Source organism: Benincasa hispida, chromosome 5 (genome assembly GCF_027475165.1).
Source record: "Benincasa hispida cultivar pf3 chromosome 5, pf3_genome.v1.1, whole genome shotgun sequence".
In the NCBI taxonomy this organism is placed as follows: Eukaryota; Viridiplantae; Streptophyta; class Magnoliopsida; order Cucurbitales; family Cucurbitaceae; genus Benincasa; species Benincasa hispida.
This window is the reverse complement of record NC_143482.1, coordinates 3,732,728-3,804,058: the sequence shown is the minus strand read 5'-3', so window position 1 is coordinate 3,804,058 and position 71,331 is coordinate 3,732,728. Positions and strand designations below refer to the sequence as shown.

The following is a 71,331-nucleotide window of genomic DNA, read 5'->3' as shown; positions in this document are numbered from 1 at the left end:
ATAAGTACAACTAGGCCAAATTATCGTTTTGCCCCTATAGTTACCTCTAACTCCTTAAGTACCACTGATCCCTCTAATGAACAACAGATCATAGTCCTACTATGACTAAACCCTTTCGGGCTAGGAGAGTGTGTGACACCACATTATTCAAGACCTGGAATCAGCCCTTAAAAGAACAATTTATTTACTTACCCCTACTTCGGCGAAATAGTGAATTCCATCTTGTGTAGCTGTGTTTCCAACTCCCCAATCAGACGAATTTCCAAAATGGTAAGCTTGTTGAGTCAACGATCTAGCCACTCTCACCCATATAAATCAAAGGACCGCCCTCATAGACAGAAGTTCACAACTCACTCAGAATTAAGGTCATATTACCTATGGTCATCCTGGTGAAATGAAAGTATCTATTATGAACAGTATTATATAATGAGACTAAACATTTCGTAGTCCGGTCTTATACAAGCTCATTTGTATAGAATATCCCTGCTCCCATGTTTAATACATGAATGATCAGGATCAGATCATTTGTAGCACTTTACAACAACTGTAATACCTACAAAGCGGGTCATACTCGCAGTGTCACAAGGATAAGGTATCCAGCCTTATCTATATACTACAAATCATTTAGGTTATCACTTAAACCTGATCCACCTGTATGTCTTCACATACATGTTTAAATTACAACGATAATATTAGATGTTAGTTTATTGGTTTGTGGTTAATGCAACTAAAATTTCACCTATTTTATAGACAAAATCAATAAAAAAATCATATATTATTAATCACATAAGAGTTTGTTCATACAAGGTTTACAAAGTATAGGACCCTACGAGATTTAGGGCATCAACCCCTACATATTGGAGCTTCAATCTACATGTTCATAAAGTCCCCTGTTAGCTCAACTGGGATTATTGAGAATTAAATTAATATTGGATTAATTTAAATTGTTCAAATTAATTGAACGATTAATTATATATGATATAATTAACATAATGTATGTGATACATTATAATATAAAGTTTATTGAGAGAATATAAATATTTGAATATGATTCAAATATTAATTATATGAATTGGATTCATATAAATGTATTTAATATAAATTTGATTTACATCAAATATCATAGATTATTAAGAGTATTACAAACATAGATTATATTATATTTGATATGATATAAACCATATGTTATGTGTTATATTTGATATAACACATAACATATTTTATTATTTAAATTTAAATTTGTTTTAATTTAAATTTAAATTTGTTTTAATTTAAATTTAAATTAAAAGGGACGAAGTTATTAAAAATAACTTCCTTCCCCTATTTTCTCTCATGAATCGTGGGATGAGGCAGAGGGAGTTATGCGATCTTCTTCTTCCTTCGTCCTTATGGTTCACGCAGAAGCTCTAGGTGTATATGTGAAGATCTCTGCTAAAATCCTCTCCATAATTCTTCTCCCTCACCTTTACCAAAGTTAAGAGGAAAGCCCAAAACTCTTGCTCTTATTCTCACCCTAAGGAGAATACAGAAAAATCTTGTGGTAGTGGCAATTTTGATTTTTTATTCATGATCGTTCGTGGAGATTTTGTGACTTCAAGGGTATGTTTATATCTAAACCCTAATTACTTTCTCATTCTTCATTTGCATGTTATGTAATTTCTAAATTTTTTGCATAATTTTGTTTGTAAAATTTTGTGTTATGTGAAAATAGAAATTTGGTCGATCCCCGCTTCTGCTACGGAACTTCGCAGTTCCTTCAGAAGGGACATTGAAAAAGGATATGTTCCAAATACTTGGCGGAAAAGAAGAAGGCCAAGCAAGGAATACAATTTACTTATATTGGAAACTTGTTTAGTGGAGAATGATGATTCGACTTGGATAATTGATTCATGAGCTACTAACCATGTTTTTTCTTCATTTAAGGGAATTAGTTCCTGGTGGAAACTGGAGGTTGGGGAGATAACGATGCGTGTAGGAATTGGGTACACCGTCTCAACAAATATTTTAATGCACAACTATCATAAAACTTGTAATTGATAAGACATACCTGGTGATGACGAGGAGTCCGTTCATAGGCCACAAGGACAATCTGGACTTACATAGTAAGTAAGTCTACAGAACCCAAAATATGGGCTCTGATACCAACTGTAATGATCCGACCCCCTAGGACTCAAGTTAGGCTGTTACTAAACACATGCATGCATGGAACTTAAAACGACACCCTTTTATAGTGAAATAAATGCTAAATAAATAAGGTAAATTCAAAACATCTTCATTAAATTCAAATATTAAAAACAGACAATAAGATACCCATAAATCATAAATGATAATAAATAGGTCTGAAAACAAATCTTAATAGTAAGTTTCAAACATCAAAATTGGAAGTTAAAAAACATGAAAAGAAATCTAAATATCATGAGCGAAAGCATAGAACTGGTCCCAGTGGCTCGATCACGGATTCCGCTTGTCAATCTCCGGTGCATCTCTACCTTTACCTGAAACAACAACATGAGAAATAACGATTATAAAATACTCAGTAAGTAACCCCACTACTGGGGTCAGGCTAGGCATCTATGTCCTCTAGATGCCTACCTCTGGTGGAACATATAAACTTCTCTAGTCCTCATGGGACACATACATACATGAATAACTGAGTTTCATCCTACTGTAGATAAGTATGCCCATTACCTCTAGTAAGTCCTGTAGGACCCACAACCTCTGGTGAATCTCGAAGGAAAACACCACCTCTGGTGAATGCCGAAGGAAACACAGCCTCTGGTGGATCCCAAAGGAAACCACCACCTATGGTGAATCCCGAAGGAAACACAACCTCTGGTGAATCCCAAAGGATAACACCACTTCTGGTGAATCCCGAAGGATAACACAAACTCTGGTGAATCCCGAAGGAAACACAACCTCTAGTGAATCCCGAAGAAAACAAAACCTCTGGTGAATCCGGAAGGATAACACCACCTCTAGTGAATCCCGAAGAAAACACCACCTCTGGTGAATCCCAAAGGAAACACAACCTTTGGTGAATCCCGAAGGAAACACAACTTCTAGTGAATCTCAAGGGATAACACCACCTCTGGTGAATCCCGAAGGAAACACAACATCTAGTGGGCATCTAACTAATCAATAAGGACACTATCACAATCTCAACATCCCAAGTATCACAATAGGGTTCTATAACATACATATACACCTCATCATCATGGTTCTACAACCTACCTATACATCTCGTCATCCTAGTCCCATAACATACATATATATCTCATCATTGTGATTCTATAACATACATATACCTCTCGTCATCCTAGTCTCATAACATACATATACACCTCATCATCATGGTCCTATAACATACATATACATCTCATCATCATGGTTCCATATAAATTTCTTCATCATAGCTTTATAACATACGTATGCATCTCATCTTCCTTAGATTCAGCAGAATCTCCAATAACAATAATATACTCAAATCATACTAGTATTCAAACATCTCTATGCGCATCTAGTTTTTTAAACCCTCATGTTAGCAAGACATACATAAATATCAAACCATCAATATACCCTTAGTAAATCATATTTATCAATACATGGCTCCAGTCCTTTCAAACCTCAGTCAGTGAAGGCATACATAAATATCATGCTAACTAATAATCCTCAATAAATCATAATTATCATTATCTGGCACAAAGGCAGTTCCAGTAGTAAGATTACTTACTCAAAATTATGTCTAAGCGACAAGCAAATTAATCTTCCTCCTAGCTTAGATGAATCTTGAATCAGGCCTAAACATAATGCAAATTTACAATTAATAAAAAGAGCTTAGTTCCAATAACCAAATTAACCAAATAATTCCCAATAATCTTACCCAAAGTTTGCTGGTCCGAACATCACCTCATGCTACAAAATCAATACAACCCGACAACTCTAGTCACAAATTCAACATTTACTCTCAATGGACAACCGCTTTGAACCTTCAATTCCAACCTTCTATATCACTATTGAATAAATAAATAAGCCATTACTTAGTGGGTATCCAAAAATGATCAATAAAGACCCCAAAACTTACCCAAAAGCTTGTCGAAACCACTTCCAAATCCTCTTGACAGCATACTTTTAACTCCAACGCTTCTCCAAAACTCGACTTTAAAGCCCAAACAAATGTGTATCAATAGATTGAAGCAAAACACCATCGGCCAAGAAATCCAATTAAAATATCACAAACTTACCCAAACAAATCTGACGGCACCAAAGATGATGACAGGGGTGGGTTGGCGTCAGACGAACGCGAACGATGGCGACAGATTTGGTGAGGTCGGTGTGCAGAAAGGCACGTGGCAGAGGAGATCTGTGATGACAGATTTGGACGAGCGACGGCATGGTGCGGCTTCGCATCTGGGAGGTTGGCTGGGTGAGCGAATGGATGGTCGGGTAGGGGGCAACTTCCGGCGCAGCGATTGGGGTAGAACAGCGGGTCACCCGGCTGGGCTATTTGGCGAGTGGAACGTTGGGTGGCGCGGCTGAGACACGAGGAGGGACGGCGGTGCTGGGTCACGAGGGAACGCAGCTTGGCTAGGTCATGGGCGAACGCGACTTGCAAGCGAGGGTTCGACTGCGAGATAGAGATGGAATCGGGGGGTGGGGGGTGGCATAAGGGAGAAGGAGATGGGTGAGGGGGATAAGAAGAAAAAGAAAATATAAATATAAAATAAAAACTTTATTTTATTCTATTATATTTTATCTTATGTTATTTTATTTCTTCCCTTCAACACTTATTCTTTTTCCTTTTTTTTTTTCTCCAATAACTTCCAATTCAAAACTCAGCCACTCTTTCCCAAAATGACTTCAATTTTCGACAATAACTTCAAAATTAAATTCAAATGACAAAAGTCCAAATTTCACAATTTTCTCTGATTAAACATTAAATTGAAACATCCCTTTATTAGTAATTACAACTTGGTAATCCAATTAAATTTTCAAAATTCTAAAAATGCCCTTTAATACGAGAAATTACCGAAAGTACAATAGGAACAAAAAATTGGGACGTTATAGTTTGCTTAAACAGAAATACTCTTTAATTTTTAATATAAATAAGGTGTTTATTTCCAAGAATGGAGTATATGTTTGTTTTGCAAATCTCGAAGATAATCTTTATGTGTTAAGACCGTTAGCAACTAAAGCTCTCCTTAATACTAAACTGTTTAAAATTGCAATAACTAAGAATAAAAGACAAAAAAGTTTCTCCTAAAGAAAATGCCCATCTTTGGCACCTAAGATTGGGACATATAAATCTCAATAGGATTGAGAGATTGGTCAAGAATAGACTTCTAAGTGAGTTAGAAAAAAAATTCTTTACCTGTATGTGAGTCATGCTTTGAAGGCAAAATGACTAAAAGATCTTTTACTGGAAAAGTTTACAGGACCAAAGAACCCTTAGAACTTGTACATTCAGACCCCTTTGGTCCGACGAATGTTAAGGCAAGAGAAGGGTTTGAATACTTCATCACTTTTATTGATGATTATTCTAGATATGAGTATGTTTATTTAATGCAACATGAGTCTGAAGCCCTTGAAAAGTTCAAGAAGTACAAGGCTGAAGTTGAAAATGCATTAAATAAAACAATTAAAACATTTCGATTTGATTGAGGTGGAGAGTATGTGGATTTAAAATTCCAAGACTATTTGATAGAACATGGAATTGTATCCCAACTCTCAGTATCTGGTACACCTCAATAGAATGATGTATCGAAAAAGAGAAATCGAACCCTGTTGGACATGGTTTGGTTTATGATGAGTTATGCTTCCTTACTAGACTTGTTTTGGGGTTATATAGTACAAACTACAGGTTACATTTTGAATTGCGATCCATCCAAAAATGTTACTAGAAAACCTTTGGAATTATGAAATGGTCATAAAGGTAGTTTACTTCATTTCAGGATCTGGGGTTACCCAACACATGTGCTTGAGGTAAATCCTAAGAAATTGAAACCTCGTTCAAAATTGTGCCTATTTTTAGGTTACACTAAAGGAACGAGAGGTGGTTACTTTTATGATTCTAAAGATAATAAAATGTGTGTGTCAAAAAATGCTACTTTTTTATAAGAGAACCACATAAGGGAGCATAAATCCTGCAGTAAGATAGTTAAATGAACTTTCCAGTGAAACTACTGAACCTTCAACAAGAGTTATTGAAGAGCCCAATATCTCAACAAGAGTATCTGAAGTTGGTTCATCTAGTAAGTTAAATCCACCTCAAACATTGATGGAGCCTCGATGTAATGAGAGGGTTGCGAACCTGCCTATTCTTTATAAGGATTTAACAAAAACCCTAACTATCGTAGCTAATGGAGATGTTGAGAATCCATTGTCTTACAAGAAGACAATGAAGGATGTTGACAAAGATGAATAGATTAAAGTTATGAATCTTGAAATGGAGTCTATGTACTTCAATTTGAGTTGGGATCTTGTAGATCAACCTAATAGGGTTAAACCTATAGGTTGCAAATGGATCTATGAGAAAATGGGATGCTGATGGGAAGGTGCAAATCTTAAAGGCTAAACTTGTGACAAAAGGGTTATACCCAAGTAAGGGAGTCGACTATGAGAAGACTTTCTCACCTATTGCCATGTTGAAGTCTATCTGGATACTCCTATCCATTGCTTCATATTATGTCTATGAGATTTGGTAAATAGACGTCAAGATTGCTTTTCTAAATGGTAATCTTGAGGAGCCCATATATATGCAACAGCCTGAGGGATTCATAATCCAAGGTTAAGAGCAAAAGGTTTACAGGCTTACTCGGTATATTTATGGATTGAAATAAGCTTTTCAATCTTGGAATATAAGATTTGATACTGCGATTAAATCTTATGGCTTTGATCAGAATGTTAACGTGTTTTGAGTTTACAAGAGAATCATCAATAGTTCAGTAGCTTTTCTTGTGTTGTATATAGAAAATATCCTACTTATTGGGAATGATGTAGGTCTACTGAGTGAAATTAAAAATTGGCTAGCAACACAATTCCAAATGAAAGATTTGGAGAGGCGTAGTTTGTTCTGAGCATTTAGATCTTTAGAGATCGAAAGAACAAGTCGTTAGACCTGTCTCAAGCATCATACATTTACAAGATACTTGTCAAGTTTTCGATGCAGAACTTTAAGAAAGGCTTGCTCCTTTTCAGGCATGGAGTTATTTTGTCTAAGAAACGTTGTCCTAAGATACCTCAAGAGGTTGAGAAAATGAGACGGATCCCCTTTACATTGACTGTTTGTAGCTTGATGTATGAGATGTTATGTACTAGAGCTGACATTTGCTATGCGGTAGGGATAGTCAGTAGATATCAGTCTAATCAAGGATTTGATCACTGGACCGCCGTTAAGAACATCCTTAAGTATCTTCGGAGAACGAGAGACTACATGCTCGTGTATGGTTCTAAGGATTTGATACTTACAAGATACATGGACTTTAATTTCTAGAGTGATAAGGATTCTAGGAAATTCACATCGGGATCAGTGTTCACTTTTAACGGATGAGTTGTAGTCTAGAGGAGTACAAAGTAGAGGTGCATTGTTGACTCCACTATAGAGGTTGAGTATGTAGCAGTTTGTGAAGCTGATCTGGAAGTGATTCCAAACATGTCAAAGCTCATCATCCTTTATTGAATAATAGTGGTGTTGTGGCTAATTCCCGAGAGCCTAAGAATCACAAACGCGGAAAGCATATAGAGTGGAAGTATCATCTCATTCGAGAGATTGTGCATCAAGGGGACGTGATCATCACGCATATAGCTTCGGTGCACAACGTTGCTGATCCATTTACAAAGGCCCTCACAGTTAAGGTGTTTGAGGGTCACCTGCAGAGTATGAATCTACGAGACATGCCATATCTAGTCTAGGACAAGTAGAAGATTTTGTACTGGGCGTGTATTATGTCGTTTCTTATTTGTGTACTTTTATATTAGTATGACTTTTATGATGTACACCCCACTATATTTAGAACAAGTGAGAGATTGTTGGGGTTGATGCCCTAATTCTCGTAGGTCTTGTAGTTGTAATTGTAATGTACAAAAAAATTATTTATTTAATAAAATCTAAGGAATTTTATTCGACATTTAGTAGCATTAACCCACAAAACCAATAAACTAATATCCGAGGTTATCTTTGTAGCTTAAATATGTATATAGAGACATACAGGTGGATCATGTTTAAGTGATAACCTAAATGGTCTGTAGTAGATGGATAAGGCTGAGTACCTTATCCTAGTGACACTTCGAATACGACACACTTTGTAGATGTTACAATTGTTGTAAAGTGCTACAAATTATCTGGTCATGATCATTCATATAGAGTCATATGAGCGGAGGTGTTTTATACAAAGGGGTTTGTATAAGACCGGACCACGAAATGAATAGTCTCATTATATAACATCGTTAATAATAGAGACTTACATTTCACCAGGATGACCATAGTGACATGACCTGGATCATATGTGAGTTGTGAACTCCTGCCTATAAAGGCAGTTCTTTGATTTGTATGAGTGAGAGTGACTAGATCGCTGACTCAATAAGCCTACCATTTTTTAGATTCCTTAGATTGGGGAGCTGGGAACACATCTACACAAGATGGAATTCACTCTTTCCCTAATTTTGGGGTAAGTAGATAAATTGCTCCCTTAAGGGCTGACTTCAGGGCTTTAACAATGTGGCGTCACACCCTCTCTTGGCCCGAGAAGGGTTTGGTCATAGTTGGACTATGACTTATTATTCATTAGAGAGATCAGTGGTACTTAAGAAGTTTGATGCAACTACAGAGACAAAATGGTAATTTTGGCCTAGCTATACTTACGAGCAATTTGTGAAGGGTCATCGCGTTGTTGATCGGTTATATCAATGGACACATAAATATATTTGTAGTGCGAAGAGTACAGGTGTCAGTCTTTAGTGGAGTGATCGGCAGTTAATGAATGTTGAGTAATTTAATTAAACGAGTTTAATTAATTATTCAAGTACCATTAGAGCTTCAATCCATAGGTCCATAAGGTCCCGTTTGTTATTCAACTGGGATTATTGAGAATCAATTATATATGTTGTAACTAATTTAAATTAATTATATGTGATATAATTAATATAATGTATTTGATACATTATAATATAGAGTTTATTTGAGAGGAAATAAATATTTGAATATGATTCAAATATTAATTATATGAATTGGATTCATATAATTAAATTTAATATAAATTTGATTTATATTAGATTATTGAAAGAATTACAAACTATAAGTTATATTATATTTGATATAATATAAACTATAGGTTCTATATTATATTTGATATAATATATAGTCCATTACATATTATATATTATATAATAAAATGTTTATTATATTATATAATATTGTTTTGTTATTTTTATATATATATATATATTTGAATATTAATTGAGGAGAGAGTTATGTAACTCTCTCCCTTTAATTCTCTCGTATCTTTATCATGGGAGGTTACTACAAAGAAATGAGTCTTCTTCTTCATTGGTTCTCTGGTTTTTCAGATTAATGGATACATAATCCTTCCTAGAAAAACCCAATCTGCAAAACCCACACCTTTTGCATATTCTCACCTTATCCTAAGGAGAATATCGAGGGTGATTTTGTGGTGGTGACCACATTAGTTTGTTGGTTTTGTTTCTTTGTTCACGAGATCGTGATAGTTTATGAAGAAGAGGAATTATGTGAAGATTGTTTCTTCAAGAGGTTAGATTTTAAACCCTAATTCCTTCTCTTTAATTTTGAGGCATGTTGATTTTTTTTTTTTAAAATGCATGATTAGCTTTGGTAACTTTATTTTTCTGTGCAATTAAGAATTGGGATCGATCCCTGCTTCCACATCAAACTTCATCGTACCCTTCAGAGGCCTCATTGTTCAAGACCCGGTACCAGTTATTAAGAGAGTAATTTATCTACTTTCCCAAGTAATGGGAAGGAATGAATTCCATCTTGTGTAGTTGTGTTCCCAGCTCCCTAATCAGACAAATTCCCAAAGTAGTAGGCTTATTGAGTCGACTATCATGGCCACTCTCACCCATACAGATCAAATGACCGTCGTCATAAACAGGAGTTCACAACTCACTAAGGATTAAGGTCAAGTCTCCTATAGCCATCCTAGTGAAATATTAGTTTTTTCAAGTAACGACGTTATAAAAAAAAACTAATTATTTTGTGGTCCGGTCTATGTATAAACTCCTTAATACAGGATACCCCCATTTACATGTCTCTACATGAATAATATGGTTCATATTGTTTATAGCACTTACATCTCATGTAACAATTACAAGGTGGGATGTATCTGCAATGTTACCAAGATAAGACACCCAACCTTCATCCATTTACTATAGACCTTTTAGATTATTACTTGAACATGAACTACGTGTATGTCAACCACATACTGTTTAAGTGATATCATATAACCTTGGATCTTAGTTTATTAGATTGAATTAATGTTGTGTAAATGTCAAATAAAATATCTCTGATTTTATTAGATAAACAATTTGTGGTTAACAAAACTACAAACCATGAGATACACTAGATTTAGGACATGAATCTCAACAGGATGCAATTACACTGAGATATTTAATTGATGACTATGTATGAATGTTCGGACATGCATCATGGATGTCGTTATAGCATATTTATATTGATCTCTTGATAATAACATTTATATGAAAATCCTAGAAGAATTTAATAATTCCGAAACATATAAATCAAGTTCTCGAGAATTGTATTCAATAAAGTTATAGAGATCACTATATGGATTGAAACAATTAGGACGAATGTGGTACAATCGCCCTAATGGATATTTTTTGAGAGAATGATATCAGAATAATCCAACATGTCCATGTGTTTTTTATAAAGAAACCACAGTCAGGATTTGCTATTATAACTGTGTATGTTGATGACTTTGGAACTCCTGAAGAGCTTTCAAAGGCAATCGAATATCTTAGGAAGAAATTTGAAATGAAAGATCTCGAAAAAAAACAAAACATTTTTCTTGGCTTGCAAATTGGGCATTTAGCAAATGAGATATTTGTTCATTAGTCAACTTATATAGGGAAAATTTTGAAAATGTTTTATATGGACAAAGCACATTCATTAAACATTCCAATGGAAGTTTGTTCATTGGACATAAAGAAAGATATATTCTAAGAAATGATAATTAAGAACTACTTGGTCCTGAAGTGCCATATCTTAGTGCAATTGGTGCACTTTTGTATCTTGCTAATAATATAAGACCATATATTGCATTTTCAGTAAATTCATTAGCTAGATATGGTTTTCCTCTAACAAAAAGACATTGGAATGAAATTAAGCATATACTCTGTTATCTTTGAGGAACGATCGATATGAGTTTGTTTTATTTAAATAAATCAAATTTTGATATAATTGGTTATGTAGTTTTTGAATATTTATCTGATCATCACAAAGCTAGATCTCAAACAAGTTATCTATTCATATGTGGAGGAACTGCTATATCATGGCTATCGGTGAAACAAACCATAATAGCTATTTCCTCCAATCATGCTAAAATCCTTGTAATTCATTAGGCTAGTAGAGAATGTTATGACCAAGATCAACGACTCAACACATCCGTGAAACATGCGGTTTGTCTTCTAGTAAAAGTCTTCCAATGATATTATACGAAGACAACACGATATGTATAACCCAAATCATAGAAGGATGTATTAAAGGAGATAGAACAAAGCATATTTCATCAAAACTTTTCTACACTCATGATCTTGAAGAAAATGACAACATTACTATACAACAAATTTGTTTGAATGATAATCTGACAAACTTATCAATTGCATTACCTACCACAATATTGAAATGTGATGACTCAGATATCTCAAATGATGCTTCCATTAGAGGGAACAAATATATTGCATTCTCTTAAAAACATTAGATTATATGAAATATGTACTATTTTCCTTCACTAGGATTTTTTTCTAGTAAGGTTTTAGCAAAACATATTTCATATATCATAGTATCTAAGGAGAAGTATTATAAATATTATAAAATAGATGTAATATAGATGTCAATGCTTAGTGTCCAAAGACTATTGTCATTCTCCCATTACCTCATGTGGTGGCCATGTGTCGACCATGTGTCATATAACCCATGCTTAATGTCCAAATGTACAATATCCTAGTTGCCAAAATTCCTATAAATAGTGGTCATTTGTGGACTTTGTAGAGATGCACATATTGATGGGAAAATTAAAAGAAAGTGTTGGAGATTTTTTTAGAAAATTTTTTATTTCCATAAATTTCTATATTTCATATTTTGTTATTTTTGTTATTTGATTATTATATTATAATTTCTCTCGTGATACGTCGCTTTGCTCACAACTTTACAAACTTTCCTTTTTCTTTTTCTTTTTTTTTTTTTTTTTTTTTTTTTTTTTTTGCAAATATAAAAATGTTGACATTAGAGCAAAAACAAAATTTTTTTAAAGAAACAAACGGAAACAAATTTTATAAACATAAAAGCCTGGGACATAAGACATAAAATTGTATGATAAACCATGGTTAGAAATAGACATATAGAATTAATTCGATTCTAAATTTTGTTTACAAAATTATGTTTGCGTGTACCTTGCATATAATTAAAAATAATTTATTTTGGTACTTTTAAAATTTTATAACAAGGCAACTAAGTCTGAATAATATTTATTTATTATATTTATAAAAAAATTATATACAATTAAATAATATTTTTAAACTTTGAATTAAAATTTAAACATTCTATAGGGTCTTCCAAAGAACATTCTATATGTGTAGCACATATTACTTACTAGTAAAAAGAAAATTGTTAAGTCAAAATGAACATAGTTCAATTAATATAGTGTTTGTATCTTCAAACTTAAATTCATAACATTCTATATAATATTTTGTTCTCTTATTCACTAAGTTATACTCGAACTCATGCTAACATTGAGAACTAAGACACTTTTAAAATAAGGGAAAATGAACATTATAACCGAGACCAACAATATTCCTAATAAATCATATGCTAGTCACATCTCTTAGAATCCCTTCCAATGAATTATTTGTTGAGGTTGGTCTATTGTGACAATAATTGTATGAAGTTAGATGAAGTTAAACATTTTCCTTTAGCCATACAAAAAAAAAAAAAAAAAAAAACATAAAGATTTAAATATCGAACTGCACGATATAACTGAAATAAATAAAATTTCATTATCTACCCGCACCAAAAACTTTGAAACAACCTTATTTCACGAAAGTCAATCGAAACACAGTTCAAACGTTAATTAAATTGATATTATGATATTGTTCTCAACAAAATAAATGTTAAATATATCATTTGGGTCCCTCTACTTTTGAGGTTTTAACTTCTTTCACTATACTTTAGCTAAAGGGACTCATATGGGAAAAACCTAAAGTTAGAAACATCCGTACACCCCAAACTTGCATCAAATCTATGAACAATCTCAACTTTTCCAGTTTCAATATCGCAACAAATCACAACCTCCGTCGTGTTCAAGTAAATTCTTTCCGAATCCCTTCCTTGAAACCCCACAATCCCGATAAATTTCCGCCGATCCGCCGCCGCAGCAGTTGCACACAAGGTGTTTGCGTTAATGCCAACAAGAGTTTCAACGCTCAATCTACACTTCAAACCCCACGAACAATCTCTATCCTGAAGAACCCTAATCTCAACAAACTCCCCATCGGTCGACGCCATCAGCAGCCTCCCACCGGTGACGGCGAGGCAGCGAGACAACGCATTCCGGCGATACTCTGTTTCTTCAGTAGGAAATTCCATTTCAAAAAACTCATTTCTAAGCAAATCAAAAGCGTAAATAAAGGAATCAAATTCCAACCAGTAGAACACTCCGTTTAAGACAGCCGCTGATGGTCCTTCAAACGGCAAAAACAACGAGTCGATCACCAAATCAAAACACAACCGCCGCCATTCCCCTGTTTCTGAAGTGAAAATCTCCATTGGTCTGATCCCAAAATTCACAAATCGAAGGATGGTGAAAGCAACAGAATTGTGGGAGTGGAAGCCGATTTTGACGGCGGCGATGAGATTGGTGGGTTTGGGGATGGGAATGAGTTGATTGGTGGAAGGATTGAAAACGGAGTAATGGATGATGGGGTTTTGATTGGGTTTGCCGCAGAGAAGAAGGCCATTGCTGGAGGCGAGAAGACGGAGATTGGGGAAATGGGTTTTGTTTAGAGAAGTGGGAGATGAAGGGAAGAAGTGAATGGGAACGCCATTTTTGGGGATGTGGGAGCTCTGAAAGAAGAAGCCGTGGCGGATTGGAGGGGAAAGAGGAGTGTGAAGGAGAGATTTGGTGGAAATGAAGGATTGCCAGAGCTTAGAGACGCAGTTGGCAACGGCGAGTGATCTTAGAGAGAAGTGTTGAAGAATTTCGATTGTTATGTCATCTGTTAAGGGATTGTTATGCTCCTCCGCCATGGATTCTTCCTGTATAAGAAACGAAGCCTTCTTTAAATAAAAATGAGGGAATAATACTTTTTTTTGTCTACTTTTCATTTGATTTTGAAAAAAAAAAAAAAAAAAAAATTAACACACAAAACGCGGGAAAATTGCACAAAAAACTCTATTTTACAAGGCCCAAGATGGCCTAGTTTTTGAAAAAAAAATTGTCAAGTGCCCCTTGCTTATGTGAAGTTACGAAATATCCTTTCCTGAATTATTTTCTTTTTCCTCTTTTTCTCCGGCGTTGCCTTGTCCTTTTTTTTTTTTTTTTTTTAATCTTCCTCTACGCTGCTTTGTCTTCTTCTCTGACATGATGAGTCCAAATGAGTAGCACCGATGCGACCAACTTCAGTGAGTCAAAGAGCGAGAAAGATCAAGCTCAAGAGTGATCGAGATCGACAAAGAACGAGAGAAATCGAGACCGAGAGAGAGCAAGAGACCTAGAGAGAGTAGTGATTTATGAGCGAAAAAAGAAGGAAGAGAGCAAGATGCTTTTCCGCAAGCGCGTGAATATATTTTTGTAATTTCATCTGAATTCGACATCAGCAAAAGGTCATTTGACATTTTTTTTAAAAAAAAAAATGGATCGTTTGACATTTTTTTCCAGTTTTTGGATCATTTGTATAAATTTTCCAAACAACAACCCATCAACATGTGTTAATTTTTGTTCTTGAAAATGATTTTTTATTTTTTCCCTATATGTATGAAAAATATACTCTATGGTATTAAGTGTGTCATTATCTTTTTGGGAATGAGCCCCTAAATATTAAAATATTCCAATTTCATTAAGATTGAAATCAAACTCAAAATTTAATAATTGAAATTGTAACATTATGAAACTCTAGAGACCAAATGGGGAAAAAAATTATTGTAGGGATCTTTTAAACCTACTTTTAAAAACTTAAGAACCAATAAGGTATATATTAAAAAACTAGGACCAAATACTATTATATTTTGAAGACTTAGGGGACTTTTGAGTCAAAGACTATGCTCAGATTATAATAATCATACTTGCTATTATACATATTATTTTATAGTCCTTAATTAGTTACGGTCAACACTATTTGAAAACCTTCATTTGCTACATTATTTATTATTTTCTTCTCAAATTAATATAATTTACACCTTAAATACATACTATTATTGTTAGATTATATAATTAAATTTGTCTTTATCCACTAGTTTAAGTTTTTGGGTCAATAGGTGATTTAAGATGCTATCCGAGCAAGTAGTCCAAAAAAGTTCTATGTTCAAGCCCCTAAATTTGCCTCTATCCACTAGCTTAAACAAATAATATGTGCCCCAAATTCAAACTATTATAACGCAACTATAATAACCTAAAACTACAATAATAACTTCTCGCTACGTGCGTTCATGGGTTGGGTTAGGTTGAAAGACTTTTTAAACCCAACCCAATTGTTTGGGCTGTTGGGTTGATTCAAGTTAATCGGATCATTTATTTAAAATTTTGTTATAAAAGAAGAAAAATGTAAATATTTAAAAATTTAATTTAATTATTTTCATATATTGAATTAAGATTAACAACTCAATTTCAATTTATATAGTGAAAATTTTGTTTATAGAGTGCAAAAAAACTACTTTTTAAGAGTTGTTGAACAATAAACTATTCAAAAAATATTGAAATTAAATAAAATTAAAATAAATATATGTATAAATAATTGTGTTATAAGTAATAAAGAAAATATATATTTTAAAGTTAATAATTGGTTTGGGTTATATTAAGTGAATTCATAAACCAACTCAATCCATAAAATTTTCATTTATTTGAACCCAATCTCGTTGATAATCCAACTCAAACCATATGAGTTGGATTGGATTGATCGATTTTTTTTTTTAGATAATCAAGTTTTTTGAACACCCTACCGTTTTCATCTCAACCGTCTGCTTAAAAGATTATAAAATTTAAGGTATAAATCGATAATTGTATTAAATTTGTGCGTCTACTAAACACATGAATAGGTGACTTCCCAACTGAACACAACTTTCTTTTGTTTTACTTAGAAAAAAAAATACTTTTGTAATGCTAACCAAATCTAAAACAGCAATTAAATTCTGAAAAAGAAAATATAATCAGCAAATCTTTTCGAAAACCTAAAAAACAAAAAAGGGAAAAAAAAAACATTAACAATCGGTTCGTTAAGCCCTAGGGAAAGCTACGACGAAAATTCAAACACCGTCGTTTTGGCTAACCGAAAAAAGGAAAAGAAAAAAGAAATTACAGTATGATTCAATTATTTTTCTACCTTCACTTTCTAATAATAAAATAAAATGTCTGTATCAATTTAAATCTGAACAAGATTTAAATTGATACATCATTAGTTTAGTTGATACAACTTCTGAAGTTGGGGGCAATATTTTGGCTAAAATAAAAATTAAAGAAACAAAGAAGGGGAAGTAATTATCTAATCTAGAATTAGAAATTGTTCTTACTCTGAGACGACGGTGGTTCTGATTGGCAACTGTAACTCCAGCGAAAAACAACGACGGAGATGGTGGAGGAGACGCCGATAGTTGCCTGAAGCTTCGCCGGCGAATAATAATGGTTTAAAGGATGTGTCCTTATTTGCAATGGGCCAACGGAGGGTGTTCCATATATATATATATAAAGTATGAAGTTATTATTATTATTATTATTATTTTAGAAAAGATAATTTTGTCTCAAGATTTTAGTATTTTAAAAGGTTTATCTTTTGTTCTCAGGTTTTAAAACGTTATATTTTCTTGTTTTGTTTTAATAAATACTCCCATTCAATTGTTAATGTTAATATATCTTTAAAAAATTGTTGATGTTAAATGTATACTAATTAATTTAAATAATTAAATTAATTATAATTTAATTAGGTTCTACTAATTTTCTGTTGCTTAATTTAAGGCTAAAATACTATTATGATGTTTATATTTTAAAGTTGGTTCAATTTCAATCATTGTATTTATAATTGTCCAACTTTTATCTTTGTACTTTTATTAAATCTTAAATTTAGTTTCAATGCTAGTTTTGATAATATATTCCTATGTTTTATTTTCTTGCATGAAAATTTGATATATTAGGATTAGGGTAAATTAAGATATTATGATCAAATCCTTAATTGGTTAGAATTGGGATTGGTTTTTATGATTGATTAGAATTAAAATTAGTTTATTTAATTTATTATGATTAAGATTAATTTCTTTGATTAATTAGAATTCGAAGCAGTTTTCTTTCTGATTGTCTATTATTATTATTTAATTAATTTTGAGAGACTAAATTTAAGATTTATTGAAAGTACAAAGATTAAAATTGAACAATTGAAAATATTGGGACCAAAATTGAATAAACTTCAAAGTGTATTGATCAAAATAGTATTTTAATATAAAATTAATTATATATTTTCACAAACTAATTATAATATAATTAGGTTCGACTAATTTTTTTCGAATAAAAAGGAAAAAAAAAAAAACATGAACACGCCACGACGTCGTTTAAGACCTCACCGATTGATGAATCGAAAGAAAGCCAAATTTCTCGCCGGTAAATACTTCCAACTCACAAAAATTGGAGAAAATGCCGACGGGCTCCGGCCCCGTCTTTGCCGCCACCAACTCCCCCGCTCCCCCGCGTTATCCACCACCGGCGACTTCAACAAAAAAGCCGGCCAGATGCCACGTCATCACCAGAATGTCCCGTAACCAAAGCCCATCGAGCGGCCCAAAATCTCCAACCTCATCATCATCATCATCATCATCATCATCTTCTTCTCTCTTAGCCTCAATCACCAATCTCTTATGGGGCCCTTCTCTCCCGCCTGGGCTCCTCGTAGCCACCGCCCGGACCGCCTGGGAAACCACGTGGCAGCTCATGATGGGCCAGCTCGCCCCCTCCGATACCTCCGGTGGCTACACAAGACCCATTTCCCAATTTCGCGCCACCAAAATTTCCACAAACAATCTCCATCTCTACGTTGGCCTTCCATGTCCATGGGCTCACCGGACGTTGATCGTCCGAGCCCTAAAAGGCCTCGAAAACGCCGTACCAGTCTCCATCGCGGGTCCTGGGTCCGACGGATCGTGGGAATTCCGGGAGAATCCAACGGCTGAAAATGAAACCCTAAACCCGGGATTGGATAAGGCAAATAGGTGTAAAACTTTGAAAGAAGTTTACAGAATGAAACGAGGAGGCTACAATGGAAGATCTACTGTGCCAATGCTGTGGGATGTAGAGAAGAGGGAGGTGATTTGCAATGAAAGTTCTGATATAATTCAGATTTTCAATTCGGGTCTCAATGGATTGGCTGAGAATCCAGATTTGGATCTCTCACCGCCATTGTTGAAAAGGAAGATTGAAGAATGGAATAGCATTATATATCCTAATGTCAACAATGGAGTTTATAGGTAATGATTCAAATGCTCTGTAACTCTTTCTTGTGATGTTGCTAAAGTCCCGTTTGATCCATTGGTAACCATCTGGTTCTTTTAATTAAAATAACCGTGGGATGATGGATCGAATCTCATGTCGAACTAAGTTCTTTTAATCGACGATAATCATTTGTTTTCGAAATTAAAAATGGAACAACATTATATATCCTAATGTCAACAATGGAGTTTATATGTAAAGATTCAATTGCTTTGTAATTCTTTCTTGTGATGTTGAAGGGGCCGTGTTCATTAGATAACTATTGGGTTTATGGTTCTTTATTTAGAAAATTAATTATATAAATTATATTAAGAAAATTAATTATATAACCTTTCAAGGGGATTGCAAAATCAAAGTGAAATCCTGAAAACTAACCTAAGTTCTTTTCAAAAATTTGTATTTGTTTTTGGAGATTTACAAAGAGTGGAAATGTTTATGCAAGAAATATGAAAATCTTGTATAAGGAATCGTGAGAAAACAAACACAATTTTGGAAAAACCAAAAACTAAAATTTTGTTTGGTAATCATTTGGTTTTTGACTTTTGATTTTGAAACTTAAGTATATTTCCTCTCTATTCCTTACAATGACTTCATCTTTCATTGAGTAAATGAGTTCAATTTTTAACCAAATTTAAAAAAAAAAAAAAAAAAAGTTCTTGAAAACTACTGTTTTTAGTTTTCAAATATTGACATAGTTTTTGAAAATATAGGTAGAAAATATATAAGAAAACAAGAAATTTCGATGTGGAATGGGTATTTATAAGCCTAATATTCAAAAACAAAAAATAATAAAAAATCAAATGGTTATTAAATGGAAATTTATTACCAAATGGACCTACAGTAACTTGTGTAGTTGTTTTGTAATGTCTGCTACGTATCAACTGAAATTAGATTGAACTGAAAATATCACTAGTTGGTTTCTCTTATACCTTTACTGGCAAGTTTGATTTGGATTCTAACTTTACTGGTAAGTTCATGAGGAATGAGTTGGTGACTTAGTTTTTATATTCGAAGTTGTACGTCCAATTAATAATCATTTGGGCTTCGTTTGTTTCGGTTTTTTAATTTTTAAAAATTAAGTTTATAAAAACCAAAATTTTCTTTGTTGTGTTATATACTTTTGACTAATATTTAAAAAAAAACTAAGTTAAGTTTTGAAAACTAAGAAAAAATAATTTTCAAAAAACATGTTTTTGTTTCTAGAATTTAACTAAGAATTTAGGTTTTTTTTTTTTTAAATATAGGTTTCTTTATTTTGTTACCTACCTCCATGAATGTTTTCAAAATCCTAGCCTTTATAGTTTTTTAAAAACTTATTTTTGTTTTTGCTTTACAGCTTTGAATTCAAATAGATTAGAAAGGTGAAAATCACTATAAAGAAATTGAGAAAACCAACACCATTTTCAAAAACTTAAAACCAGAGCCAAATGATCTATCAAACAGGCATTTATAACAAAATGCTAGAAATGAAATTATATTTATATAGGTCCATTACTTGTTGCCTTTCACTTGGTAAAAAATCACTATCAATCACAATCCTTAGATTGGTTTGTTTTTTTTTTCATAGTTGTTCTTGATGTGAATAAATAAGAATGTTATTGGGGTGTTATTAGAGTATTAAGGAGGTGGTTGTGGGATTTGGTTATAAATAGAGGGGGTTGGGAGGAAGGAAGTTGGACATCGATTTAGTTGGTTTATGGCTTGAGTGATGTCACGAGAGGGAAGGTCCAAACCTTGAAACACATGTTTTATCCTTTAAGTTTTTTGCCTTTTATATTTCAATATCATTTTAGTTTTGTTTGGGTTTTATCAAGATGTTTGTTGTATAATGTTGCACCATTTGCAGATGTGGGTTTGCTCAGAGTCAAAAAGCATACGACAAAGCTGTCGATGAGCTATTTTCAACTCTCGACGTGTTAGATGACCATTTGGGACGGTCACGATACTTGTGTGGTGAAAGTTTGACTCTGGCTGATGTTTGCTTGTTTACAACATTGATTCGGTTTGATCTGGTGTATAATGTTCTGTTTAAATGCACCAAGAAGAAGCTACTTGAGTATGATAATCTTCATGGATACATGAGAGACATTTATCAGGTAATATGTTCTTTAAATCCTGCAACTAATTTTCATTGAACTAACTACTTAAAGCTATCCCTTGTATATGATTCATACTGGGGTTTGTGAATCAACTGGATACCCAAACTCGCCCACAATGGACGAGCAATGTATAGACTAAACGATTATAGGTAGCGGTTCAATCTAGGATTCGGAATCAATGGTAGTTTAGTATTAATAATAGGTGGTATTCCATCAAAGGCTCTAATTCTACATATAAAGTAAGGACCTGAGTTCATCCAAATAGTTCAGAAAATGACAGCTATCAAAAGAAAGGCCTAAACCCATTATAGCCATAGCTTCAGCTTGCCCAAATGATGTTAAGCAGTCTATATCCAAGTGCTATGGCTAATGATCCGAGGGCACACTTGCAACTAGTCAAATCCTGCTTTCATCGAGCAGTTGTTTAATTTTATTTATTTATTTTTTTTTTTTATTTTTATTTTTGGGATAAGAAACGATTTCATGGAATAAATGAAATATCCCAGGCTAAAAAAAAAAAACAAAAAAACTGAATTTGTAATTGGAGAAAAGAAACTATGGCTCTTGAAGACCAGTATATCTTTACACCAAAAGAAAAGGTAATGGCGAACTCTAAAACTTCCTTCGATGATGATTTGTCTTTGTCTCGGAAAATTCTTGGATTTTTTTCTTCCCAAACCATCCACGAAATCAACGAGATCATACAAGTCCAAATATGCTCTTTGTTGGCTTTGAAAGGGTGGTCTAGGGTTGACATAGATTTGATTTCTTTTTTACTCACAAACACAGGATAAGTTCCTGATTCCATTTAATATCTTTTACAAAATATTTGAAGTCTTGTTGGCAGTTTTCTTGACCTTTACCATTTTCCTGTTTACTACACTTCATTCTCCTTAAAGTTAAAGCTTTGATCTCATATATAACAGATCCTGATACTGTCTCTTTCCATTTCTACTGACACTTCTTCGTCGATTCGAGTTTAGCAACTCGAGGCGCTTGTATCTATTAGGTTCTTAACTTCTATCATCCCTAATCAGTGTGTACTTTCACCAGATTCCAAAGGTTTCAGCAACTTGCAACTTTACAGCAATAATGGATGGCTATTACAAAACATTATTTCCACTAAACCCAGGGAATATTCGACCAACCATTCCTGCCAGTTGTTATCATGAAGCACTCTCAGTACCTTCCAAAAGAGGCTCACTGCCATTCTTAGACAGAAGCAAGCAGGTTTCAGTTTGACAGAGGTAAGTCAACTAAACATTTTAGTTGAGGATTCATCAATTTGTGTTTGGATAATGTCTCATTTCCCAGATAAATAGAACCTCTATAATGGGACAATTGTCTGTGTTTGCAAGTAATAAAGAAATCAAATGTATTCAAAGGGCTTGTATAGAACTTATCTATAATGTATGGCAATCGAGTATTAATAAGATTATGTAAAAGAAATAACATCTTGAATTGAGTTGTGTCAAACAAGTGTTAGGAGAAGTGTTCATTCATATGATTTTAAGCCTCCATGAAGTTAAACTCATAAAGATTTAAAAAATATTTAACCAGAACTTAACTTCCAATATATATAATAAATAACCAAACCTTCATTGAAATTTTTTTTGTTAGAATTCAAAGGTGAAAATCAAGGAACATCCACAAAAGAGGAGACCAACCAAGAAATTAATAAGATTACAAATAACTCTCCTCCATATTTAAAGAGAGAACTAACAGAATTTCTAATTACGAAAACTCCTTTCATAAATTGCAGTCTACCATGACATCATGGGCAAAGTTTCCACATTACATCAGTTTAATCCTATCTCACTATTAAATTCAGCTCTCAAAGCTTGAAGTGCTAAATTTCAGAACCTATATTGCTAATAATGTTCACCTCCAATTTGAAGCGACAAACATGAATAAATTGTAGTCTAGGACATTATGGGTTTAATGGTAATAGTAGAACGAATAGAAAAAATGGAAAGAATTGTGCGTGAAAAATTTCCACATTACCTGAGTTTTTATCCTATCTCACTGGTTAGGGGTATTCTGTTCAATGTCCTCGTCTATAATGTATGGCAATCGAGTATTAGATATCCGATCAATGACAGCATTCATGTGCCAACTCATTGCTTCAATTACTCGATCAACTTCCATATTTTTGAGCTCCCGACGTAAGTATATGGTCACGAATGATGCCTCGGACTGTAGTCCTCCCGGTCCAGCAGGCATTACAGCAAAACCAGAAGGTCGCAAAAACAAACTATTCCTACAAAACCTCGGTAGGAGAGCGATGTGAACATCCGCTTCTGTCATTTGTGATGATAGGACGAAGGAGCAATATTCATTCTCTGTAGACTCTTGTAGGAAAAATTTATGGCCCTATCACGTTAAAGGAACATAACATTGAAGTACAAAAGTTTTGGGCAAGGATCTGGTAAAGAAGTATATGTAAAGAGAAGTACCATAAAATCCTCATCATCTCCTGTTTCTATTTTCACACTTAAAGAAGTACAAGAACTTTCATCTGTTGTCAAAAACGCAGCTGCCAGCTTGAGCTGTGCTTGTGATTTTATGCTTGTCCACTGTATGTGATCATGTATGTAAGCACTTTTTTCGAATGGCACAGAATGAGAGTTAGCAAATATATAGGTTAAATTATAAGATCAGTTCCTAAACTTTGAAGTTTGTATCTATTTGATTTTGGATTTTTAAGTGTCTAAAAGATCTCTACTTTTATTTGTGCCTATTGTCCAACCGGTTTCTAAGGATTTGTTTCATAGGTAATCTAAAAACATAAATTTAAAAACAAGGAGATTCAATGAAAATAGAGTTGCATTTTAATCTTTCATATATGCATATTCAAATTATAGTTACTAAATATTAGGTTGAATATAAACTACTGCTAATTAATTTATGAACTTGTTTTATGTTAAAAAATTTGTATAATAATCCATTTGTAATATAATAATATTATATTAAATATTTTAATTTAACAAAAAATAATCGAATTTATAATATGAAATATTGTATTTATTAATGTTTTAATCTTTTTTAGTATAATCCGATATTTTAAAATTTTAAATTCAAAATCTGAGTACACTTAAAACATAAACATATTATTTTCAGAATTTGGACTATTTAGATCACAAAATCTATATGCGGTTTTCAAAAATAAAATTAAAACGGTCTACCAAACGCATCTTTGTTGAACTTAGTGAAAATGAAAACATAAAACAAAATCTAAGTTGTCTACCAAACTTGTAATAAATTAAAAAAATTGTAATATTGATTGATATGCTAAATATACAATTGAATTCTATTTTTAATACAATTCTAAACTTTTAATTTCGTTTTATAATTTTGAAAGTGAAAGAGACTAAATTAGACACAAGCATCTGAATTTAGGGAACTAAAACTCGGAGCCAAGTAAGGAGGCTACCTGAAATGTCGCATTATCTATGTCTAGAAATGTTAACAGTCTGGTGGGGGTTTCAGCAATACGTACGGTACTTGTGGCAATAAAATCATTGCGATAGCCAATGGAACTTGCTTTCACGTCTCTCAAAATCCTTATTTTATCATCAGAAAACAAATCGCATGTTCTTTCTGTTGGAAAAGGATTAACTGTTTCTAGAAAGAATTTCCTCAGCTTGTCCCCAATTGTCAACAAGTCAGGTATATCTGTTATTGCATTAATAAAAATACAATCAAATAGCTTGAGAATTTTAGTGCAAAAGACACTAATAAGATAATATGCAGATGCTTTATAAGGCTATTCTAAACTAATTCTAATCTTTTGTTTCCAATATGTAGTCTGCGCTCATCTTTTTGTAGTCTCTCTCATCATATGATTGGACGACTCAGTTGGATTACAAAAAATGAGCACAACTCATGCAAGTATTTTTCATTTGGAAAACAAGAGACCATACCAATGCATTCATCGAACATCTCTGTAGTCAATATCTTGCTATGTCTACGTTTCAAATTTTGTGATATGATGCTGATCCATTGTCTTGCAGTTAAATGAAAGTTTGGAGTGAATGTTGAGGACATATTTTTAGGGATATCAATCTTCTGCACTTCTGCATTTTCAATCCATATAACCTGTAAAAAAAGAAACAAAAATATCAAGCAGATTAACTGAATTTGGAGTTTAAGTTTTATTCCTTTTGGCTTTACTCGAGTTTTGTATGAAAAACTCAATCCGTCCTTATCATCACTTTTCAGTTATTTAAAGGTTAAATTATAAGTTTGGTTTTAGAAGCTTGAGAGTTTGTGTCTATTTAGTAAGAATGTTTAATGGGTTCATGGACTACTAAGAGCCGCCTATTTGGTTTTAGAACTTTAAAAATTGTCTAATAGATTCTTACACTTTCAATTTTGGGTCTAGTAAATCCTCAACTTATTTGATGTTTTCTAAAAGTTTACACATATACGAGAAAAAAATTAAAAGTTAATGGTTCAATTAGACATAAAATTCAAATTTACATATGATAGATCAAAATAATTTATTATTATTTATTAATATGTAAGGTACCTATAAGACGTGTTTAATGGTCAATGATCTATTTGATTCAGGAGTCTATTAGATTCTTTCAAAATTTCAGAGAGATCAAGTGAACAAATCTTGGATTTTAGAGACTGAACTTTTAATTTAACTATTCTTTTATAAAAATCTATATCAACTTCAAAGTACGACTCGTTACATCAGACTCTAAATAGATGTATATATATATATATATATATCTAAACAAACATAAAAGTTGTGTGATAATACTCTAAAACTACTCATGGATGTGTATAGCTTAACTATAACTAACACATACTTTTTTCTTGAAATAGTTCAAATTCTTACATGCCACCGTTTTTTTAAGTTTCTTTTTTTCCAAAAAAAGGACGATTACTGCTAGATGGTGATTTTCTGTAAACAAACCTCAGACAGAAGACCACACGGCCGAATTATCACTCCTGAAGGCCTCCGCTTGTATTCAATTTTCTGTGTAGAATCAGCTGTCGTATTCTCGAAATAATCAGTTGACACATCGAAAATTGCGTATGTATCTTCCACGTCCATGACCGTTGTCTTAAATCTCAAGAAGCGAGTGCTCCATCTCGGCAGGAATTCAGCTGGCAGTCTAAACTGGGCATTGAGCTATCATTTGGTAAAGTTAATATTTATATATTTCTGTGTTATCTTGTCCTGAGTTTAAAAAGGAAAAAAGGGATTCAGCAGGTTGGTTACCAATATAACTTCCCAAGAAGAATAACCCGTTGACCAGAATTTTTTCAAAGGAGTGAGAACATCATTGTTATCATCTGATCCAGAACAAATTATGTTGGAAAACATCGAAGCCCATCGCTCCTATAACATGTCAACTTAAATTTAAGTCTAGCAGTGAGATTTAACATGATATAAGTCTTAATTTTGAAAATTTCCAAGCCTGCAAGAGAAACAAATAGAAAAAATTGAAATCCAATGTCAGGTTGAGGATGATAGCTCACCCCATCCATCATTAGTGAGATCAGCAAACGTGAAGAAATAGGAAGGATTGCACTCTGGACGGAACATTCAACCGTAGATCCATGAGGTGGTGGAGTGTGGAACATCTCTTGTAAATCCTCTACTGAACCTAGTGGTGGAGGATCGAAAATCCAAGGCTTTGCTTTTATAGCTATTTCCATGAATTCCTTGTAAGCGGCTCTCATTATATTATTTATCCTTTGCACTTCTAGGAAGTCGAGTTGATCATTGTAAAAAATGTCCACCGAGCACGAATGCTGCAATGTTGATTTTGTTAATAGTTCGCATAATAGCATGTTTGGTAGTGGTTTCAAAGGATTAAAATCACTTTTACCATCTTCAAAATCAATCTCAAACATGCCTTAGTCATTTGAAATAAAGTAAATGTTTAGTCTTTCACTTTTAAAGATGCCATATTTGAGAGTGGTTGTTTAGATCATGAAAAACTGATTTCATTTCCAACATGCCGTTACTTCAAGAAACAAGTCTAGAATAGCAAATAATAACCGTTCGGTAGTAGAAGTAAAACATATATTAGAGTTATCGGATGAAACCTCATCAGGGCCATCTTTTTCTGGATCAGACTGTTCTTCATGATCAGATTCCTTTTCCATGGATGGTTCGTGCATCAATTCCTCAGTCTTGGGTAACTCAGTTTCCGTCTCAGGCAACATTTCTGATCCCTGATTTTCACTAAGATCCTCCAGCCTTGGGGTTGTCTGACTTGAAAAGGAAAAGATTATAGCATCATCAACTAATGTGACATAGTTCCTTCACTCATAATTTGGATCAAAACTATGAGAAAACTATTGATTGGATAACATATTTCCTAATCATCCATCTGTAAAACCAAATAAAAATTTAGTGAAGTGCATTTTTTAAAGGTTAAAATCACTGTTGTGACTTTCAATATTACTTTGAAATAAATTTTCAATCCTTCAAAATCAATTTTGATTTTTAGAAAATTACATTTAAAAGTGTAAAACCAAACATGCAAGAACAAAGGCCTCTAACAAAGGGTGTTTTGCCCATTTTAGTGTCGCTCGCAAACATGTCCAAAGGCCTCCAACAAAAAACGCTTTGAATCTCAAGTCATTCACAATTGTGATTTCTCATACACTGCCCAAGGGTGATTCCAGGACAAAAAAGGCTAATGAAGTCATTGCAATAAGCCATGTCCAAGCTCTTAATTTTGAACCTCTTAAAAGATCAGCACTAATGCCGTTTCTTTCATGATTATTCGATTCCTCCCTCTGTAAAGTAGTATAAAAGGGAAAGAAACCTGGATCTTACCTTCTTTGTGAAAAATCACAAGAAGTTCTATGATTTCTTCACTGCATACACTACCTTTCCAATCCCCATTTCAGAAATTACAGTGTATTGCATACTCTGGAAGCACCTTTCTCAAATCAGCATCAACAATGGACTGCCCAAATATTTCCTGGCAAGGAAGTCAAACATACCACAATAAAATATATATTAACTTCAGACATACCAATAATTTCTTTTGCTCATAAATATATATCATCGCTATATCTTGATGGAGGCCTGTTCATAATTTATATCAGAGTTTGATGGCTTACAATTCAAAACTAACATGCTCCTCAGAAAATAGTATAATTTATGAAAAGATGGCAATCAACAGAAACATGACATAATATTCAAGAAGTATCAGATGTGTATAATTTTACGCACCTTTGTATCTACATTGAAGGACATACTAATTTCTTACAAGTCAGGACTCTTGAAGAAGAAAGAGACATGCCCATTATATATATATACCTAAATCTTTCTCACCATTTTAGATAAATAGAACAAGAAAAAAAAATCGTGCAACAGATGAAAATGGAAGTCGAAATCTCCATACAGCAGAACTTTTATACTTAAAACATCGTTGATTTAGGTCAAAATTTCACCAGAACCTACAAAATTTTTACGTCCGTCGTCTTTCTAATTTACATTTTCCTTTTCTTTTCTTAAACAAGATTTCGTGCATTGATTCTCAGCATAATCGATCAATGTACTAAAAACAATCCGGAAATCGAACTGATCGAAACAAAGAATAGAGCAGATTAAAATGTGGGCTCTTACAGCGAAAAATTGTCACAAGGAGACAGGGAAATCGAAATTCCATTAGACGCTTCAAGAAATCAAGAACAGAAGAGGATATAATTACAGTCTAGAGGATTTCGAAGACTCTTCGATCACCATCAGAGTGATCACTTTGAGCTTTACGAGACCTTTAATGGCAGAAGACGAAATGGAGACTGAGAGAGATGGAAGAAGGGAGAGGGAAAATTGTCAAATGACGTCCGTTTATAAAGTTTTGGGGAACATTTTTTTCTTTTCTTTTTTCCCGATAAAATAGTCAATGAATTGATTTTTTTTTAATTTAAAAAATTTCACAAGATTTTTATAATATTATAAAACATTTTACATAAGTTTCTTGTTTAAATTATATTCATAACAGTAACAATTTATTTCTTTTTAAAAGAAATCCTCAAATAATCTAATTCAAAAGTAGAATACTGTTTAGATTTTTTTTGTATTTAATTATAAAACTACCTTTTATATATATATATAAAAGGTGGGAAATCTAATCTTGAATTTGAGCTTGTTTAGTACAAGTAAGAGTTTGTCATAAAAGTTTTACGGTCTTAATTTAAGAAAATATCGATCAAAATATATGGTGATGGATATTTCTGAAAAAATTATAAAAAGATTTAGAAAATAAATTTAAATTAACAAATTAACATTTTGTGATTTTTAAACAAGTCAACATGTCTATTATTTATATTTATTCATATTAGTGACATTTTGTTGTTTATTTTTTACCCTTCATATATTTTTTATATTCACCCTTCACGTCGTCGAACTCATGCAAACATGAAAATATTGACATGTTGACAAAATTTTAATATATGAGTAGCACTAGTTGACAACCTCCTAGTATATTTTGATAATAATGAGTAAAATATATTAGGGTGAGCATCGTCGTGCGGGGTCGGCATTAACAAGGCGGTCGGGTTCGATTTAAGACAGTCTGGTCCGGTTCGGTTCTATTTTTTCTTTTTTCATTCCTTTTCTATTTCTTAATATTTTTCTTAGTTTAAGGCAGTCCGATTCTTCTTTTATTTCTTTTATACATTTAGATATTTTATAATAAAAATATATAATATTTATATTATATAATATAATATATATTTAAGAAAAATATATGATATTAGTATATCGGTCGGGTTCAATTTAATTGTCGATCGGGTTAGTCGTTTTTTAGCTGAATTTTTACAAAATCGACCCGACTGGATTTTTGAAAAAACCGTCCTCCTAAAAGAATCAAATTCTTTGTGGAAGCGTGTGAACGCCATGCATTTGGAGTTCAATTTTAAAAACATGAAATACGGAGAAATTAAATAGAACAAATAAGTTAAGCATGCTAGTGAAAAGGAGAAAAGAGAACGTGAAGAACTTACCATTGAATAATCCTCTTCACGGTAATTCCTCTCTAAACCACGAACAAGATCTCCCTCCGAACTCTATGTACAACAATTCTTCCTTTGAACAAGATAGTGAAATGACAAACTTCCTTTGACACAACCATTTGAAGCCTTTTCTATTCTCAATACAAGAGATGAAGACGTATGACTCTTTTAGTGTTCTTGGAAGTAGGGACATGCATGGAGAATTGAGAGATTGAGAGAATTCCTTGTTGATCTTCACGTTCGGTCAAAAGTCCTGGAGGGGATGGGAGTTACTCAAACTCTTATCCACATGAAGAATAACTTCTCTATAGTGGGGAATTATTAATTTTATAATATAACATACTATAAAAATGTTATATTATAACAAACTTTATAATATAGATGATCAATTAAACAAACTAATTAATAAATTATATTATATGTTTTTAGTTCTCATTAAAATGCACATCTCTCATGTAACGTATAGTTTCAATATGAATCATATTCATATTTAACCTATAGTATTTATATGAATAATATTCAAATATTATAAAAGTATTATAAATCATATTTATAATTAACTATAATGTATCCATCTACATTATACTAATTTGAATTCTTATTCAAATATTTATCTCTCTTATTAATTATGAATTATATTCATAATTAAATATAATGTATCAATATATACTATACTTAAATCAATCATAATAATATAAAATTTTCCTTATGTAATTTGAATAATTCAAATTATTCAAAAAAACAATTATCTCTTATTTTATTCTTAGTGAGCTAGCAAGGGGATCTCATGGATCCACAGATTAAAAACTTCAATGATACAAGATTAATTGATTAAATTATCAATTAATCAATATTCATTAATTGTCAGTCATTTCACTAAAGATTGACAACTACACTCTTTATACTATATATATATATATGTGCGTGTGTGTTTCCACGGATATAACCAATCAACAGTAAGTCAACCCTTCACGAATTGCTCATAACTATAACTGGATCAAATTACCATTATACCCCTATAGTTAGATCTAACTCCTTAAGTACCACTAATCCTTCTAATAAACAATTAGTTGCAGTCCAGTTATAAATTAGACCTCTTTCTAGCCAGAGAGGGCGAGGGCCATCATTGTTGAAGACCCGACATTAGCCCTTAAGGGAGGAAATTCATCTACTTACCCTAGAATTAGGAAAGAGTAAATGCCATCTTGTGTAGTTTGTTGGGGTTGATGTCCTAAATCTCGTGGGTCTTGTAGTTTGTAATTGTAGTGTACAAATAATTTATTTATCTAATAAGATAAAAGGTATTTTATTTGATATTTAGTAGCATTAACCCATAAAACCAATAAACTAAGATCTAAGGTTATCTTCTGTAACTTAAATATGTATGTGGAGACATACAGGTGAATCATGTTTAAGTGATAACCTAAATGGTCTGAAGTAGATGGATAAGACTGGATACCTTATCCTAATGATACTACGAATACAATCTGCATTGTAGTTATTACAATTGTTGTAAAGTACTACAAATGATATGATCCTGATCATTCAGTAGATACATGTGAGCGAGGGTGTTATATACAAAGAGTTTGTATAAGACCGAACTATAAAATTAATAGTCTATAACACCGTTAATAGAAAAGATTTACATTTCACAAGGATGACCATAGGTGACTTGACCTAAATCCTAAGTGAGTTGTGAATTGCCTATGAAGACGGTCATTTGATCTGCATAGGTGAGAATGGCCAGTTTCGCCAATTCAATATGCCTATCATTTTGGGGATTTATCTGACTAGGGAGCTAGGAACACAACTACGCAAAAAGGAATTCACTCATTCTCTATAGTTAGATTAAGTAGAGAAATTGCTCTCTTAAGGGCTGATTTTAGGGCTTGAACAATGTGACATCACATCCTTTCTTGGCCTAAAAAAGGTTCGGTCATAGTTGGACTACTACTTATTCATTAGAGGGATCGGTGGTGTTGGTATTGATGTCCTAATTCTTCCAGTGGTCTCGTAGTTTGTAAACATTTTGTACACATATTGTTATTAATAAAATAAATATTATTTTATATGCATTTACTCAAATCCAATAAACTAAGATATGTGGTTATTACATGTAACTTAAGCATAATTATTGGGAATGATCCCCTAAACTCTCGTTAGGTCCTGTAGTCTGTAAACACAGTTTTGAACAAACGCTTGTGATGTAATAATATATGATATTTTCTTCACTTTTGTCTATGGAACATTAGATGTTTTAATTGCTTTACCACAAACCAATAAACTAAGATCTCTGTTTATCGTTTGTAACTTAAGTATGTATGTGGAGACATACAGGTAGATCATGTCTTAAGTGATAACCAAAATGGTCTGTAGTATATGGATACAGGAGGGAAACCTTATCCTGGTAATGCTATGGATGCATCCCGCTTTGAAGAATAGTTACAAGTGTTGTGACTTGCTACAAATGGTCTGATATTGATCATTCACGTGAGACATGCGAGCGGGGGCGTCCTATACAAAGGAGTTTGTATAAGACCGGACCACAAAGTGTTATGGTTTCATTATATAATGTCGTTCATGACAGAGACTTTACTTCACTGGGATGACTATAGGTAGCATGACCTCAATCTCGAGTGAGTTGGGAACTCCTGCCTTTGAGGGCGGTCCTTTGATTTGCATGGGCGCGAGTGGCCAGATCGCCGACTCAAACCTACCACTTTAGGGATTCATCTGATTTGGGAGCTAGGAACTCAGCTACACAAGATGGAATTCACTCTTTCCCCGAAGCAAGGGTAAATTTCTGGGGCTTGAATGATGTGGCGCCATACACATTTTCATGGCCCGAGAGGTGTCCACACATAGTAGGACTATGTTGTATTGTTTATTAGAGAGATCGATGGTACTTAAGAATTTAGATGTAACTACAGGGGCAAAATGGTAAATTGGCCTAGCTGTATTTACGAGCATCTGTAAAGAGTTATCGTACTTTTGATTGGTTATATTCGATGGACACATAAATATATCTATGGTTAGAAGAGTGCAGCTGTCGGTCTTTAGTGGAATGCCTGAAAGTTAGCGGATGGTGAATCTTGTGGCTAAAGAGTTTAGTCATTTATTCACGTACCGTTGGAGCTTCGAGTCATAGGTCCATAAGGTCCCCTTGGTATCTCAATGAATTCAAGTTGAGAATCAGTTTTTGGTTCAGTTTGAAGTGTTCAAATTGACAAAAGGGAGTTTTAATTATATATGATATGATTGAACATGTCAATTATATACGATATGGCTGACATAATGTATGAGATACATTAATTGGAGGAAAATGATATAAATATGATTTACATTTAGTGGAGGAGAAAAGACTATGGTTCATATGTTGCATTTGATGTGATATTAAACCATAGGTTATAAATATAATAAGATTATATTTATTTTTTAATTTAACAATTATGGGATAATTGTGCCAGCTTTTTCTCCGTAATCGAATGAGTTAGTGGGAGGTTGTATCCAGTTTTCGTAACTGAAAGATAAAATGAAAATTGTTTTCATTTTGCAAAAAAATCAGATAGTCGCTCACCGAGTGTATACTACATATTGCATAGCAAACCGAGAGTATACACAACAGCTCAACGTTTACTAAACAATCGTGTACACGCGCACCTTTTCCTAAACGATCGCAGAGAATTATCTAAACGATCGTCTAGCTCTTTCAAATGCATATTTTCATTTCTTTTCCTCACAAATACTCATTTGTATCCCATAGATTTAACACCTTCTGGTGTTTGGACTATATGTCAAAAAACCTGACGTTTTGAAAGTGAGTTTAATTCTACCCCAATTGCTTATCTCCACTAAAGCCAATATTTTCTATGTCAACATTCTTCAACAGATTTTGGTTCAGGATCCTCATTTTCAGATATAATATCAAGAGCAGTACTATACGCAAAAATGTTGTCAATAATTACATTAGTTCAATTCTATCTTTTCTCTGTCATGACATAATTTATTGAAATCTCATTATTATTTTTAGATATTTCACCTTCTTTACTAGTCATGTCGAGGGTTTCTTTATGGGTATTTATATCCTCAACTAAGTCTTCTTGACTATTAATTATTTTTCTTTTATGAGAATTTTTATCTTTGGAACCCACTGGTCTACCACACTTTTGGTGTGTTCCAGACTCATTAGTGACAATTTGTTGTGTCGGGTATCAATTTTTTATAGAACATTTGCAACTGGTATATGTGATTTAGTTACTTTCTTTGCATCTATAAATGCATCTGGTAATTGATTTGCTATATTTTCAAATGAATTATTTTCTTAACTTCAAGTTCACGTTGATCTATACGAGAATCTAAATGAAATAATAACGATCTATTCCATGTAATTTCTTTTTCTAACTTCTTAATTCCTCTCCCCAATGTTAGAAAATTTGTCTCATTAAAATGCAATCAGCAAATCGTGCAGTAAATACATCACCTGTCAGTGGCTCAAGATATTTAATAATTGATGGGAATCATATCCAACATATATTCCTAACCTCCTTTAAGGACCCATCTTAGTGCATTGTGGTGGAGCAATTGGAACATATACTACACATCCAAAAATTCTCAGATGGAAAATATTTGGCTCATGACCATAAGCTAATTTTAATGGCGAGTACTCATGATAAACTACTGGCCTAATGCATACACGTTACGCTGTATGCAAAATAGCATGTCCCCATACAGATGAAGGAAGCTTAGCTCTCATAACTAATGGTCTTGCAATTAATTACAAATGTTTTATAAATGATTCTGTTAAACCATTTTGTGGATGAACATGAGCTACAAGATGTTCACACTTATCCTAATTGACATACAATAATTATCAAAAGCTTGAGATGTAAATTCACTAGTATTATCAAAACGAATTGTCTTAATTGCATAATCAAAAAATTGTGCTCTTAACTTAATTATTTGAGCAAGTAATCTTGCAAATGCAACATTTCAACTTGATGATAAGGACACGTGTGACCATGTGCTGGATGCATCTATCAATACCATAAAATATCTAAATGGTCCACTTGGTGGGTTAATGGGTCCACATATATCACAATGAATTCGTTCTAAAAATGCAGGTGATTCAATCCTCACTTTAGCTGGTGATGGTCTAATTATCAATTTTCCTTGAGAGCAAGCATCACATGATAATTCATTAGATTGAAGAATCTTCTGGCTCTTCAATGAATGACCATTTGAATTCTCAATAATTCTCCTTATCATTATAGTTCCTAGATGACCCAAACAGTCATGCCAAATTGTAAATATGTCTGGATTCATGAACTTCAGATTCGTTGTTGCATATGTTTCAATTACTCGTATATGAGTATAATACAATCTAGAAGATAAAGTAGGCAACTCTTCCAGTATATGTTTTTCATTTGAGACAGTGAATATGGTATATAGATATTCCACATTATTCTTACTATTAGTCTCAATATGATAACCATTGGGATGTATATCTCTAAAACCAAGTAGATTTCTCTTTGATTGACTAGAGAATAATACATTGTCAATTGTAAATTTTGTTCATCTAAACAAAATAATATTTGTTTTTCCAAATTCTTCAATCAGGTTTGCAGAACCTGATATTGTATTGACTTTAATATTTTATACTTGTAAGTATTGCATGTGTAGTTGCACTGTCTGCCAGACATATTTCTTCTTTACTCATTTTTTAATCACCGAATATATAAAAATGATGCAAGTTTCTTCATTAAAGAAAATAATTACAATAAGACAACCAACATTTGGAATATACAAAGGTTAACATCTATTAAGAGAAGAAAAAAACATGGAGATGAAAAAGAAAAAAACATTAAATCTAAATATTTTCAAAGTCAAAGGAAATACTTGATGTTACATCAAAGTCAAAGTCAAAGGCGCAACGGGAATATGAATATTAATAAATATAATATTAAAATAAATATATGAATAAATAAAATAAAATAATGATAAATAAATAAAATAATAAAAAATAGGAAATTTCTTAAAAAATCTCAACTTTCTCTAAAATTGGTTGAGTTTCAACCGATGTATATATCTCTATAAAATCCATAAATAACCACTTTTTATAGGGAATTTTGGTGAATATGAAGTGACACACTTGGACACTATGCATAGGTGGTTGAATGACACATAGCCAACACGTGATAATAAGAAAATGATACTTGGATCGGATACTAAGCATGATACTAATGGACATCCATTATTATTATATAATATTTTACTCCACTTGAAAAATAATAGTCAATAAATTGATTTTTTTTTTTTTTTTGAAAATTTGACAAGTATGTATAAATAATCGCAACATTTTGTTTCTTTTTAAGTTTCATTATCTTTTTAAGGATGAAATAGAAACATAGATTAACATACCTTATCTAAAATATTGTACATATAAACATATGAAAATATTGATGAAATTTTGACAAGTCGACAAAAATTTAATATTTGAGTAAATTCTATATAGAGATATTCGTTTAATCTATGGACTCAAGATTTGTGGGTATAGATAGATTTTTACCTATTAACTGTATGGGGATAGGGATGTGGATTGTATTCCCTATCCATAACTCCAACCTCGTTTATATATATATATATATATATATATATATATATAACAAAATATTTTTTTTTTGCTAGGACTATGAAACATATTTTTATTACTTTGAAGTTTATTTTTTAAGATGTTTTAATATTGATGAAATGTTGACAAGTTTGTAGGGGTATGACCACTTTTACAAAAAACTTAATAATTTCTTTGAATGTACTTGCTAGCATTATTCCTCAACCTAAGATTCATATTTTTCTGCTTCAACAATATGAGTCTTAGCTTCAACTTCTAGCAGAGTTTTATCTCCTTTTCTATTGTCCTCTTTTATGCAGAGTTTTATCACAAGGTTCTTCATAGACAACGTTCTTCCAAGAAGGAGACATCTTCTCAATCACGACAACAGCTAGGAATGACACATTGATGTCCAATACTTTACTTTGCAAATCACTAATGATAATTTGTATCTCTTCCATCTGATTAACTACCGTTTGGTGTCAATCACCTTGTAATCTAAGAATTTTTTCACGAGTAATTTCTTAGTACAATATCTTCCAGCTTGTATTTCTTATCTAATGTCTTCGACAATAGTTTTTGATGTATTGTAGCCATTGCAATAAATACTATACAAAGTGTTTTCAATACCACATAGTATATAATTGCGACATAGGAAGTTTGAATACATCCATGCTTGCTTAGTGACTTCGGTTTCAGGAGTTACAGTTTCTATTGAGTAACTGGGCATTTTTTTCCTCAAAATGTGAGCAACATTCAACGTGGTGAAGTAAAAGATTATCTTACATTGTCATCTTTTGAAGTTTTCTCCTTTGAACTTCTCCAGGTTTTCAACATGAGGTTTGACAATGGTTCATCCACTAATGGTAGATGGCAGAACTAGCAACATTAGTAGAGGAGTTTGCAGTTTTCGGTTCAAATTTAATCGTCTTCATATTGTTAGGGGAAATACGATGTGAATAAAGAACTAAATAATACTAACCAATTGATTACAAGTCCATTGGATACAAATAATCACATTGTAAACATACACATTGTTTACAATAGCAATTTTCAAAAGTATGCGAGATAGAATAACAATGCCGTAAGCTGAAATGACAACAAACTTATATTAAAAAAAAAAAAACCCTCAAGATCTTGTGGAAAGATTAGCTGGTAATCGAGGCACGCTTCTAATAAAATATTGTTTTGAAGACAGTTATTTGTTATAAATAGGTCGTAAGCAGACTACAACGATTGTTTTAGCAGGATGCAACGACTAATTTTGGTAGAACATCAACCTAGAACTACTTGGATCAAGCAGAACTTTTGGATACTCGCTCTTTACTCATCAACTGAAAGAAAGGAAGGAAGAATTCTTCAAATTGGAATGGTATACTTCAAATGAAGAAACAAGTTATCATTTATAGGCTAGCAACTTCTTCAAAATATAAAATAAAATCAAATAAATATAAAATTGAAACATTTGTCAAATTTAACTTAATTGAGTTGCTACTTGACCAAAATAAAACACAACTCATTCAAATCGAAGAAACTACAAAATTAACATATGAAAGTTAAATTTGTAATTGAAACATGATCTAATTTGATGACTTCAACCAAAATTGAAGTTTCTAACGATAAATTTAATATACATAAATAAATCTATTATTTTAATATTTCAATTTTCAAGAATGTTTCACTTTCTCATAGAATATTTAACAATCTCCCATATGAAAGAAAGTGGAAAAAATCAAAACAAAAATCATTGAGAGCAAACAAATCAAGGAATGCACAAGGAGAGGTGTCTTCTGGACTTGAATATTCCTTAGTGAATATCTATCAAATTTATCAAAGAAATAGTAAGATTATAAATTCGTGAAATACCTTCTTAATGGTGAATTGAGATAATAGATATCACGCACAACTCATCTTATATCTTTGAATTTGATATAAATATGCCCATTTTGATCCCGAATAAAATCCTGAATTCATGAAAACCATATATAACATAAGTCATTTAAAAAGTTCTCAAGTAAACAACCTCACTTCTACACTCACACAGGTAATATAAGAGTATTCTATCATACTTCTTTTGTAAAACAAAATATGAACATGATCTTAACATCAACCTACCACACAATTGACAAAATGTCAACTATAAATTATTCCGTTAGTTTCCTATTGAACCTAGATCTTGGGATGTCCATCAATTAGGCTAGGTTATCACCATAGAATTTATTTCATAGGTTACTTCAAAACTAAAATTGTAATATTTTAAAATTTAAGAACTAAATTAAAATTCGACTCAAAATTTAAAATGAAAAGTGAACACTTTAAAATTTAGAGAGAAGATAGAAACTATACGGAAAATCTAATTAAAAAAATGTTTTTTCTTTTAAGAAGGTAATAGTAAAGGAGTAGGGTGGAATCGTACGGAGAATGCAAAAGCATTAATCCTTCTGCACAAAACGTTGCAATAAACCACAAGAAGGACGCACTCAAACCGACTGTAAATAAATACAACCCATCTTCTTCTTCTTCTTCCTCCCAAAATCATTGATTCTCCTCAAAATTCCTTTAAAATTCCTCTTCCATCATGAAATTCCCTTCTCAATCCTTCCTTCCTTAACCTAAATTTCCCTTTCATTTCCCCCCAAAATGGCTCCTCCTCTTCACAACCCTCCATTTCTCTTCTTCTTCTTCTTCTTCTTCTTCTTCTTCTTCTTCTTCTTCCCCATATCCGCCATAGACACAACTTCCTTGATCTTCAAGGGCTGTTCTCAGCAAAAATTCCAAGACCCATCTGGAGTTTACACCCAAAATCTCAAATCCCTCTTTTCCACTCTCATCTCTCAATCTTCCCAGAAACCCTTCTTCTCCACATCTGCCGGCGACGGCGGAAATGCGATTCAAGGTTTATTCCAATGCAGAGGCGATCTCACAATCCCACAGTGCAACGACTGTGTCAGTAAGATCCCATCCATGGCGGATAAGCTCTGTGGCCAAGCTCTGGCCGCCAGAGTCCAACTCGCCGGCTGTTATTTGCGCTACGAGGTCGCTGGATTCCGGCAAGTTTCAGGGACGGAGTTGCTGTTTAAAGTTTGTGGGTCGATTCAGGTGGCCGGAAGTGGGTTTGAAGAGAGGAGGAATACAGCTTTTGAAATGGTTGAGAATGGAGTCAAAAATGGCGGTGCTCTGTTTTACACTGGAAGTTATCGGTCACTTTATGTGTTGGGGCAGTGCCAGGGGGATTTGGGCGGCGGCGATTGCGGCGATTGTGTGAAGACGGCGGCGGAGAAAGCTAATACGGAGTGCGGTTACTCGATTTCTGGGCAGATTTATCTGAACAAATGCTATATCAGTTACAATTACTACCCAAATGGAATTCCGAGTATTTCTTCATCTTCAGGTAATAATTTAAATTTTAGAATTAGAATGACAATGATAATTGATAGAATAGAACCATTAAAATTCTTTGGTTTGAATTTTTACATTGTTTTCATATTACGGTAGTTCCAATTTCGCTTTCAATAACATCTAAAACAGAGAAGGAGGGAGATTTGAGATGATTTTCAACTGTGAAAAATTAAACCAGAGCTAATCTCTTAATTAATTTAAAATTTAATAAAATAGTTATGGTGTGAAAATTTAAAATTTATTTATCAAATCGGATATAGCTCACAAATGCATTTGATAAGCATTAGATTTGTGTTTCAAATCTCTCTTAAAAAAACATGAAACTTAATTCATTTATATTTTTAAAATTAATTAATAAAATTCGAATCTCAAGATAAATTATAACTTATGGATTAAATTGAAATCAAATTCAAAATTTAAAATATTTTGAAATTTAGGGGTCAAGTGAAAACTAAACTTAAAATCTAAGGACCAAAAAGTATTTTATCGAAACTTTACTAGAAATGTATAGGTTAAAAACACTTTTGGTATATAGACTTTGATATAAGCAACCATTTAAGAAAGTGTTTAATTTTGAATGTCTGACAACCATTCAAAATAGTTTTTAAAATACTTTCAAAGTGTATTTTAAACCGTTTTTATTAAAGAGTTTAAATAAAAATGACTTTTTTGAAAAATATTTTTTTCTCAAGTAAATCCAAACAGAACTATAATCTAAAACTATAGTTCTTGAAAATTTAGTCTCAATTTGATAGGTAGTTGGTTTTTAAAAATTAAGTTTTTTTTTTTTAATATAAAAAATAAGTTTTTGAAAATTAAGCTTATAAATACCACTTTTTCATCTATTGATTTTTTTGTTTTGTTATTTACTTTTTAGGGGTGTTCTAAAAGACCAAGTCAAGTTTTGAAAACTAAAAGAATGTAGTTCTTAAAAACACGTGTACCATGATAAAGAAATTGTAAGAAAATAAATATAATTTTTAAAAGTAAAAAAATTAAAAAAAAAAAACCAAATGATTGCTTAATGGACCTTTTGCATTAGTAACAATTTAAGTCTAGAGTGTCAAATCTCATAAGCAATTTCATCAAATTTCAATAATTTTTTTAATAGAGACTAAGTTATTAATTTTTTAAAAGTTTGAAGTTTCAATCTACCATTGAAGATGAGATTTCAGTATTTATTTATTTTGGTTTTCTTGAATCAGATTTCAATCAAAACAATTAAAAGTCAAAATAATAGTTTTTTTTTTTAAAAAATAATTTATCTTTTTATGTAAAGGATGATTTGGAGGTGGAGCGTTGGAAGTTCTTTATTGAAAAATAATATGAGATGGTGGGTCATTTGATGCATTTGAGTGCTTAATTGTCATTGTATCTAAAGCAAAACAATTAGAAATATAATTTGTTTAAAACATCATTTTCATGCTCAACTTTTTTTTTTTTTTTTTATGTTCGTTCATTCTCGATTTTCTATTTTAGTTTCTACACTTTTAAGATTTTTGTAGTTTAGTTTCGAAATTTTGTCTATTTCAGCCTCTGAACTTTTTTAAAGTATTCAATTTTGTCCGTGCTATATTATTTTTTTTTTATTAACTTGCAAGTTTAGTTGATGAACTTTCAAGTTTATGTCCATTTGATCTATGAACTTAAAGACGTGTTTAGGCCTCCGAACTTCAATGGTTGAGTCCTATTTGATTTTTGAAGTTTAAGAAGTATCTTATAAGTCAATACATTTCAATTTTGTGTCTACCAATACAAAATCTTGAAATTGTCAATTATGCGTCTAATAGTCCCCTAACATATTCAATGTTTTTAAAAATTCACAAACCTAAAATTGAAAGTTTAAAGTTCTTTTAAATGTCTAAAATTCAATTTTACATCTAATTAATTGAATATGTCAAAAGACTTGTTGGATATGTAACTGACGGGATATGTTAGACATTATAAAAGTTTAAGAATCTAACAATTATTTTTCTATCTAGCATTCATTTTTTTCCAGTTCTCTTTTTAACTTATATTGCTCGAAATCATTATGCACTCATTTTTGTCAAAAATACAATGTTAGTTTCTCTTCTTTTTATCACATCTCTCGAGAGAAAAACAAATTTGCTCTTACTTTAGCAACTTTGACACTCTCTTAAGGTTGTTCTTTGATCTGGAAACATGTTTTTCATATAGTATTTTCCACCTCATTCTTGATGAGGAGATTCAAGAATAGTTGGTTGTGGTGATTGTTGTTGTTTGTTTCTCGTCTAAAAAAAAAGGCATGTCATTGATTTGTTTAGTAAAATAAAAAATAAAAGTAAGACAGAATGATTACGTTTTTTTGAAAGTTAATAATAAAATGGACGATTCAAAATTAAAGACCAACATAAATAACAAATTTGAAACCTCAAGGAAGAGAATGTAGATTTTAAAAGTAAGAAAACTAGTTGGAAAGTACACGACTTAAAACCAAAATATAGTTTTGTTTTTCTTCTCTCTCTAACAAGTAACAACCTTTAGAAGTATATTCTAGCCCCTTTAAGACCCATGACTTTAGTTTGCTTTTTCTTGAAAATGGAAACAAAAAGACTGATTTGAATATGAAATCTAGAGAGAGAGAGAGAGAGGAGGGCTTTTTGGGTCATTTTCAATTCATACAAGTATAGAATATACATTTCTTGATAATGAATGTAATGGCTTATTGGTTGGACTTTCAATGTTGTGTAGGGACTAGACATAATACTCAAAGAACAGTAGCTCTTGCAGTGGGAGGATTTGCAGCTTTGGCATTTCTTATTGTTTGTTTGCTTTTTGTTAGATCAGTGATGAAGAAAAAAGGTAAACATGGAGGCTGATTATTTTTACCTCTTTTTCATGATAATTTTTCATTTTATATATATATATAATCTTTAGAGTCTTGTGAATGATGAATAGGATAGGACAAATAACACTTTCTTTTGTAGTTTACCAAAGTAATATATAGTGAATACTATATGATTTTTATGCATATTGTATAGAAATTTTATATGGGGTTTGTTATTTTTTAAGATCCAAGGTTGATTTTTCTTCATTTTGTAAGGTAGTGGAAAAGAGAGAGAGTAAAGTTAGAGGAAGATTATATGGAAAAGAGTGCAACAAAGAAAGAAAAGACATTTGTCTTCTTCTCACTTGCACTAGCTTTACTTTAATTTCCTTTGTTGTTCTACTTTATTTTTCTTTACCTTGTCGCCATAACTTAAAGGAGAAGAAGGGTTTTATTGCAATATCTGTCGATATGTCGATACATATGTTAATATATTTATAAATCGAAGAGTTTGACATCGATATAAAAATGAAAAAAATTGTAATCTATTTATTCAAATAGTAATTATTGATAACGACTCTCATAACATAGTTTGTAAAAACAACTTAATTGTTGATATAAATAATTTTATAATTCTTTTTGACTTGCAGGAGTATTTGTCAATTTTGATATTTCATTGATATATCCGTCAATATATCTGTAATATGAAAATCTCGATATTGGTGTCGATATTTTAAACTTGTTTTTGATAATTACCATTTTAATATGTGCGCTAAATTACAAAAATATATATAATAGTTATGATATTTCATAAATGTTTCAAAATTTTCTTTTTTGTATAGAAATCTGTTAGAATGTTGATTGAAGATTAGGGTATGAAATTGTGTGACAAAGACTTGTAGAAACCAAATATCACCACATAAATTTAAGTCATTATCACACACACTTTCCATGTCAATTCCAAATTCTAGCAAATTTCTACTCCATAAATAATTTTTAAAAATATTTATAAAAGGTCAAGGATAATATTGCAACATTTGAAAGAATATGGTTACTTTTTTAAGAAACGATAAAATTAGGAGTTTTTTTGTACTTGAAAGTAGAATGTATTAATTGGTCGGGAAGTTCTAAAAATGTTATGTATTATGATATATGTTCTCTTTACGTTGCTTTCTTTATGTCGTATCATGTGTTTTCAAAATAAGAAACTGTTAGAAAAAAAATCAACATAAATGTAGTTCAACCCATATAAAAATTATATTATTGACTTTGAAGTCAGATATTCGATTTAAAAAAAAAATGCAAAAGAAAAGATAAAGATCGCAAAAGCCAAGAGGACAGTGATGTAAAAGAAGAAAAAACATATTAAGTATGAATAAGAAAAAGGAGAGGCTGTATTTCCCCTTTTTTGTAATTTGCAAGCCAAAAGGAAGAAAAATAAATTGACGATAGCCATTTTTCACATTAAATTTTAGTCAAACTTCCATGTTTGTGTCTTATAGGTTTTTTTTTTTTTTTTTTTTTTTTTTTTTTTTTTTTTTTTTTTTATATCTAATAGGAATTTTTAATTTTGTGTCTAAAGTGCATATATATCATATATATCAGATAAACTTCTAAGGCGTTCTTTGATAAACATTTCAATCTCGTTTGGTAACAATTTTATTTTAAAAATTTACGCTTATTTTCTCCTACATTTCATACTATAGTTGTCATATTTCTTGAAGAAATACTTAAATTCTTTAGTAAAAAAAAAACTTAAAAAAGGTTCAAAAACTACTTTTTTTTAATCAAAATTTGGCTTGATTTTTGAAAATATTGACGGCAAGTAAATAACAAAATAAAAAAACTTATAGTGCAAATAATGTTTATAAGCATGGTTTTCAGAAACAAAAACTATAAACTAAATGGACATAAAACATCTGTAGATGACTTTTGAAATATGTAGTCAAATCCTAGAGATCAACCCTACACAGATAGTCGAAGGAAGTGGAAACTACCAAGCTCGAATATTGAAGGGGCAAATGAAATTTTTTATTACCAAAGGAAATTTTGGATGGAGCATTGAAATGCATAGAGATCGTAAAAAACACCGATGGGATCTTGATTTTTTGTTTTTGGCTTTTGAAAATTAAACTTAATATCAATTCTACCCATAAGTCTATGTGTTTTGTTATCCACTTTCTACTCAAAGAAAATTAAAGTTATGAACACCAAAAAGAATACCAAGCCAAATTTTAAAACTAAAAAGAGTAGTTTCCAAGATATTTTTACTTTTATAAGAAATGTGAAAATTATAATTTGAAAAAATTGAGAGAAAATAATTGTAAATTTAAAAAACTAAAAACTAAAAATGAAAATCTTGTTTGGTAATTATTTGGTTCTCGTTTAATAATCATTTTTGTTTTGTTTTAAGTTTTTTTTTAAAAAAATTAACGTCTATTTTCTCTTGATTTCTTATCATGATTTACATCTTTCTTGATGCTAGAGTCGAATTCTAGCCAAATTCCAAAAACAAAAACAAAACTATTAAAAACCACTATTTTTAGTTTTCAAATTTTAGCTTGGTTTTTTAATACATTGGTAAAAAATAGATAATGATATATTTTTTTTCTAATTTAAGTCCATGTAATCTCAATAAATCTTAAAATTAGTCAATGAGTTAGTTTCATTTTGATTTTTTTTTCAAAAGAAAATAGCTCTTGTGAACATTTCCTTTATAAATTGTGAAAATATATCTATAGCGTCTTTCCTTGGATAAAATTTCTTATTATTTATTCAATTTTAATAAAAATTATCTTTGAATGACTAAATTATTATTATTATGTTTAAAATATACAAAATAAAACGAAATAAAATCTAAAGTAAAACCAAATTGATATTTTAACCTAAAAAATTTGAATCTCAAGGAAGTTCAATAATTTTTATGAGCTTAACTTTTCAGAAGATGATAATAATAATAATAATAATAATAATAATAATAATAATAATAATAATAATAATAATAATAATAATAATAATAATATATAGTTATCAAATGAGACGTAACCGATCACCGGTTATAATTTCTTTTTCTACTGCCTATTGTTCTCTTTATCTACACTGAGTCTTAAGAAAAAGGTAAAGTTTTGGTTGAAATAGAACGAAGAAAAGGCCATTATTAATTTCAAGGGAACATACACCATACACTTGTAGTCAATGTAATTTTAAGGAAAGATTCAATCTTATCCTTTTTGAAATGTTAGATTTGTCACATAATTGAAAATAGACCATGTAAAATGTATCCCATAAATATGAAGATGAGAGATAGAATTATCTTCGAATATAGAAAAACGAATCAACTTATATATAAATACAGTAACATGTCATTGTCTATCAATGATAAAAAGAGATAAGACAATGATAAACATTTTTCAATGTCAAAATGTAAGTGATAGACACTAATAAATGTACATCAATGTCTATCAATATTTATCATTGGTGACATTTTGTTATATTTAAAAATATTTTCAACAGTTTTGTCATTTAAAATAATTATCTTAAGAGATAACCATATAATAGAATATATGTATGTGTTTGTATATAAGTATTCAGAGGAAGTAAGAACAAAGAACCTCATTTAAAGAACAATTACTCAGAAATGTTTTAACCAAGTTTTAGTTTGGCAAGAAAAAAAATCTACTTTAAAATTTCAATTTTATCAAAATGTACCTCAAACTTAAATAAGAGTTACAATATAAATCTTAGACTTTCAAAAGGGTTGCAACGTAAACACTTTTGATAAATTTTAGTTTGAAACAGCTCTGAGAAAAATGTATATTTTGATGTGTTTAATTAAACATGGTATAAAATTAATCAATTCTAGAGGAAAAAACCACTAAATTGGTTGAAATTTATGAATTTTAAAAAGGTTGTGAGAATCAAATTTAATTTTGTGTAAAATTTGATTGTCTTTATCAAGTTTTTTTTTATTAAAATTAATAAATAGAGTAACAAAAAAGTTTTATTTATTATTATTAATATTTTAGTTATTTAGGAGAAAATCGACACAATATGAAAAAAAGATTAATGTTTTTTCCTTTTGGTTTCAAAATACAAACTTTAAATAATTTGCTAATTTAATTATGTTATATTTAAAAGTTTTTTTTTAATCGAGGTTCAAATTCTTCTTAAGCACAAAGAGCAATATTTTGATTTGCATTCACTTTTTAGAAAACCATTCTAACTAAAATAATAATAGAAATAAAATTATTAAAAAAATCAAGTAAAAAGAGTTCGTCACATGACACACTATTATTAAATAATTGGATAAGCTACAAAAAAAAATATGAATAAAGCCCCTAAAAGCCTCTTTGTTTCACAAATTTTTCAATGGGATTTTGGATAGATATTTAATATTATTGTTTGTTTTACATCATTTCAATTTTTAAAATTCAGTGTATTATTATCCAAGAACTTCAAAATTCATCTGACATGAGTTTTTTAATATTCTGCAAAAATGTGAGGTGTTTTTGTGTTCGAGAAATGACAAAAGTAAAAATATAACTTAATTAATAAATTAATTAATATCAATTACTCATTATTATTAATTTTAAATCATTATTAAAATATAAAAATATTAATTGGACTTAATAAATTTCGACTAATATCTTTACGATTATATTTTATGTTATCTTAACTATTTAATATAAATTATTATTAATATGATGATTAGTATTCTAATTAATTTATAATAATTTAATTATTTTTAATAATGAATTTAAATTAATTAATTATGTTATATAAAAGTATTCATTATTATTATGCATATTCAAACACACACATCAATTATCTCAAACATTTAAAACCCAGACATTCAAATTCCAGACGTTTAATATCTACATTCATAAAACAATGTCTACGATCCGAACGGACATAATATCTACATGCTAAACGGGCCTAAATTTCTTTCATTTGCATATCCCAAAATATAAATAACAAAAAGTAGAATCCCCACTTTGCAAAAGAATGACTTTACTACTTTACATGCATCCTTTATGGCTGTGGAAGTCTCTGTCTTGAATGGACAAACTTTTGCTTTTTATAAATGGATGGACAAGACAACCCTATTTGTAAATGATTGAGAAACTTCCCCAATTTTCGCCAACACCACAAATTTCATCTGAAATTGCATTGAATCATAGTTAATGCACACAAAATGTATGATTAACTAAATCAATTCAAAGTCAAATTTTAAAAATAAAAACTACTTTTTAAAAACTTTTTTTTTTTTTTTTTTTAATTTTCAAAACTTAGTTTAGATTAGACAATAAAACAAATAAATCAATAGGAGCAAGTAACGTATTTTATACATTCAATTTTCAAAAACCAAAAACTAAGATTCCATTTAGTAACTATTGGTTTTTTGTTGTTAGTTGTTGAAAATATATAAATATCCTTTTCACCTCCAAAATTCATATACTTTTTATCATTGTTTTAAAGAACAAATCCAAATTTTGAAAACTAAAAAAATAGTGTTTTTAAAAACTTTTTTTTATTTTATTTTAGATGTTAACTAAGAACTCAACTCTTTTCTTTGAGAGAAAATTAGCTAAATTTTTAAAAACTAAAAACTAAAAACAATATGGTTACTAAATAGGTCCTAAATAGTTATCGAGACCTTAACTTTCAAATTTGAGTGAAGTAATGGAATTTAAATTTTTTTTGTTAAATATATCTATATCTTATCCAATAAATCCTTAAACTTTTCATTTTGTTTTCTATAGGTTTTCTAAATTTTCAATTTCACGTCTAGTAGGCTTTTAACTCATTCAACATTATTTAAAAATCACAAACCTACCAAACAATTAAAAGTGCAGTCTCATTAGTCATAAAATTTAGCTCTATATCTACTTTTCAGCACCTAATCAAACACAATGAATGTCAAGAACCTAATCTAACATTTTGTTAGGGTATGTTTGGTTTAATTTTAAAAATAAATCATTTTAAATCAAATTTGAAGTGTTTGACAACTACTCAAAATAACTTTTGAAACATTTTCAAAGTGTATTTTAAATAATTTCTATCAAATAGTTTAGATAATGACTTTTTTCAAAAACATTTTTTTTTCTCTAACAAATCCAAACCAGCACTCTCTCTAATAAAAAGTAAAGGATGCATAAAAAATCCAATTAGATGAGTCTTCCTTCATACCTAAGGAAAGAACAAGCTCACCAGAAGCTTTTTATAATTTTATTAGCTAATGCTTCACAAGACACACCAAAATCTCACATATATCTTCTTTTTGTTCCCAAAAAAAAAAATGGGGAGGAAATTGAAACACATCATAAAGACGTGTGATAAACTTTTATAAACAAGTCATCATTCATAAATTTCAAAATCTACTATTGTCATAAAATTTGTACTATCGACTTCAAGATCAAAGATCAACCTATACATTATTAGAAAAGAAACTTATAAAGCAATCAATTAAAAAGCTTCTTCCCAATTTGCCCAACTTGTCGTCACATCGCACCGTGTCCGTGTCTTCTTAGATTATGGTAGTCCATTTAGTAGAGTTATCTCTAAAGTCTTGACTCATTCAATTGGTTCCTTTCACCCTTTTCAATATACTTGTTAAGGTTGTTTTAGCATTTCTACTTTATACAGGCATTGCATGGTATTAGCTTTGCAGATAGATTTGAGAGGTTGGCATAGCAATTAGCAAGGTAATAAATTAAGAGACGGCTAACTTTATAGAAGGTTGACTAACTTCTATAAACAATTAATTACCATATACCACACGACTTACATCCAAAAAATTTCAAAGTAAACGAGTCGATGCATAATGTTTAAAAAACTTAGTTTGATGTATTTCACACAAATTTTATTACTGTTGTCATATATGTCTTTTTAGTCTACTCAATAAGTGTTTTATGCATGTCTAACATATTTGTTGCACTAATAAGTGTTTGGTACATATCCAACAAGCGACAGAATGACCAAGTGTCTGACACGTGTCCGTATGTAGACACGTTAGACAAACTAAAGTTTTTGTATTTCTTAGCTAATAAATTAAGGTACGTAAGGCTGTTTTTGTGTTTGTGTTTGTTTCAGTCTACTTCTTAATTGTATGGGGATTTCTCATATTATTGACCTATTGAGTCAAGTTGAGTGTTTTTGTGCTTGTTTAAGTCTACTGCTAAAAGGAATTAGTATTTAAACAAGACTGAAGCACAAAAATATTGTGTGTATGTTCATAATCAAGAGTTTTCATTGTTATATTTCCAATGAGTACTCGTTTTATTTTCAGATGTTGACCTGACTGAATTCCTGATTTGGTTCAACCCAAGGAAGCATCTTTACTCTGAGAACTTAAAAAGCATCAACGAATGGCTGAATTTTCAGATTCACTGTTCTCATGAGTAAGCTTTGGTACCTTGGGTATGCAACGATTCATTGACTTGCAGAGTGCAGTTTTACTCCATTGTTATCGGGTTAGAGAGAAATGGAAGCATTCAAATCGAATATTTTTAATCCAAGGACCATTCAACATGGCTTTCATGCAATACAAATAGTTACAGTTACGAATCACTTTCATCAAAATCTCAAATTCAATTAACAGAATTCTACAAATTATACTCTCTCTTGTTTCTCAGTATTGTCTAAAAGCAACATAACGTCACCAAAAGGCCTAGTTCCATGCTACATATGCCAGTGCTCATACACATATTTCATCAAGATGAGTTATTTTGTTTTCCAAAGTTCATGTCGAGGAACACCAATATTCACTTTCAGCAGAGCATTTTACTGCTCCAACTGGTATGGATAGCAAACTATGAAAGCACAGACACTTGTCAGACACAGATATGTCTAGACATGCTTTGAATTTTTTTTTTAATGTTTTTCTAGTTTCAAACTGTTGGAGTATATAATATTATGTGTAATAGTATTTTATGTTATTTAGCTTGGGTTTATTTCATATGTAAAAGCCCATTGGGCCTCTCTTAGTTGTAGTATTTAAGGATATTTTCTATCTTAATGTTATGGGTTGGAAACCATAGTGTGAAACCTCCATGATTCTCTATCTCTCTTATCTTCTTTGACTCTCTATCTCTCTTGACACGGCTTGGACACAACTAGGACATATCTAACCTAAAAAGCAGGGAGAAATTGAGATTCTCATATCGATTGAATCTGTATATATTGATCAATCCTAAAGTATTAAGATGACTTCTTCATCTTCTAGTCGTAGCCAACTATTGGGTGAAAATTGAACTTTAAAAAATAAGAGGTAACTAACATTTGGTGGGAGAATCCCACATTGAAAAATTTTGATTTTAAAGTCTCTCTTATGTACTCTAATCTTGAGTTTTGAATTTGGGCTCTAAGGGGTACCTATGTTTTGAAAAGAGTGAGAAGATAGACCAATGTGGGTTTAATAGATGTCCCACACGTGTGTCACCACCATCTAGTTGGGCAAGGCACGTGTGTGATTATTAATTTTAATAAAAATATTTTTATTTTTTTTTATTTTTTAAACCGAAAAAAAGTCCTCCCAATGCAAGCCCAATTCGTCCGTGTACGTTCTGAGGCCCTTCGCCTCTTTCGCTCTCTACCGTTCCACACTGAAGGCCTATAAAAGGCGTGGCCTTCAGTGGTTCAAAAACACAAATTTTTCATTCACTCCATTCGAATGTTCTCTTTTCCTCTCATAATTCTTCCATTTTCGTTTTCCAAGCAGTGGGTTAGAAAGGGTGTGTGTCCTGGTCGGCAACGGTGCATTTTCGATCGGGTTCCTTTGGCTGTTTTAATTTGGGAACGACGTGACAATTTTCAGACCTGCTTACATACTTAGCAGAGTCGTGAGACGTCTTAAAGAGACCGAGCTCGGCGACTCAGTCTATAACGAGTTTCTGTTTTGCAGGTTTTTGTTTTTTTATTTGACCGTCGTGCTTTGATCGTTCGTTGTTCATCGTTCTGAGGGTCTTGCCATTTCCAACACTTTTAAGACGATTCCCGCCACATCATCAATGGCCCTCACTAGCAACAATGACGTTATGATATCTGACCTCAATCGTCCATTCCGGTTCGAAGGAACCAGAATAGACGGTTCGAATATAGTGAGGCCCTCTGCTCTTTCGCTCCTACAGTTCCACGCTGAAGGCTTATAAAATGTGTGGCCTTCAGTAGTTCAAAAACACGAATTTTTCATTCACTCCATTCAAATGTTCTCTTTTCCTCTCATAACTCTTCCATTTTCATTTTTCGGGCAGTGGGTTAGAAAGGGTGTATGTCCCGGTCGGTAACGGTGTATTTTCGATCGGGTTCCTTTGGTTGTTTTATCCTGGGACGACATGACAATTTTCAGACCTGCTTGCATACTTGACAAAGCCACGAGATGTCTTAAAGAGAGCGAGCTCCGTAATTCAGCCTATAACAAGTTTCTGTTTTGCAGGTTTTTATTTTTTGCTTGACCGTCGTGCCTTGATCGTTTGTTGGTTGTCGTTCTGAGGGTCTTGCTTTTTTCAACACTTTTAAGACGATTCCTGCCACATCATCAATGGCCCTCATTAGCAACAATGACATTATGATATCTGACCTCAATCGTCTATTCCGGTTCGAAGGAGTGAACTTCAAACGGTGGAAGCAAAAGATGCTGTTCTTTTTCGCCATCAAGAAAGTTGCTGAAACTTGTACCAGAGATAAGTTGATCGTCCTTTTAGAAGAACCAACTGAACAACAGATAAAAGAAGCTATTGACTGGGAGGAGAAAGACTTTCTTTGTAAGAATTTTAAAGACTTTCTTTATAAGAATTTTATTTTAAATGGTTTGATTGATGATCTGTATGACTACTATAGTACAATGAAGATAGCGAAGGAGGTCTGGGATGCCTTGCAAAAGAAGTATGACACCGAGGAAGCCGAGTTGAAGAAATATGCTATTAGCCGTTATCTCAAATTCCAGATGACGGATGACAAATCCGTGGAGGCCCAATCCCATGAACTACAGAAGATAGCCCACGAGATAATTATTGAAGGTATGCCTCTAAATGAACAATTCCAAGTTGTTGTTATTATTGATAAACCGCCCCCTTTGCGGAAGGACTTTAAGAACACTTTGAGACATAAGACCAAGAAGTTCTCCTTGGAGAGTCTTATCATCTGGCTAAGGATTAGGGAGGAAGATCAGAAGTAGGACCAGAGGGAGGAGGTGAACGCAGTACTTGTGAAACCCGCCTCTGCCGTGGTAAAACTTGACAAAAAATCTAAGAAGACAAAGAGGAAAGGTCAGAACCGTGGCTTTAGCAACCAGAACCAACAGAAAAAATAGTAGCCCCCTTCAGGAGAAACGGTACAGTTCCTCTGCTTTAATTATAATAAACCTGGGCACATGGCTAGGAACTGTAGGAATAGACGTCGTCCTACTGGTCAGGCGAACTTGACAAAAGAACCGTTAGTCGTCATGATCACAGAAGTAAATGTGATAGGTGGTTGTGAAGGGTGGTGGATAGACATTGGCGCTACGCATCATGTCTATCATGACCTTAGTCTATTTAAAACTTATACTAAATCTAATGATAAGAATATTCTATTGAGAGATCACCACTCCATGAAAGTTGCTGGAACCGACGAAGTGGAACTGAAGCTTACCTCTGGGAAGACCCTCACGTTGAAGGACATCCTGCACACTTTGGAGATAAGAAAGAATTTGGTTTCATGCTATCTCTTCAACAAAATCGGGTTTACTCAAACTATAAAGGCAAACCTATATACCCTTACCAAAAATAATGTATTTGTAGGAAAAGGGATGCAACTGAAGGAATGTTCAAATTAAATTTAGACCTCAATAAAATGAAATCATAAGTGTATATGATGTGTTCTATGAATATTTTGTAGGATTGTATCAACAACAGCGGAAGCACAAGGTGTTGGGGTTTGTGCCCTAAAGTCTCGTGTCCAGTAGTTTGTAAACAACTTTGTACGGACACTTGTGATGTATAATATAAATGATATTTACTTCATTACTTGACTTTGCACATTTAGATTTTACCACAAACCAATAAACATAAAATCCCTGGTTATCTATATGTGACTCAAGCATGTATGTGGTGACATACAAGTGGATCATGTCTTGAGTGATAACCAAAATGGTTTGTAGTATATGGAGATATGAGGGAAATCTTATCCTGGTAACGCTGCGGATGCGGCTCGCTTTGTGGAATGGTCACAAGTGTTGTGACTTGTCACAAATGATCCAATCCTGATCATTCGTGTAGGGGAATGCGAGCGGGGGCGTCCTATACAAAGAATTTGTATAAGACTTGACCATGAAATATTAACGTCTTGTTATATAACACCATTCATAACTGAGACTTCACTTCACTAGGATGACCATAGGTAACATGATCACAATCCTGAGTGAGTTGGGAACTCCTGCCATTGAGGGCAGTTCTTTGATTTTCATGGATGTGAGTGGTCAAAACGCCGACTCAAACCTACCATTTTGGGGATTCGTCTGATTTGGGAGCTGAGAACTCAGCTACACAAGATGAAATTCACTCCTTCCCCGAGGCAGAGGTAAGTAGATAGATAGCTCTCTTAAGGGCTGATTCCAGGGCTTGAACGATGTGGCACCACACACCTTCTCATGGCCCGAGAAGTGTTCACACACAGTAGGACTATGTTGTATTGTTCATTAAAGGGATCAATGGTACTTAGAAGGAAGATGTAATTACAGGAGAAAAACGGTAAATTGGCCTGCTGTAATTACGAGCATCTGTGAAGGGTCATCGAACTGATGATTGGTTATATCCAATGGACATAGAAATATATCTATGGTAAGAAGAGTTCAACTGTCGATCTTTAGTGGAATTCATGGCAATTAACGGATGGTGGATATCGTGACCAAAAAGTTTAGTCAGCTATTCATGTACCGTTAGAGCTTCGAGCCATAGGTTCATAAGTTCCCCTTGGTAGCTTGGATACAAGTTGAGAGTCAGTTTTTGGGTCAATTTCAAATGTTCAAATTGACAAGAGAGATTCGATTATATATGATATAATTGAACGAGTTAATTAAATATGATATAATTAACTTTATGTATAAGATACATTAATTTGGAGGAAATTGGATATAAATATGATTTATATCTAGTAGAGGAAAAAATATTATAATTAATATTTGATATTAATTTATAAGTTATGAATGTGATAAGATCACATTAATTGGACGGTTATAAAGGAAATGGGAAGGCGCCTCTTCTTTAAAATAACGGATGAGTGCATTATAAATAGCAGACAGTATGTTGATCTTGGTGTGCGCGGGTATTGTGAAAAAGATAGTGTCATCATTTAGAAAACCAGTGCCTATACGATAGAACTGCATGATCGCTTACATATACGATATTGCTTAGCGATCACATACCAATTACACCATCGTGCGCTATTATCTAAACGATCGTTTACCTTTTTACTAAATGATCGTTTAGCTCCCGGTATTTACTAAATGATCGTATAGATGATCGCTTAGTTTTTTCTATGCGATCGTTTTAGACGATTGCTCACCCTTTTCCTACACGATCGTATAGACGATCGTTAACCTTTTCCTACACTATCTTTTAGACGATTGCTTACTTTTACTATACGATTGTACACTTTACCTAAACGATCAAGCATATTGTCTATGCGATAGACGATCGCATCTCCCACTTTCTTGATCGTTGGGTACGGTCGCTCTTCTTCCTTCCTTCTACCAAATCTGAACAAAGCCCACACTTTGGATTCTCACTCTAAGAATACTGAGGGCTCTAAGTTGTTTTTTCTTCTCCGATTCCTTTTGTTCGAGTGGTGACTGTTTGAGGTAGACGGTTGGGCTTCAGACTCGAGAAATCTTCATCTGGTATGATTTCTTGATCCCTTTAGCATTATGAAAGTATGTTTGAATGTATATGCGATAATTCTGTCACAATGAATTGGAAAGATCCGCTTCCGCTCGTAGGTACTCTTGAATAAGAGTTCCTTCAATTGGTATCAGAGCCAGGTTTTCTGATATTCTAATTCATTGCTACAAAAGAATTGCAAATACGTTCTTGGTGGGTGCATTTTTACACTGTTTAATGGTTAAATTATTGTGGTTGTGCGGATTTATGGATGTTTTCGTGGATGTTAGCCTCGGTTTGTTTTATTTCTTTTACATTTGCGGTTGTTTGTAAAGGCCCCTGCGTTTTTGTGCATTAATAATCGTTATCGAGTATGTATTCAAAGACTGTATGAGTTTTGAATCATTTGCGAAGAAGATCGGAGCAAGCGTTGTGGTTCTTCGAGGAAGGTATGTGATCAAGTGTTGATCGCATCGTGCAGATGATGGGGAATGCGATCTAGTGTTGATCGCATCGTGCAGTCAATGGAGTATGTGATCATTGTTGATCGCATCGGTTAGATGATGGAGTACGCGATCGCTGTTGATCGCATCGGTATGATGGAGTACGCGATCGTTGTTGATCGCATCGGTTAAACGATGGGGTATGCGATCAAGTGTTGATCACATCTTGCAGTCGATGGGGTATGCGATTGCTAATGATCACATTGTGTAGACAAACGGGTAAGCGATCAAGGATTGATCGCATCGTGTTGAAGATCGATTATGCGATCAGTGAGTATCGGGTCGTGTAGACGAGGTGATGCTCGTATATCGTTTAACGCGCGGGTGCACTGGACGATTGTTTAGGTCAGCAAGCTTCATAGCTTAATAACTGACTAAACGATCACTTAGTAATGCAAGATAAATCGTTTACCTAGTTGCACGCATCAGTTAGACGATGAGATGCTCACGTATCGCTTAACGCGCGCGCCTGGTCGATCGTTTAAGTCAGCAAGCTTCATCGCTTAGTAACTTACTAAACAATCGCTTAGTAACGCAAGGTAAATCGTTTACCTGGTTGCACGCATCTGTTAGACGATGAGATACTCGCGTATCGCTTAATGCACGCACGCACTAGATGATCGTTTAGGTCAGCAAGTTTCATTGCTTAGCAAATAACTAAACCATCGCTTAGTAATGCAAGGTAAATCGTTTACCTATCGTTGCGATTACGCGATCGCATAGACGATCAGGCTTCGCAACCTCGTCGTCGTCTATCCGATCGTTTAATTATGCTCCCATCGTCTAGTGCGCGTTGAACGATTGTCTACATACGACATTTACTACACGATGGAGTCCTCATGGCGATTCAAGATCCAGTTCTCCTGTGAACCGGTTTGCTCAATGAAAAAGGTAATAGATAGGGTTATTTCATTCTGGTTTTGTAAAGGCTCATCCCAGTCTATAAATCCTTCATTTTTTACATGCGATGTAGGTTTTTAATATGTCATATGGTATGCACATATAGATAAACCCCACCTTAAATCATGCATATTTTCTTTATTATAAGTGTTATAATTTAGAGAAGCATGTTTTAATTTCATAAATGCATGTTTATGCATCATATAATATAAGGGTTATATTTATGTATGCTTTATTTTTTTTTTCTTTCGTTATATTTAGTTATATTTATAAGCGTTATAAATACTTCGTTATGTGGGATGAGTGTTTTAGTTGTTTATTTTATAAATGGTTATAAAATGAAAATATAACTAAAATAATTAATAAAAGATCGATATGTAGCAAATCTATCTATAATAGACCTTTTGTCGAAGGCGGGTTCTGTCTAGGCTGGGGTATTTAAGATGACGGCAACGGAACACCCCTACATGGGAACCTACCTGCATGCAAACTAAGGCCAGTCCATTAAAAAGTTTAATGTGACTACTTGGATTTTTTTTATTTCAAAGACAAAGTTGGTTTTTAGCAAACTTTATAATGACTTAGATCATAATCAGTAGCCAGATTGTCTTGGTTAATAAACCCCTAGGTAGAACATTCAGTGGGAGGTTCTTGGGGCATTTGATGCTTCATTTTCACCTTTCGCGTTTCTCTCTCATAGTCCACACCGTGAGATCTACCCCCGGCCTCGAGGCACTTTTGGCGTGTCCCCCCAACGGATGATGTTTGGGTAGGTCAATATCAAGGTGGATGGAGAGAGTGTTCATGGTAAGTGGGAGTGGGAAGTGCGACAGCATATCCCTCGGTCTTTCTCGTTGGATTGAATAAAGTTTCTGCGCATCGCCTCGTGGCACCCTGGGAGTGTCCCCCTATAGGATGGTTGTTTTGCACGTTTCTTTATTTGATCTCCTGTAAGAGGATAAGGTTACTTAGTCTCTTGTCCTAATCTGTCTTTACCCTACGGTACGTGCATTAGGGCGGGACTCTGGGGTAAAAAACGAGGGGTTACACATACGCAAGATTGTTAAGAGTTAACTATTCTGGACCGAACAAATGGTGGCTATTAGATTTAGTTCCAAGAGTTGGTTCTGCCTAATGGTTGAGAATGTCTCATCCTACTGAAGGGCCATCCGATCACCCCACCGGTGACGTTTGTCCTGCCTCACTGGGGCATCATTGCAAAATAGAAGTCTTTTCACTTTGGGTACTTAGAATCTGTTTTGCTAAAAATTAATTGGTTAATTAAAATGTGGTTTTTGCAAAGTCTTATAAAAGGTTATTCGTTTTTTTTCTCAGCAATGTTTTTAATGGATTCAGCCACTATCAACTTACTAAGCGCCAAAAAACTGAATGGTCTCGACTATTCAAGTTGGAATCATATGCTTACGATGATACTCATCATTGAGGATCTCAAGTTTTTCCTTACGGAGGAATGTTCTCCTAATCCACCTTAGGACGCTACTCAAAATGTTCGAGCGGCGTATGAGCGTTGGACACGGGCAAACGAGAAGGCCCGAGCCTATATTTTGGCCAATCTTAGTGACATGTTGGCCAAGAAACACGAGTCCATGGTCTCAACACGTGAGATCATGGAGTCCCTACAGGGAATGATCGGACAGCCGTCTGAATAGCTCAAGCATGAGATTCTGAAACGCATCTTTAGCTCCAAAATGGAGGAAGGCACCTCTTTTTATGAACACGTGCTAAAAATGATGGTCAACTTTAACATGGCGGAGATGAATGGGTCTAAAATCGATGAGGGCAGTTAGGTTAGCATTATCCTGCATTCATTGCCAGAAAGCTTCCTCCACTTTGTTAGCAATACGATTCTTAACAAAGTGGACTACTCTCTTACCACTCTCTTCAAAAAGTTACAGACATACAATCCTTGCTGTAAAGTAAGGAGAAAAAGGGAGGTGAGGCAAATATTATTTCGTCCTCTAAAAAGTTCTATCAAGGTTCGACCTCAGAAACAAAGTATGCACCTTCAACTTCTAACTTTGAAAAGGAGAAGAAAAAGAAGGGTGGTAAAGGGAAAGGGAATGCGCCTGCTAACCCGCCACCTGTCGCCCAGAAGAAGCATCCACCGCCGGTTGGAAAAGGAAAATGTTTCCACTGTAACCTGAACGGACACTGGAAGAAGAATTGTTCTCGTTATCTGGTGGAAAAAAAGGCTGCCAAGGCTAAGGCCAAGGCAGAAAAAGAGGATTAGATCCTGGTGATAATTGGAGATTGGTGAGATGACGATGCGAGTAGGCACCAGGGCACGTTTCTCAGCTGTGGTAGTGAGAGATATCCAGTTTACTTTACAGAATAGGTTTCTTATATTAAAAGATGTCTCTGTAGTTCATGAACTTAAAAAGGAACCTTATTTCTGTAAAGTGTCTGTTACAATACAATTACACTATTGAATAAAGCGTTTATTCGTAAGGATGGCGTTGAAATTTGTATAGCTAAACTAGAAAATAACTTGTATGTGCTAAGAACTTTAGCCATAAATTCCCTCCATAACATAGAGATGTTTAAATCTGCCATAACTCAATCTAAATTCAAACGAATTTCTCCAAAACCTTGTTGGACATGGTTCGTTCGATGATGAGTTACGCTTCCTTATTGGACTCATTTTGGGGTTTCACAGTGGAGACTGCGGTATAATTCTCAATTGTGTTCCTTCTAAGAGTGTTGCAAGAATACCTCTGGAGTTATGGAACGGGCATAAAGCTAGTTTATGTCACTTTCGCATATGAGGTTGCCTAACACATGTGCTTAAGGCAAATCCCAAAAAGTTAGAATCACGATCGAAGTTATGCCTCTTCATAGGCCACCCCAATGGTACACGAGGAGGTTACTTTTATGATCCATCCGAAAACAAGGTGTTTGTTTCTAAAAATACTACTTTCCTGGAGGAGGATCATATTAGGGAGCACAGTCCACGTAGTAAAATCGTGTTAAGTGAGCTTTCCAAAGAAACTACTGAAATTTCAATAAGAGTTTTTGAAAGACCTGATTCATCAACCAGAATTGTTGATGATAGTTCATCTGGTATGTCGGTTTCACCTCAAGAGTTGAGGAAACCTCGACACAGTGGGAGGGTTACGAACCCGCCTGATCGCTATCTGGGTTTCACGAAAATCCTAACTATGGTGATAGATAGCGATGTTGAGGATCCGTTGTCCTATCAAAAGGCAATGGAGGATGTTGATCGGGATGAATGGGTCAAAACCATGAATCTCGAGATGGAGTTGATGTACTTCAACTCGGTATGGGATCTTGTAGATCAGCTTGATGGGCTAAGACCTATAGGTTGTAAATGGATCTACAAGCGCAAACGGGGTGCCGATGGGAAGGTGCAAACCTTCAAGGCTCGACTTATGGCAAAGGGTTATACCTAGGTGAAGGGAGTAGACTATGAGGAGACTTTCTCACCTGTTGCCATGTTAAAGTCGATCTGCATGATAGTGCATCGAAGTGACGTGATCGTCACGAAGATTGCCTCGGAGAAAAACGTTGTTGATTCGTTTACGAAGGCTCTCACGGCTATAGTGTTTGAGAGTCACCATCAGAGCATGGGTCTACGGGACCGCCCACGACTGGACTAGGGCAAGTGGGAGATTTTGTTGCACTGGATTTTTATACACTAGTTTTATGTTTTGTGCCTGATTACTTGTACTCCCCACTTCGCTTTAGGACAAGTGGGAGATTATTGGGGTTTGTGCCTTTAAGTCTCGTATCCAGTAGTTTGTAAACAACTTTGTACGGACACTTGTGATGTATAATATAAATTATATTTACTTCACAACTTGACTTTGCACATTTAGATTTTACCACAAACCAATAAACATAAAATTCCTGGTTATCTATATGTGACTCAAGCATGTATGTGGTGACATACAAGTGGATCATGTCTTGAGTGATAACCAAAATGGTCTGTAGTATATGGATATAGAAGGGAAATCTTATCCTGGTAACGCTACAAATGCGACCCGCTTTGTGGAATGGTCATAAGTGTTGTGACTTGTCACAGATGATCTGATCCTGATCATTCGTGTAGAGGACATGCGAGAGAGTGTGTCCTATACAAAGAGTTTGTATAAGACCTGACCATGAAGTGTTAACGTCTCGTTATATAACACCGTTCATAACTGAGACTTCATTTCACTAGAATGACCATAGGTAACATGACCTCAATCCTGAGTGAGTTGGGAACTCCTGCCATTGAGAGCGGTTCTTTGATTTACATGGGTACGAGTAGCCAGAACGCCGACTCAAACCTACCATTTTGGGGATTCGTCTGATTTAGGAGCTGGAAACTCAGCTACACAAGATGGAATTCATTCCTTCCCCGAGGCAGGGTAAGTAGATAGATAACTTCCTTAAGGGCTGATTCCAAGGCTTGAACGATGTGGCGCCACGCACCTTCTCATGGCTCGAGAGGTGTTCACAAATACTAGGACTATGTTTTATTATTCATTAGAAGGATCAGTGGTACTTAAAGAGGAAGATGTAATTACAGGGGCAAAACGGTAAATTGGCCTGTTGTAATTATGAACATCTGTGAAGGGTCATCGAACTGATGATTGGTTATATCCAATGGACATAAAAATATATCTATGGCAAGAAGAGTTCAACTATCAGTCTTTAGTGGAATGCCTGGTAGTTAACGGATGGTGGATATCGTGACTAAAGAGTTTAGTCAACTATTCACGTACCATTGGAGTTTCGAGCCATAGATCCATAAGGTCCCCTTGGTAGCTTGGATACATGTTGAGAGTCAGTTTTTGGGTCAATTTGAAATGTTTAAATTGACAAGAGGGAGTTCGATTATATATGATATAATTGAATGAGTTAATTAAATATGATATAATTAACTTTATGTATGAGATACATTAATTTGGAGGAAATTGGATATAAATATGATTTATATCTAGTAAAGGAAAAAAATATTATAATTAATATTTGATATTAATTTATAAGTTATGAATGTGATAAGATCACATTAATTGGAGGTTATAAAGGAAATGAGAAGGTGCCTTTTCGTTTAAAATAACGGATGAATTCATTATAAATAGCAAACGGTATGTTGATCTCGATGTGCGTGGGTATTGTGAAAAAGATAGTGTCATCGTTTAGAAAATCAGTGTCTATACGATAGGATTGCACGATCGCTTACATATACGATATTGCTAAGCGATCGCATACCAATTACATCGTCGCGCGCTATTATCTAAACGATCAATTACTTTTTTACTAAACAATCGTTTAGCTCCCGGTATTTACTAAACGATCGTATAGACGATCGCTTAGTTTTTCCTATGCGATCGTTTTGGACAATCGCTCACCCTTTTCCTATACGATCGTAGAGACGATCGTTATCCTTTTCTTACACTATCGTTTAGACGATTGCTTACTTTTACTATACGATCGTATACTTTACCTTGGGTATGGTCGCTCTTCTTTCTTTCCTCTACCAAATCCAAACAAAGCCCACACTTTGGATTCTCACTCCAAGAATACTGAGGGATCTAAGTGGTTTTGTTTTCTCCGATTTCTTTTGTTCGAGTGGTGACTATTCGAGGTAGACGATTGGGCTTCAAACTCGAGAAATCTTCATTTGGTATGATTTCTTGATCCCTTTAGCATTATGAAAGTATGTTTGAATGAATATGCGATAATTCTGTCACAATGAATTGGAAAGATCCACTTCTACTCGTAGGTACTCTTGAATAAGAGTTCCTTCATAAGGATCATCTAAGCACTCAAATTCACTAATTTTGGCAAAATATAAAGCATGCTTTTGCAGAAACAAGTGGGTTTCAAGACTTACCTCTTGTAGAATTTCTTCAAAGCTCCTTCATCAGCTGCTATCTTCTCCAAATCTTGTTGTAGACCACCTCAAGATCTTCCCTATTATTCTCTTGGTACTCTAGATTGAGTTGTGGGACTCAAAACAAGTTTGAATCAAGAGATGAAGGAGAAAAGCACACTGCAACAACCTTATTGAAGAACCCTTTCTTCAACCCAAATTTTCTTTAAAATTCTCTATAAATTGCATGCCCGATTTTCACTCCAATCTCTTCATTATATTGCAGATCAACATGCAAAGAGAAGAATTGCATGAGTTGCAGGTCATGCTTGGAGAAGACAAGGCCAAGATATTGCTTCATGTGTGAGCTACTTAGGTGATGAATAATGGAAAAACCTTTTTTTTTTTTTTTTTTTTTCCATTTTGTGTGTTTTTTGTTTTTACTTAAAATCAAAATTTGATTTTATAAAATCTATTTTGATTTTTAAAAAATAAAAAAAATTAATTAATTTCATAAATTAATTATTAAATAAAACTTAATTAATTTAATATCAAATATTAAATTAATTTTAACACATATCCATCTTTATATATTTAAATCATATTTAAATATATAAATTCTCCTATTCTGTTTAATTCTAAAATTAAACATATAATTATATCTCATATAATTAATAATTCCCTTAATTATAATTTGAACATTTCAAATTAACTTATCACGCTATTCTAGAGCTAGTAGGGAGACCTCACGGACCTACAGATCATGGGCTCAAACGATCCGAGATTAATTGGCTAAACTCATTAGACCAAATTAATCTCCATTCGTTAACTAATTAGTCATTCCACTAAACCTCATAGTTGCACTCCCCTCACTGTAGATATATTATGTCCACATGATTTAACCATAATCAGCAAGACGACCCTTCATAGGTTGTTCGTAATAACGGCTGGGTCAAATATCTGTTTTACCCTCGAGATTACGTCTTATTCCTCAAGTCCCTACTAATCCTCTAATGAACAATTGGTTTGTGATCTAATCACTAAACCAAACTCTCTTAGCCTAGTGAAAGGGTTGGCCCCTTGTTCAAGACCTGGATTTAGTACTTGAGAGAACAACATTTCTCCTATCCTTAAATCGGGTAGGCGTGAACTCTGTCTTGGACCCTATGTCCACAGCTATCTATTCGATTTTACCCTTAAAATGGGAGCCAACCCTCAACTATGCAAATCTAAGGGCAATCCCGAATAAATAGGAATTCATAGTTAGCTCAAGATTAAGATCGAGTTACCTAGGTCGTCTAGGTGAAATAGTCAGTCTTAAACAGTAAACAACATTATAAAGTAAGAGTGACTTATTTCTTGGTCCTGATCTTATGCAAACTCATTGCATAGGATGCCCCTACTCCTCATGTCATAACATGTACGAATTAGGATCACATCGTATGTAGCACTTTACAACTCTTTGTAACAACTACAGAGTAGGCCGCATCCAATGGTGTTACCATAATAAGGTACCCAACCTCATTCATGTACCATAGATCATTTTGACTATTTACTTGAACCCAATCCACTCTTATATCTTCACATAAAGTTCAAGTACTCATACAATAGTCATGGGTCTTAGTTTATTGGATTTAGACTTTCATACAATTTATGAGATCAATAACAAGTATATCGATAACAGAAAATATTTATTATTTTACAAACTTTGAGTTTTTAGGACATAAAACCCAACATATTTGGCATACTAGACTCTGTTATGTGAATAAGAATTTAGTTAGTAACAAGATTAGGCTAGAAATGACACCTAAGTTATCCACGGATGATTTTTGATAAATGCGAGTATTGTAGTCAGGCTAAAATTACTAAAACTCCGCATAAATTTATATTTAGAAATTCTGAGCCTCTATATTTGATTCATTCTGATGTATGCGAATTTGATGGCATCTTGACTAGGAACAACAAAAGATATTTCATTACCTTTATTGACGACTGCTCATATTTTACTTTTGTATACTTTGTTGAAAAACAAAAGTGATGCTTTTGATGCTTTCAAACTATTTGTTTCTAAAATAGAATCGGTTTAATAGAAAAGTTAAAAGACTTCGTAGTGATAGGGGAACCAAGTACGACTCGGACAGTTTTATTGAGTTCTTTAACTCACATGGAATAATACACGAAAAGATCGCACCTTATTCTCCTGAAATGAATGAAAAATCTGAAAGGAAAAAGAGAACTTTACATGAGCTAGTAGTTGCTATTTTACTTAGTTCAGGAGCCGCGTCTTATTGGTGGGGTGAAATCATCCTTACCGTGTGTTATGTCCTAAATAGAATCCCAAAGTCTAAAAATAAAACTTCACCTTACGAAATTCTCAAGATTAAGAAACCAAACTTGTCCTATTTTAGACCATGGGGTTGTCTAGCCTTTGTGAGGATTCCATACCCAAAAAAGAGAAAGTTGGCTAGTAGAGATTACGAGTATGTCTTTATAGGTTATATGCCTTAAATATAGGTTCTATGATTTAGTGAACCAAGTGATCATTGAGGCAAATGATGCCAACTTCTTTGAAGATAGATTTCCTTTTTAATCAAGGAATAGTGGGGGCTCTGGATCAAGTGGTCTAACCCAAGTTAGAAATCCTAACCCCGGAGAAGAAATCGACCCATAACCTAGAAGAAGCAAAAGGGCTGGAACCGCCAAAGATTTTGGAAATGACTTTCTGACCTATAATGTAGAAGAAGATTCTAAAGATCTAAGAGCTGTATTATCCTCAGTAGATACCAACATATAGCAAGAAGCCATAAATGATGAGATGAACTCATTTGAGTCAAATAGAACTTCGCACTTGGTAGATCTACCTCCAGGCTATAAGGCAATAGGGTGTAAATGGATCTTAAGGAGGAAACTTAGACCTGATGGGACTATCGATAAATTTAAAGCTAGATTAGTAGCAAAGGGCTTTAGACAAAGAGAAAATGTAGATTTCTATAACACTTTATCCCCTATCACTAGAATTACCTCAATCCGTGTCTTGTTCTCTCTTTCTGCCCTTTATAACCTCGTAGTACCTTAGATGAATGTACCGCTTTCCTAAACGGTGAACTTAAAGAAGAGATTTACATGGAACAACCTGAGGGTTTTGTAGTCCATGGTCAAGAAAATAAGGTGTGTAAATTAGACAAATCTCTCTATGGACTAAAACAAGCTCCTAAGAAATGGTATGAAAAATTTGACGACCTTATCCTATCTAAAGGTTTTAAGGTTAATGAAAGTGACAAATGCATCTACTATAAGTTTGAAAATAAACTATGCACTATCTTGTGTTTATATGTAGATGATTTATCGATCTTTGGGTCGAACTTGCACGTCATAAATGATGTGAAATCAATATTGAGTGCAAACTTTGACATGAAAGACTTAGGAGAAAAATTTGAGAAAAATTTGAAACTTACTCGTAAATGGTATGATGCGTATATTTTGAAAATAAACGAGAAATTTATCTTGTAGTTTAACTCTAAAATTAATTAAATTAAATATATACTAATTAATACAAACTATAAATTACGAAAAAAGGTTAACAATTCATTTTCAATATAATATTGTCAAGATTTGAGAGTGCAACTTTATGTTTAAAAAAATATTTATGATAGAAAAAAATTGTTGGTGATTTCTTTTCTCTTTTTAATTTTTGCTGAGGTAACAACTAAAAAATTTAAGTTAAGAGTTGTTTTTTTTTTTAGAAAATCTAGATCCAATTTTTATCATTTAGAAAAGTTTTTAATACTAAATTCCTTTTTTAAAGTTCTACAATAATATGTAACAACGCTACCAAAATTTGATTTTAAAGTAAATTATAAATTAAAATACATTAGAAGATTCAAACCCACGCCCTTGTCTATCAAAATGCACCGTCCACTATAGCTGCAACATAATCAATATTCAAAACAAATAATGTTTCTTTTATATATATAGATATTACTTAAATTTCATATTTAAAATGCAAAATACGATAAATTGGGGGTGGGAGTGGAGGCACGTAACTCCTCCATATCCCCAGGATCCCTCTCATTCATGTGTAATACCGATTCATTCATGTATCCTTCATAAACTCGGGACATTACTTGACAAATATTTATCATATTGTCCTTGGAAAAACAAAAGATAAAATACTTATATACAAAGCCTTTTATTTTGGTACAATAATAATATGAGAATTCGAAGTACATCCTTTTGTCACTAACATATCCATATGTTACTTGAGGTATATTGTTTTTATCCTTATATACAAAGCATTGTATAATTTATTTATTATTTTTTTAATTCAACCATTGTAGAAGTGTGCGATCAAACCATCAAATTTAGCGTTCATATAGTTAGGGTGTGGTTGGAATACATTTTCAATTGTTTAATTTAAAAATAAAGATCCATTTGGATTGACTTAAGAAAAATGTATTTTTCAAAAAAAATCATTTTTATTTAAACACTTTTGATAAAATCTGATTAAATTATATTTAAAAATTTATTTTAAGTGGTTGTCAAACACTTCAATTTCTTTTAAGATGACTTATTTTTTAAATTAAACACTAGAAAATATAATTCAAATATACTCTAAGTCATTTTGGAAAAAATTAAAATGTTTAACAGTCACTCAAAATAGATATTTTTAATAATTTTTATAAAAAATATTTAAATAAAGATAAATTTTTAGAAAAATACTTTTTTTTCTCGATTCAATCCAAATTAACCTTTGGTGTGCTTATAAATGAGCAAAAGTGTGTTTATAAATTAGCAAATGTTCTCGATGATGATGAATATTGCAATACGAGGCTTTAGTATTAAAGTTTGCAGATGACTCCTTGCATATGAATGCTTTTTTAAAATATATATAAATATATATATATATATATATATAATTTTTTTCAATAAAATGATCATTTGTTACTTTTATATATATATATATATATATATATAAATAATACAAGTTACTTTCTATATACTAATTTTTAAACTGCCAGTTACAATAAAAAATGTAATGCAATCGATATGTATTCATCTTTTGTACCATCTTTATTCTACCTAATTAAAATTTGATATGTGTCAATTTTAAAAAAAAATATTAATTTTTTTGTTTAATATAATATAGAGAAAAATAGTATGAAATTTAAATACAACCTATATTGCACTTAAATATTGTTATTTGAAAAAAATTACCATAACATGATTGACCATTTTATTCCATTAAATGTATGGAAATGCAAAAACGTTTTAAATTTGCATACACGGATACTTATTTTCAAATAAGACATCCAACATTTATTGGAGATAGTCATGTTTTGTCCGCTTCATTTTATATATACAATTTTTTTTTTTTTTTTTTTTTTTTTTTTTTTTTTAAAGGGTGAACTAATTAGCTATAGTGAAACTACAACCATAAACAAAAAAATATTTATAATAATAACTAAATAAGATATTGATAAGAAATTGAAATAATTATATGGAAGGCCTTCAATGAAAAGTAATATCAACTTTTAAAACAATTTTTTCTTTATCATAGGTTGATTTAATCATTCTATGAAATTACCACTTTAATCTTTTTTTTCCTTCTTTCTTATTAGTTTTTTTTTCTTTTGGTTTTTCCTGTTTTTTCTATTTTTCTTTTTCCTTTTTTTTCCCATTTCTTATTCGTTTTCTTTTTTCTTTGTACTTTTGCATCATTTGTCTTCTTCGTTCATTTTATTTTTAGTTTGTATTTTTTTTTGTGTCATTGTCTTCTTCCTCTACCATTTTTTCCGCATTCGTCATTGTCTTCTTCTTTGTTCTTCAAATTTTTTTCTCTTCCTTCTTCAAATTTTTTCCTCTTCTTTGTTTTGTAGTTTTTTCTTTAAAAAAAAAATTGAAGTTATGTCGAACAAGAGAAAGGAGCAAGAAACTCAAGAAATAATCTGAATAAAGGAAAAAAAATTACAATTTTGTCTGACTAAAAACAAGAAAAAGGAACGAGAAGCGAGAAGTAGGGACGAGAAACGAGAGGAAGAATCTGAACAAAAGAAAAAAAAATCGAAGAATGAGTTGCAATTGTGTATGAACAACAGGAAGGAGCGATAAACGAGAACAAGAAGCAAGAGGAATAAACAAGAATTTGTTTGAGTGTAGGGCCTCGCGTGCAATTTGAGGATAAAATGATAATTTTACACATGACTAACGTAAGCAAAATGTCATTTTTCAATCAAATTTAAAACTCGGGCCAAATTTCAAGAGGCATTTCCTAAAAAAACACTCAAAAAAATAAATAAATTTAATATATAAAATTAAAATGGGTTTAATTGTGTACATTTGTTGTTGATAAGAGTCAAAGGTCAGGCAAAAATCGTATGAAGTGGAGTCTCCAACTAACTATATACATCGTCGGGGCAGACAAAAAATCCGATGTCCAGTGGGGCCCGCCCGGGGATCTCGTTCTTTTAGGAAACGTGGGTCCCACGTGGTTCAACTTCCGACGTGTCAAGCAATGTGATGGGTTGCGGGCCCCACCTTGTCGGGCTCTCTTTTAGAAACTTATGAGTGCGGGCCCCACTTCTCGACCTTTTTATATTTCGTATCCTAAGCTTTATTGGGAAAATATCGTCATTTTACCGTTTCCATGTAGCTTTGGGCTTCCATGGGCTTGGGCTGCCTTTTTGGATAATTGCGATGGATAATACTTTTAAGGCAATAAATATATAGAAAAATTTTCAAAAAATAGTAAATATATAAAAAAAAATCTATTAGTAACAAAATCTATCACTAATAAAAGTTTGTCAAGACTTCGAGAACTAGATTTAACTTTTGTTATATCTGTAAATTCTTTTGCATTGTGCTATATTTGCTAATAATTTGGATTTGATTGTTATATTTGCAACTGTCCTTAAAAAATGAAATTTGTGATAAATAGTGTTTTTCATGTATATAATATGTTATATTATATATATATATATAAAAAAGATTAAACTTGTGATATATACCTATACAAAAATGACGATTATCCATAAAAAGGTGAATATTTGTAAGAACGACTATCATGACTAACGTTGAGGCAACTATTGGAGTTGGTTGTTAGAGTCAGGCAGAATTAGTTGGTCGTATTGGTTGTATAGAGTTGGCTGTTAGTTGTAGTTAGAAAGTGAAATTATTGGAAACATTGGATGGAGGGATGGTTTGATTAAGTTAGTTAAATTCAAATCAACAACTTAAATTGGTGGGACAAACATTCATAGATATATTGGTTTGATCGAAATTCCAAAACTCAGTGTTTTTTTTTTTTTTTTTTTTAATGTATAGTTACAACCTACTGTCCAATCTATTTGTCAACTTAGTTTGATTATTTTATGTATCAGAACACAACAAAAAAACCAAGAAATCAAACTCAAGAAAAAATCATTTCACTTGTTCGATATGGGTTTTTAGTATAAAAGTGGACATCTTGGTTTGTATTTAGAGAAAGAAATTATTGATTCAAACTGAGTTTTATTGGAAAACCTAGTTAAATCAAATTGAGTCATAGGTATATACATACGCCTTTAAAATTAAACTCTGAACTTAGGTACCCTTTACTTTTTAATATTTTTAATTATTATGGTACATATATATTTGTTGTTTAAAAAAATCAATTATTATGGTGCATGTACATTTATTATTTAGAAAAAAAAAACAAAAACATTTCATTTTAATTTGAAAATAGCAAAAAGAACCAAGTCAAAACAAAAGCATAAATAAATAAATAAATAAATAAACAAATAAAAGAGCCAAATCGAACCAAATTTATTCTTTATTGGACATCAATCGATTGGTTTAACTTCTTGGTTAGTTTTGGAACGTAGAATACCAAACCGGCTTCTACTTTCAGTATATATACACGATCTCATCACAAGACAATTGTAGGAACGTATAATACCCAACGAATACGTAGAGGAGAAATTGAAAATATCAAGAAAAGAGAAGAGAGAATGAAGAAAAATGAAATTAGAAATTAAAAAAGAAACAGAGAAGAAGAGAAGGGAAGAAGGAACAGTAAAGAAGAAGACAATGATGGAGATGGAGGCGCATAACCCAGACAGGTGGGTCCAATTCCTTCATAAATTCAATCAATGCCGTTGCCTTCCATTTCAATCTCCATCTTCTTCCCCACGACACCACCATCAAAACCCACCATTTCTCTTTCCTTTTCCTTCTCTCTTTCCTCTTCTTCCCCAAACAAACCCCCTTTTCACCATCTTCTCTACTTTGCTTTTTCTTTCCTCCTCCTCCTTCTTCCATCCATTCCATTCCAATCCCTTCATTTCCAATCAACCCAACAACCCTTTCCCTTAAATCTCCCCCAATTTCCCTTCAATTTGATGCGTCTTGAAGGATCGAA

General features: G+C 32.6%; 5 protein-coding genes across 9 annotated transcripts in view; 3 read left to right on the top strand and 2 right to left on the bottom strand.

Moving 5' to 3' along the window:
* Window positions 1–13,243: 13,243 nt before the first annotated feature.
* LOC120078377 (putative F-box protein At1g32420) lies at window positions 13,244–17,127 on the bottom strand. Its single transcript, XM_039032643.2, has 2 exons — window positions 16,988–17,127; window positions 13,244–14,521 (listed from the first exon to the last, which is right to left on the bottom strand). Exon 2 carries the CDS (start codon window positions 14,510–14,512, stop codon window positions 13,439–13,441), a length of 1,074 nt encoding a protein of 357 aa, XP_038888571.1. The 5' UTR covers window positions 14,513–14,521; window positions 16,988–17,127; the 3' UTR covers window positions 13,244–13,438.
* An 879-nt stretch (window positions 17,128–18,006) lies between these two features.
* On the top strand, window positions 18,007–23,776 carry LOC120078125 (Glutathione S-transferase family protein). Of its 2 annotated transcripts, XM_039032345.2 has the most exons (4): window positions 18,046–18,925; window positions 20,794–21,043; window positions 22,100–22,293; window positions 23,080–23,776. In XM_039032345.2, exons 1-3 carry the CDS (start codon window positions 18,099–18,101, stop codon window positions 22,286–22,288), a joined length of 1,266 nt encoding a protein of 421 aa, XP_038888273.1. In that variant the 5' UTR covers window positions 18,046–18,098; the 3' UTR covers window positions 22,289–22,293; window positions 23,080–23,776. The 2 variants fall into 2 exon arrangements, with proteins under 2 accessions (XP_038888272.1, XP_038888273.1); XM_039032344.2 differs by lacking the exon at window positions 23,080–23,776 and having other exon boundaries at window positions 18,007–18,925; window positions 22,100–22,507.
* On the bottom strand, window positions 22,711–28,896 carry LOC120078026 (homeobox-leucine zipper protein ROC2-like). Of its 3 annotated transcripts, none has more exons than XM_039032200.2 (10): window positions 28,653–28,896; window positions 27,855–28,002; window positions 27,116–27,280; window positions 26,543–26,818; window positions 26,283–26,402; window positions 25,974–26,192; window positions 24,970–25,144; window positions 24,480–24,721; window positions 23,503–23,622; window positions 22,711–23,419 (listed from the first exon to the last, which is right to left on the bottom strand). In XM_039032200.2, the coding sequence occupies exons 3-10, from the start codon at window positions 27,233–27,235 to the stop codon at window positions 23,069–23,071; spliced, it is 1,623 nt and encodes a 540-aa protein (XP_038888128.1). In that variant the 5' UTR covers window positions 27,236–27,280; window positions 27,855–28,002; window positions 28,653–28,896; the 3' UTR covers window positions 22,711–23,068. The 3 variants fall into 3 exon arrangements, with proteins under 3 accessions (XP_038888128.1, XP_090170227.1, XP_090170228.1); XM_090314101.1 differs by having other exon boundaries at window positions 27,116–27,284; window positions 28,653–28,851; XM_090314102.1 differs by having other exon boundaries at window positions 22,979–23,419; window positions 24,546–24,721; window positions 27,116–27,284; window positions 28,653–28,850.
* A 10,191-nt stretch (window positions 28,897–39,087) lies between these two features.
* On the top strand, window positions 39,088–43,222 carry PDLP1 (plasmodesmata-located protein 1). 2 transcript variants are annotated; one of them, XM_039031531.2, is made up of 3 exons: window positions 39,088–40,041; window positions 42,762–42,872; window positions 43,114–43,222. In XM_039031531.2, the coding sequence occupies exons 1-3, from the start codon at window positions 39,291–39,293 to the stop codon at window positions 43,134–43,136; spliced, it is 885 nt and encodes a 294-aa protein (XP_038887459.1). In that variant the 5' UTR covers window positions 39,088–39,290; the 3' UTR covers window positions 43,137–43,222. The 2 variants fall into 2 exon arrangements, with proteins under 2 accessions (XP_038887459.1, XP_090169810.1); XM_090313684.1 differs by lacking the exon at window positions 43,114–43,222 and having other exon boundaries at window positions 39,091–40,041; window positions 42,762–43,041.
* Window positions 43,223–71,061: 27,839 nt separating this feature from the next.
* LOC120078628 (auxin-responsive protein IAA11-like) overlaps window positions 71,062–71,331 on the top strand; it is a 5,288-nt gene continuing 5,018 nt past the window's right edge. The window contains exon 1 of the mRNA XM_039032915.2: window positions 71,062–71,331. This exon is cut by the window's right edge and continues 355 nt beyond it. The gene's annotated coding sequence lies outside the window, so the exon portion shown is untranslated.

Bases quoted from the DNA above. Each gene is read 5' to 3' on its own strand.
- LOC120078377 (XM_039032643.2), bottom strand. From the start codon at position 14,512: ATGGCGGAGGAGCATAACAATCCCTTAACAGATGACATAACAATCGAA.
- LOC120078125 (XM_039032345.2), top strand. From the start codon at position 18,099: ATGCCGACGGGCTCCGGCCCCGTCTTTGCCGCCACCAACTCCCCCGCT. The intron at 18,926-20,793 runs GTAATGATTCAA...CACCATTTGCAG, and splicing joins GTCAACAATGGAGTTTATAG to ATGTGGGTTTGCTCAGAGTC. The intron at 21,044-22,099 runs GTAATATGTTCT...TACTTTCACCAG, and splicing joins ACATGAGAGACATTTATCAG to ATTCCAAAGGTTTCAGCAAC.
- LOC120078026 (XM_039032200.2), bottom strand. From the start codon at position 27,235: ATGTTGCCTGAGACGGAAACTGAGTTACCCAAGACTGAGGAATTGATG. The intron at 25,145-25,973 runs GTTTGTTTACAG...CTTTTTTTACAG, and splicing joins CGTGTGGTCTTCTGTCTGAG to GTTATATGGATTGAAAATGC. The intron at 23,420-23,502 runs GTACTTCTCTTT...TTAACGTGATAG, and splicing joins GAGATGATGAGGATTTTATG to GGCCATAAATTTTTCCTACA.
- PDLP1 (XM_039031531.2), top strand. From the start codon at position 39,291: ATGGCTCCTCCTCTTCACAACCCTCCATTTCTCTTCTTCTTCTTCTTC. The intron at 40,042-42,761 runs GTAATAATTTAA...AATGTTGTGTAG, and splicing joins GAGTATTTCTTCATCTTCAG to GGACTAGACATAATACTCAA. The intron at 42,873-43,113 runs GTAAACATGGAG...TCATTTTGTAAG, and splicing joins ATCAGTGATGAAGAAAAAAG to GTAGTGGAAAAGAGAGAGAG.